Source organism: Raphanus sativus, chromosome 6 (genome assembly GCF_000801105.2).
Source record: "Raphanus sativus cultivar WK10039 chromosome 6, ASM80110v3, whole genome shotgun sequence".
Lineage (NCBI taxonomy): Eukaryota > Viridiplantae > Streptophyta > Magnoliopsida > Brassicales > Brassicaceae > Raphanus > Raphanus sativus.
In genome coordinates, this window is record NC_079516.1 from 1 (window position 1) to 68344 (window position 68344).

A 68344-nucleotide genomic window follows, 5' to 3' on the forward strand; every position below is an offset into this window, starting at 1 on the left:
GATCCGCCCCTGGATTAATATTGTATTGTCTCTCATATTATATACACAACTAGTAATTTGATTAACGCGGCGCGAAACTACGCGTCGTTTTCTTATCACAAAACGCACCGCAGTTTATTTAAAGCAAGCAAAATCAATTTGCCTTTTTTTTTCTGTAGCTGTCTATCTAATCTATCATCACCGGAGAGAAAAGGTCCTCTTGAGACGGGGATATCGTACACACACAAGCAAGCAAGCAAGCAAGCAAGCAAGCAAACCTTATCCCTTCACACCACTCTAAAACCCTAAAATAACCAAAAGATCACGATCCCCATCTTCACATCCCAGGTTCTATTCTCATCTTCACACCAGTTGGTAGAGATTTAGGGTATTTTAGCTCACAGATCCTGATCCGAATCTTTTCAGATCATGTTAACTCGCGAAAGGAACGTCTTTTCGTGCGTAACTGTATCCAAAGTTTCCAGCTTTAGATGTTTTTTGAAGATAGTTAGATCAGTTCTGTTTTGTCTTAGACTGAGTTTAATTGATACGTTTGAATGGTATATAGATTGATCATGACAACTGCAATCCAGCTTTAGATGTTTCTGAAGATAGTTAGATCAGTTCTGTTTTGTCTTAGACTGAGTTTAATTGATATGTTTGAATGGTATATATAGATTGATCATGGCAACTGCAACTATGGCCACAGCAGCTGGAGCAGCTGCTCTTCTATACTACACTTTGAACCGGAAGCTAATAGCCGGTCCATCCGATGTTGACGATGAAGCTTCTTCTAGCCGTGGCGCTTCTTCTTCTTTGAGGATTGATCGTGTTTCCCATAGACTTATCCAAGCTCCAGCCACTTGGCTTGAAACTATCTCCACTCTCTCCGAGACTCTTCGTTTTACTTACTCCGAGACTCTAGGGAAGTGGCCTATTGGTGATCTCGCCTTTGGTATTAACTTCCTCATCAAGAGACAGGTACAAAAAAAACCCATCTCTCTCCTTAAAGCTTGAGCATTTGGTTAATTGTGTTGTTGTAATAATAACCACGCAGGGGCTTTTACATGTTGATCGTGTCTTTGGTGGTGAAGATAGTGTAGAGCTCAAAGGACCAGAAGTAGCAGATGAGCTTAGATACTATCTCCACTTACTGACGTTGTGTTGGCACTTCTCCAAGAAGACGTTTCCTTTGTTCTTGGAAGAGACTGGCTTTGCAAAAGACAACGTTCTCATCCACGAACCCAAAGCTGGGATTTTGAAGCCGGCTTATACGGTTCTTGTGGATCATAATTCGAAATGCTTTCTGCTGTTGATCCGTGGTACGCATAGCATCAAGGACACCTTGACGGCTGCCACTGGAGGGATAGTGCCGTTTCATCATACCGTTGTGAACGAGAGTGGTGTCAGCAACTTGGTCTTAGGGTATGCTCATTGTGGTATGGTTGCTGCTGCTAGGTGTATAGCGAAACTCGCCACTCCTTGTCTTCTCAAGGGTCTTGAGCAGTATCCAGATTATAAAATCAAGGTAGTCCACTCTCTAACCCCCCCCCCCCCCCCCCCTCGTGTCACTCTTTGGCCTTATAAACGTTTTTGTTTGGCAGATCGTTGGGCACTCTTTGGGTGGTGGAACGGCTGCTCTTTAACGTATATATTGAGGGAGCAGAAGATGCTCTCTACAGCTACATGTGTTACATTTGCCCCAGGTTATTCGTCCAACATTGACTTCAGTTACATACATCTAGTGATGATACCTTTTTTTTTTAATTATACAGAGGTATCGTGACCCTACATAAGTGGTCTAGACTAGTCATAATCATGTGTTGGTCCTCTGTCCGATGATACCTTCTCATGAGACTGAGCTTTTGTTTCCTGTGTTATTCAGCTGCTTGTATGACTTGGGAACTAGCTGACTCTGGTAACGACTTCATTGTAACCGTAGTAAATGGAGCTGATCTGGTGCCTACATTTTCTGCTGCATCAGTAGATGACTTACGCGCTGAGGTTAGCTTCCTGAACCTACCAGATTATATGCCTTGACAATGCTTCATTTATATATTGTACTTCTTCAGGTAACAGCATCTGCTTGGCTAAATGATCTGAGGAATCAGATCGAACGGACTCGAATCCTCAGCACTGTGTATCGCTCAGCGACGGCTTTGGGATCTCGTCTTCCGTCTATGGCCAGTGCCAAAGCCAAAGTTGCTGGTGCTGGTGCTATGCTGCGCCCAGTGTCTAGCGGCACACAGGTTGTGATGAGGAGAGCTCAGAGTATGCTGACCCGCCCTGCGCTGAGCTTGTCGTCTTGGTCGTGTATGGGACCCAGGCGTAGAGCCGCTGCGGCTACTCAACCGAACTCGGAACATCAGATCGAAGCAGCTTCAGATCCTCTTGTTGCTGCTACCACGAGCGAAGAAAGTAATGGGAAGTGGAAATCAGAAGCCGAGTGTTCTAGTCTTGGAGCCGCCACTGATCTTGACGAGTGTGAGGATCCAGAGGATATCGAAACGCGGCAAGAGCGAATGACTGAAGCGGAGCTATGGCAGCAGCTGGAGCATGACCTTTACAACGAGGACGGCTCTTCAGAGCTGCCTGAAGAAGAAGCCGATGTTGCGAAAGAGATCAAGGAAGAAGAGGAAGCCGTGATCGCAGAGGCGGGTGTGGCTCAGCCAGAGAGGAAAGAGTCTCTCAGATTCCTCCCGCCAGGGAAGATTATGCACATCGTCACGGTCCGGTCCGAGGCTGTAGAGGCAAACGAAGAAGAAGATGCGTTGGATAGGGCTGAGACGGTGGAGACGACGGTGGAGGAGGGAAGAGTAGGAATCTTTCTGACGCCGAGGTCGTTGTATAGTAAAGTGAGGTTATCGCAGAGGATGATAAGCGATCACTTCATGCCTGTTTACAGACGACAGCTTGAACGGTTGATACAAGAGCTAACACTCGAACATGAACAACAGCCTTGATTGAAGCTGCTTATGTTCGTGTTTTAGTTCCTTTTTTTTTGTGTATTTACAGTTGTACATACTTGTCATATTGAGTATTTACCTATAAGAAAGCTTTCTTTGGGTTCTTGGTGGGTTTATACAACGCGACCTTGTTTCTTCCCTAGGCAAACAAACCATGTACTATCATGTATGTAATATCTGAACTTGTTGTAATGATTGAGTTTCATAGTTTTGAATCTTTCGATAATTGCTTTATGCCGCGTTTGCTTCTTATTGGTTCGTCGATTTGTCAAACTGCTCCTACCTGCCACTTTTTTTATAACGACCTCAAGATTCTTATTATCCTCGTGTCAATATCAAATGCCCATCGCAGTCATGTGACCCACGTCTCCTCCTTGATACTTCTATTATTAATTATATAGTTTTACATAACATGTTATCTCTTGGGAGACGCATTTGGCACCAATTATTCATATATTGCTGACGTGGCATAAGATTCAGAAGCCTAAATAAATACGTTCACCAAACGATCGAATCTTCTTCAATCTATCCGCCATTGCAATGGCCGCTAAGCTCTCTCTCTCCTCCTCCGTCTTAGTCGTTTTCTCTCTCCTCATCTGTTTCTATCCGGCATCATCTTCGTGGGATGGATTAGACTCATACATCGTCCATGTGCAGGGATCTCACAAGCCCTCTCTCTTCTCCTCCCACAGCCATTGGCACAACTCTCTCCTCCGCTCCCTCCCATCCTCACCCCAACCGGCGACTCTCCTCTACTCCTACTCACGCGCCGCTCACGGCTTCTCCGCTCGTCTCTCGCCTTCCCAGACCTCCGCTCTCCGCCGTCACCCCTCCGTCATCTCCGTCATACCGGATCAGGCGCGTGAGATCCACACCACTCACACCCCTGCCTTCCTCGGCTTCTCCGATAACTCCGGCCTCTGGAGCAACTCCAATTACGGCGAAGACGTCATCGTCGGCGTTCTGGACACCGGAATCTGGCCGGAGCATCCGAGTTTCTCCGATTCGGGTCTGGATCCCGTTCCTTCTACATGGAAAGGCGCGTGCGAGACCGGACCTGATTTTCCCGCGTCGTCTTGCAACCGTAAGCTCATCGGAGCTCGAGCGTTCCACAAGGGACATCTCACGCATCATCCGCGCGCGGAGGAGGAATCGAGATCCCCGCGCGATACAGCTGGTCACGGGACGCACACCGCATCAACCGCGGCGGGATCCGTTGTGGTCAACGCGAGTCTGTACCAGTACGCGCGAGGCGTGGCGCGTGGGATGGCGTCGAAGGCTAGAATCGCCGCTTACAAAATCTGTTGGACTGGCGGTTGTTACGATTCGGATATCCTCGCGGCGATGGATCAGGCCGTTGCGGATGGTGTCCACGTCATCTCTCTTTCCGTTGGCGCCAACGGTTTCGCGCCAGAGTATCACAAAGACTCCATCGCGATCGGAGCCTTCGGAGCGATGCGGCACGGTATCGTCGTCTCGTGCTCCGCCGGAAACTCAGGTCCTGGACCTCAGACCGCCACCAACATCGCTCCCTGGATCCTAACCGTCGGCGCATCGACGGTGGACAGAGAGTTTACCGCGAACGCGATCACCGGAGACGGGAGAATCTTCACCGGAACGTCGCTCTACGCCGGCGAACCTCTCCCCGACTCTCAGATCCCTCTGGTGTACTCCGGCGACTGCGGAAGCAGACTGTGCTTCCCCGGGAAGCTGAACTCGTCCTTGGTGGAAGGGAAGATCGTTCTCTGCGACAGAGGAGGCAACGCGAGAGTCGAGAAAGGAAGCGCCGTCAAGATCGCCGGCGGAGCCGGCATGATTCTCGCCAACACGGCTGATAGCGGCGAAGAACTCACCGCCGATTCGCATCTCGTCCCCGCGACGATGGTCGGAGCTAAAGCCGGAGATCAAATCCGCGACTACATTCAAAAATCAGACTCCCCCACCGCGACGATCAGCTTCTTGGGGACTTTGATCGGACCGTCTCCTCCTTCTCCAAGAGTCGCAGCCTTCTCTAGCCGTGGACCAAATCACATAACACCGGTTATCCTCAAACCGGACGTGATCGCGCCAGGTGTTAATATATTAGCCGGTTGGACCGGAATGGTCGGTCCAACAGATTTAGATATCGACCCGAGACGAGTCGAATTCAATATAATCTCCGGTACGTCGATGTCGTGCCCTCACGTGAGCGGGCTCGCGGCTCTCCTCCGTAAAGCTCATCCCGACTGGTCACCGGCAGTGATCAAATCCGCACTCGTGACAACCGCTTACGATACGGAGAACTCCGGCTATCCGATCGAGGATCTCGCCACCGGGGAACCGTCGAACTCGTTCGTCCACGGAGCGGGACACGTGGATCCGAACAAAGCGTTGAACCCCGGTTTGGTCTACGACGTCGACGCGAAAGAGTACGTCGCGTTCCTCTGCGCCGTGGGGTACGAGTTCCCGGGGATTCTAGTCTTCCTTCAAGATCCGTCTCTTTACGACGCCTGCGAGACGAGCAAGCTCAGAACCGCCGGAGATCTTAACTACCCGTCTTTCTCCGTCGTTTTCGGATCGAGTGTAGATGCTGTTAAGTACATGAGAGTTGTCAAGAACGTGGGGAGCAATGTCGACGCGGTGTATGAAGTCGGGGTTAAGTCTCCGGCGAATGTGGAGATCGATGTGTCTCCGAAGAAGCTTGTGTTTAGTAAGGAGACTAGGGAGCTGGAGTACGAAGTGTCGTTTAAGAGTGTTGTGCTTGGTGGCGGGGTTGGATCCGTTCCGGGTCATGAGTTCGGGTCGATTGTATGGACAGACGGTGAGCATGTCGTTAAGAGCCCGGTGGCTGTTCAGTGGAGTCAGGGCTCAGTTCAGTCATTCTGATTGATGATTAAAGTTGCGTTCTGAATTTCGATTGGGTTTATTAATGGGCCGAGTTGTAAATTGAGCCCATCATTTTACTCATTGTTGAGCCCTTACTCTTGGGTTAGAAGAGTACTATGCATGGGGTGAATGGACAGACAATTCGATTTGCATTGTGAAATGTTTTCATGTAATAAAACAGTCCATTTCGTTACAATTGAAAAAAAAGGAGTCGTTTTCTTTATATGTAATAAATAACTTCAATATTTGATTCGGTGAATGCTTTTAATTCGGAAAGGTAGAAGATAAAATGAAATTGTACACACAAAGAACACTCTATAGCAATAGAGTCAACAACACTCAACATCAAAACCATAAATGAATAAAGGAATATTAGCCGTCCATGATTCAATGCACACAAAAAAAAAAATTTAGAAGAGAAGTCAATAAAAATATACTTTTCCCGGGTGAATGGTTCTCACTAGTACCTACATAATTGCATTGAAGTTGACTTTCTATGTAACAGAGACAAAAGCGGTCCCTAGAGCTAACGTAACTATAGTGTCGTCTTCTGTACCAACGCATAGCTCGGCTTTACTTTTGTCTAGCCTAAGCTTATCTACTTACATTTCTTTTATTCCATTAGTCATTTGCGCTTTGATTAGATCATTACCGATATATACGAAACTATAATAACCAAGCATCAACTTTAACTACGACCACACAAACATGATTCATGTAAAACATACATAACATATGGTCAATTAACTCGAGAGGAGACAAGACATTTACAAGCATCTTGTATGTTTTTAGTCCCAAGAAATAGTAATTTAATAACTTTATAATTATACGTCTCAATTCACAAGAACATGAATATATGTGGTACAACTGAAATGTCGTGATATATAGGTCATCCCCCTACACACACAGATAAGCTGTGTGTTTTTTTGTTACAAATAGTTTATGATTTGGACATAAATTAGTATTAGTTTACGGAAATTACGTAATGTGTCACATAAGCCGTAATTGACCACATAACTAATTTCATGACCCTAGTCTCTCTATATATAAGTCTCTCAATCTTAACTCCATAAACACACCTCTCTATTTCTTTTCCTCAACAAAACTCTCTCGTGAGATCCCAAATGGATACACATTCATTCATCACCTCCGCGTTCCGATGGCCGTCAAGTCGCCGGAAGGTCTATCTTCGTCGGCGTAAGCCGCAAGTTGTACGTCTCGGCGGAAGAAATTGTTCGCCACGTGGGAGATTCTCGCTCAAGAGGGTGGTGACAAAGATGAGGTTCAAGTGGCTGAGACTCTACTACGTGAGGCTCGTGAAGATGATCAGAGGGTATTATCGTAACTTGGCGCAGGAGTTTGCTGACGCCGGAGCTACAACTATCCAGCAGCGGATGACGGTGGAAACGGCGGCTTTTGCCGCTCCGGGTTTGGGGCTATCTTTCTGTCCCGTGTCCGGTCAACGTTTTTTTCTTGTTTAGCTGAATTTTTCAAGTTAATTAATAGTTTCAAAGTAATTAATTACCTTTGTACTATTGTTTTTTTTTATTCCAAAACTTCCTATTATACTACTTTGGATTTCTTATGAAAAGTAGGTGTACAAGAATAAATTTATATTCAACAGTTCTGTCACAAAAAAAGAAAAAAAAAGAAAAACGTGGAATAACATGGGAAGAGACTTGAGATCTAACTCTAAGAGTAACTAATTGAGAAACAAATACGTATTAGCTAGGCATTGATTTACAGGATATGTCTGTTCTTGTGGTGGAATTATTTTTGATCTTTCAGACTTCTAAGAAAATTATATGAGGCCTTCAGGACCAACTAAACCATCAGAAAGAGTTCTACACGGATTAGCATGGACAACAGTTTAAAAAGTCGTGTCCTCTAGGCCGATGTGGAACTTCTGCTGGCCACAAGGCCCATAACCACTCTCGCAAACTAAGGTTTATACCTTGCTTTCTCTCTATTTCATTCAGTTTGTTTTCAGTGTATGTTTCTTAATTATTTTTTTTGGTAAAATATGTTTCTTAATTTAGCTTTGGCTTAACATTCGCAGACTTTTGTTCTTTAAAATATAACGCATCAGATTTAGTAAAAAAATAATCAAAGAAAATTAAGGGAGTTAATTTTTTATGAATTAATTCATTTTATTTTTAAGTGTGAAAATAGTATGAATCAATTGAAATATATTTATCAGGAACTAACTGAAATCTCACTTCAAGTAACAGTTCAAAAAAAAAATCATTTCAATTACGTATGAGGAAATGGCGCCGACTCCACTGAATCCTGTTTTTCATGTTGTAAAGTTAGCTATGGTTCGGATCCTGTCGACCCAACTGATGAAATACACAACACATAATGAATATCTATTTCCTTTATTAGCATGCAAATTCTGTAAAGAACGTAAATCGTTCCTCCAAAGAAGAGATTAACTCTGAGAGTTTATGGCTTTGTTAAACGTTTTAATTTTCTGTTCTCAAACTGAATATTGGGTTATTTGACAAAAGCTATTGGGTGTAAAGAAGAGAAATCATTGGGTTAATAAACCCAAAATGTTTTCTTTTTTAGTCCAGCACATTAAAGTCGATCCAAAGCGGGTTGAATTTTCTCGGTTAAAGAGATATTATTCCTTAGTTTCTGATCTTAAAATTGTTGTTGTTTGATTGTTCCAGCGACGTTCTTAAGCAAGTTCAAGTGTCCAAGCCTCGAAGAAGAAAGAAAGCTTCTGATGTGCTTTTTTTTTATTGCTCGCTTATCAAAATACTCAAAACAGATGTATAGTGTTGTTATGTGGAAATTATAACTTCATGTGTCGCTCTCTCTTGCGTTTTATGCAGTGAGATTCTTTGACTTTGGTTACAATCGTTAATTGTTTTTAAAAACTTCTCTGAGTAATAGTCTAATAGATGTTTCTCACTTTGCGTTCAGCATTAAAACTTTTCAACTTACAGAGTCTTGGCAATGGGGACCATCAAAAGTCATTACCTCCCCACTACTACTAGCGTACTTCATCCAAGTTCAATTGCTTACAACAAAGGACCACAGCTTTAGAGTTAATATTTCAGATTTTTCAAATCACTTGCAAAGTTGGTACTTGTCTTTTGTTGCAAAACCAATGTAAATGTTGACATTTGAAGGATTGTTTTCAACTCTCTGTGTTCTTATATTTAGGGAGATGATGATGATAGTAATTTTTTTTTTTTGCAGTTGTATCTCTTTGTAAGAGATTCAAAGGTACACTTTGGAGCTTAGAGATCCTGTATGAGGGGTGGAACCACTGTTGTCAGCTGTTCATAAGGTTCAGGTCTCTAACAAATGTCTTCTTAGACTGTTTGTTTAGACTTATAGTGTGCTTAATTCCTAGACGATTATATGGCTTGTGTAGATTATGTAAACTTTAGAACGTCGGATTTAAGAAAAGTAAAATGGACATTTTGTGTTACATTTCAAGCTGATGAGTTAGTTCTCTCTGATTGTTAATACTACCATGTATAATATATATATGATTAATTAGTTGTACACAACACTGGTTTTATACAAATATATATTACATAAATCTCAAATCCATGTAGGTTCGGAACTATTAAGTTCAAACCAAGTATCAACAATCCAACAGCATAAACAATCCCATAAAAGAAAAGAACAAACTAGTTGAAAGATTTTCAACTTCATTTTCTTTTTTTTTTTTTTTTTTTTTTTTTTGCAGTAGAGATTGCAGAATGTAGAATTCAAAGACAGAGCACACTTTTATGGATCAGTAATAGCCAAGGATGACTTCCCGTCATGGTCTCTCATCAACACCACTATTCTCACATGAGAACTGAGACATGGTGGTTTGATGGATAACCTGAGAATCTGAGTTGTGGGTCTTGTTGGAACATGTCGTTGTTGTTCCCAGTTAAGTCCGGGCCACTAGACCCGACCGCAACAAGGCCCAAAATGTCCACTTGCCTGAGCTTGACCGATTTGGCCAAGGATGGAGGAGATTTTGATTCTTGAAGCTTCTTTGTGTTGAGAAAACGTCCACCAGAGCCTCTAGCTCTCTTTAACGCATGAAGATGGCGAGACTCGTGAAGGTATGGCTGCATTATTCATAGACAAAGTCAGTTTCTGTAGACATAAACCTCTGAAACTTTCTTTAAGTTGTATCTAGTTATAGAGATAAACCATACTTTGCGGACTCTGATGAGCTTATTCTGAGCTTCAAGCTTCGCACGGCGCTGCCTGCGACGGAGAATGGCTTGGTATTGCTTCGCATTGACGAAAACTGGTTCGTTCTCTGGAATGTTGTGAGGAAGAAGCATTCTAGAAGGAACCATCAACTCTCCAGTTTGTGGATGCTGCAGAACCTTCATAGATTTACCATAAACAAAAAGGAATACTTAGATCACATATCATTCAAGCAAAGGCTTCACTGCGATAAGATGTAACAAGAGCGCTATCATGGGATGTAATCAATGTGTATTACCGTGTGTTGTGATGCATATGGAAAAGACATGAAACCATTGCCATGTAGAGACCAAGAAGCCTGAAGGTTTAGAACACAGACGTCATTAGTTTTTGTGTTTACAACGTTTATAATAAGGTCAAAGATGATTGGTTGATTAACCTCAATAGCAGGAGGAACCACTGAGTTTTGAGAAACCTTTGACACGATTGGTTTTGGATGACTTCCACAAGGATAACCTGAGTCCAAAACAAGAAAACAGATCAGCTACAAAACATTGCATCTTGTGACAGACACCAGATGTATAATATTGTCCGCATTGGACTTAGACTCTCATTGATTTGTTCTTACTTTGGTTGCTCTCCTCACTCTAAATAGATTTGGACCAGATTTATATATTAAACTTTTTTTTGGTCTAATATCGGAGGTGAGACATATTTATTCTAACATTACAAATGCATGTGAACTCTCTTTGTGCAAAAGTAAAATTTGAAAGTTGAACCTGAGAGATGGGTAACAAAGTTGTGGCCACAACGATTACTATTATGTCCCCCCAAACTTGCAACGTCACCAAATGACTCTCCTCCAGTGGATTGTGTAGAGGAAGAATCATCATGGCCCTGCAATTGAAAACCAGTTTGTTTCATCCCTGGGAAATGGGTAGACATCATCTCCATCGTCATCAAGCTTAACGTGTTGTTGTTGTTGTTGTCGGTCATGGATGATGATGATGATCCTTGGACATTTGAGTTAGTGAACATGGATTTTCCCCAAGAAGTTGTAGGACTAGACAATGAATCTTTGCTATGGAACTCTTGCATTATCTGAAACGTTACTTTAGTTAAGCTAATCTAGCTCCAGATCATAGTATATCCATGAAAAGAGACAATATCACCACCCAGTCAAAGTATAAAAGACTAGTCATAAATCAATTGGAACGAATTTTAAACAGTTCTTGATTCAAAGAAAGAACAACAGATCTAAGAAAAAACAAGAAAAAGTATCAGATCCGATGATGAAACTAAATAGGAAGCAAAGATTCTGAATTTGAAAACCGACGGACTAACAAGTCAGATCAAAACATTTGAAACGTTCACAAAAAGCACGAACATGCAAAAAAGAAAAATCAATCACAGAGAATCCTGGAACTGTAACTACATAACCATGGAAATATCAAAAAAAAAACCTCGAACTTTAATGATCCAGTTCAAAAGAACAAACTAGAAAAAAATATAACATACCCAAAAAATAGAGACAAACAAAGCGTTTGTTTACCTACCAATCACCCAAAAATGGGTATGTTTCCTCTCAGAGCAGAGTACAAATAGTCAAAATATAAATCATGTGAGGTTGAGATGATGCATGTCTCCTTCCTCAAAACATGGTTTCTTTCTTTCTTTTGAATTCTTTCACTTTCTCTGAATATTGAGTGTTATTGGCTAGAGAGGAAAGCTTAACCTTACTTTTATTTCTCTTCTGCAATACCAACTTTCCACCACTAATTCACTGTGAACACCACCTATTAGCTGACACTAGTTACATTAATATTAACATTATTCGTTTTTACATTATTTATCATTCTTATCTTCCTTTTGTTTTATTCCTCAACAGATAAAATCCATTTAGCAAATTTTTAGTGAACTGAACTTTACAAATAAAATCTTTTTTTCTAGGAAATGATAGTTCTTACTTCAAATATTAGGAGAAGTCTTTTGAAGTACAAATACTTGAAACATAAGAGATTAATCAGATGTAGAAAGTTGGTTTCTGATGTCCGAAGAAAAATTTGTCTGAAAATATTTAATTCACAGCCGCCATATTACTGTTCTAAAACCACGCGCTTCTCGATCTCGCGTGATACTCACGTATGGGTTGGAAGATGAAACACGTCACAACTCACAAGCAACATAGACACTTCCCTTCCTTTTTGTTTGTCGTTTATAGTCTCAAGTTTTTGTCGGAGTTTCGGGTCCCCTTTTCTATACGATATTTTAACATAATACCTAAATAAAAAATAATTAAGAATCAATAATTAGATAACGACTAGTTGAGAATAGATTTAAAACCAATGGTCCAATACCAGTTTACCATACCAACCATGCCGAAGAACAGTAGATTTAAAAAAAAACTTAAAGCAAAAGTTTTGGTGGAAGTTATCTTAATGACGCAATCAATCAAAATCCTTTCAAAAATCTATGTCATTTTTATTTTATTTGATGGGTAAAAGTAAATCGGCATTAAGTCATGCAAGGAGAAGTATCCTTTTCCCCATTTCTTATTAAAAATATACTCGTACGTTATTTCTAGATGAAGATTCGTGAGCAATCATAATTCATAAACTCGAGCGACTGATAGAATCTCCACTTAACAAGGCAAATTAGTTTTTGGATGTTGAGTGAGAATCGTCAAAAGGAAAAAAAAAACACAAACGGCTCAACCCAATTACAAAAATGATATGCAGCTAAATTAGGTATGATTTGTTTTTCTGCCCACCAAAATAGTCTCAACGACATTACCCACAACTCCATATTCGTTACTATGATGTTACTTTCTAGATACCAGCTATGGATAGCAACGTTTAACGTCTCCTACTAAATGATACGTCGTGCCCATAACAAAATAACGAATATTTTTGCGAGCACAACAATATATACAAGAATATATTTGCGTGCTTAGATTTTCTTTTCCTCTTAAACCACTCACAAGTTTCATTTTTTTTGAGCAACACAAACCAAAATGCTAACGAATCAGTGACGACGCATGAGAAAGACCTAAACTCTAAAATATGTATATCTTCAGAATACAAATATATTACAAATACTGTAGATAGTTTTTTGCTTCTTTTTTTTGTTTTTCTTAAATGAGATAAAAATCCGACCGGGGAATCTTAAAAAGGAGAAAATAGATCCAGTGACTGGCTAAGGAAAGGGAGAGAAACAAAAAAAAAAGGAGAGAACGTAAACCAAAACAGAGGGTTGCGGGTTCGTTCACATCCTTCCCAAGAAAAAAAAGAAAAGACAACACATCATATCACCATCGGTTAATTACTCTCGTCCATGATTATATGGATTTTCCTGTAAACACACACAGAGACCGAGCGAGCGAGATCTCAGCTTCTAAAAGCTAAAACACTTTGAACATAAATACAAAAAAAAAGGAAGAGGGAAATATATAACTAACCGGCTGGTATGGAGGAGGCGGCATGTAAACCATTTGCGGCCTAGGCTGACGACCCATCATCATTTGCTGCTGCTGTTGCTGCGGAAACTAAAACATCACAACAATTCCAAAACCCATTACACTTCTTCTTTTATACTTTTGATGATCTCTTGTGAATACTGATATGGTTATAATTTTGTGTTGTTAGTGTCAATTCATACCTGGGGTTGTGCATTTGGAGGATAGAAGGCTTGAGGATGCTGGTGGCCTGGATAATAAATCACCTGCTGCTGTCCTGGATATTGCGGTTGAATCTGCAAAATTTTACATGGCGAACTTTAGACACTTCTGATTAGTTTTCAGAGTATTGAGTTTAGGTTTGTATACAAACACCCTGGAACTTACTCCGTAACCAAGAGGCATTCCAGGCATCTGCTGAACAGCTGCAGGTGCAGCAGGGTAGTAGAATGATGCATCTGCCATTGGAGGCTGAGGTCGCGCAGCAGCTGTTGGTTTGAAACTCTTTGCGTTTGGATTCAGTTTGAATTCCTGATCACACCCAACGACTCTTGTGATTAGTTAAAATAGATAACAATTACACATTATATATCAAGTTTGAACTAAAAAATAACCTTTGCATTCGGATTAAGAGTGGACTTTTCAGATGATGACAAAGAACCAATTGATGAGCTTGGTGATAGTCCAGGACGACTTGATGTTGAAGGACCTGGGCGGCTCTCTGTACTTCTTCTTGAAGCCGACCCAGTAAAGCTTTCAGGTTTTGGTTTACCAGAAACTTCACTGACTTGCCTTTCTTTCTCAGCAACAGTCTTCCACGCCGAGGTTCCACTACCACCACCACCACCACCAAGTTTTGCACCTTCTTTGGTATCTATATTCCAGACACACAATATATTCTTAACACTCACGTGCTTGTGTACACAAATAACTTTTTCTAGATTCTATTTGGCGACTTAAAAAGAGTCCACCATCACTGGAACATTATTGACCGCCACTATATAGTAAGTTGAGATAAACGTGAATATAAATGGTAAGTGTCAGGCCGAGTGAAAAACTTGAGACATGCTTGTAAAAATGAAAAGGTATTTCTACGTGTAGAACAGGAAAACAAGTTCAGACTCTGTGGGCATGAAATTGTTCAAACGGATAAACAAATATAGAAAAGAGAGCAAGAAAGAAGTAGCGTATACCTCCATGACCAGAAACTGATTCCTCAGCTGACTGTGTTAATAGAAAGGAAGCCAAAGAACCAATGTTAAAAAATAATAGAACGAGGATTTAATTGCCAAACGCAATCAGTGATTAAAGACGCATAAAAAACATGGAGGTGAATTTACTCTGTTACTGTGGGAAAACTCTGGATTATTCTTGTTTCTTCGCTCACCCAACTGGCTCTCACTGCTTTGTCAAGAGAAACCAAATGTGAGAGCAGGTTTTTTAGTAGCCCACAAGGTGATGGGAAAGAAAAAAGACCTGATACTGCTGCCTGAGGCAGAAAAATCTTTGGATCGCTGTTCAGAGGGAAGGTGCTGAGCATGATCATCGGATATAGAGCAGCTTTGATCTACATTTGTATTATTCCGAGAAGGCTGACTGGCATCCTGAATGAAAATGAATCTCAATATCAACAACTGTTCTGGAAGAAACTATTATCAAAAAAAAAAAGAACTCAACCGTACCCGTAATTCTTCATATCCCTTGCCACTAGAAGAAGCTGGCTTCTGGACAGTAGAAGAAGATGACCCACCAAAAGTCTCATCGTTGCAAGTGTCCAGCAATTCGTCGTCCTCCTCATCAAACCCACTATCATCAAATGCATCAGCTGGAAGGACAGCTGAGTATTTAGATTCCTCGTCAATATCAAATTTCTCATTGAGCTGAAAGCCTCTTTCCTGCAGGCAACGAACAATTAGAAATCTGAATTTATATAATAACAACAAAAAACGTAGGGATCAGGCTGTGCAAATAAAACCGCCAAAAATCACCTCTGCTACATGAAGATCTCGGGTATTTTCACCCTCAATCTCTCTCGCGATTCTCTGGGCTCTCTCTTCCATCTCTCTAGTCCGAATACCTCTGTCAAGTTTTGTGGTATAGATTTCCTCATCGAAAGTGCTCTTGACTCCAAACAGTGACTCATTCACTTTAAACTGATCCCATCCCCTACCCCTACAAACAGAAACGTATCAGCTGAGCATACTACCTGTAAATAGTCAAGTTATGAGAGATACGGAAACAATAGTCTTCCTAAACTTATGGACATTCACCAAAGCTCTTCCCCACAATAAGCTAATATGCTCTCACTAAAAAAAAAAACTAGCTCAACAGAGGGATAGAAAGATCAGAGCTTTCCAAAAGGAATATCATAACCAGTACAAAGTGCAATCACAAAAAAATAATCTATTCATTCCCATCACTCTCTCACATACATCGTTAAGCTAAGAAACAATGGTCTAAGGATCACGCATCCAATAAATATTGCAACATATTCAAATATGTGTGTATATATACCTCTTCCAAGGGTCATCAAACACATTATCCAGACCCTGAGGAACATCTCCATCAGGTATCCAGGGTTTAAGCTCTCTTCCCTGGTCAACATGATACAACTTTGATATAGAGGAGTCCGTCAACAGTTCCCCCGGCTTCTCACTCTGAGCGGCATTCAACATACCGTCACTGGATATGGAGAGATCCTAACACAAACATTGATTATATAAGAAATTAAAATGTCAAATCTCAACGTAATGTCCCTGCCATAGTGCCATGTAACGCACTGACATAAACTTAAAACAGAAAAAAGATCGACTTTTACTAATAAAAGCAAACACACCTTAGCTATAACTTGGACAAGTTCATCAGCAGGAATAATGAATGTCTTGGAAGGTGGCTTTCTGACAAGGGTTTTATGCCCTCTTAGAGAACCATCTTTAATCAAGGATGCCATCTTTAGAATGATTCCTGGAAAATTCAAAGAAACTTTAAAAAATGGCAAGAGATAGTAATGTATATCTATGCTTCACATTCACATATCTAAGCAAAAAAACAAAAGAAACTCTGATTCAGAACCTCACCAAAATCCTTCTCCACATCAGCAGCATGGAAAATCCCACTATAAACCGATCCATTTTTGAGATGCACTTCCACCTGATGCCCAATCTTACACGTGGTGAGGTACACTAAACCATCGCGTGAATGCCCCTTGAAGCTTCCAGCTTCCCCATTGGATGCTGAATATATACATTAACAAACATAAGAACTCAGAACATGATGTTGCAGATAGATACATCACAGAGTATATATAAACAGCTAACCTGCATTCAGTGTATTTGCGGGATGCGACTTTACAGACTTGGCCTTATTCAGAACTCCCTCTCTTTCTCCTCTTACGTATGGAGATCCATTTGATGAAGACTTAGACGGAAGACCGGGTTGCATATTCATCGCAGCCTCAAACTGTTCAAACTAAACAAAGTAAGGGAGTTAAAGAAAAAAGGAATAGTTAAGAGCAATCAATAAGCCGTAGACAATTAAGTTCAGGTGTGAACTCTTGGTGCACATAATCGATCTATTTGTTAAAGAGATCCTCCAACGTAATCTATTTTATTCCAGTAAATCAAAACCCTAAATCGACCACCTGAATCACCAAATCCCCAAAAAATCTACCTCGATAACGCGAAATAAACACAAGATCAAAGAGAATAGATTCCTAATCATTCATTACCTCAAAAAAGAAAAATCGATCCCGATCCGAAACGAACTCGCCGGCGGCACAAACCTACAAAACGAAATGCTCCGGAGAAGGGACGAGCTCGATCGATTGGGTTAAACCGGAGCGAGTTAGGGTTTCGCTACGGAGCTGAGAATCGCGCGCGGAGAGAGTGACGGTTAACCGATTCGGAGGCTTGATTGCGTGAAGCAAAAATGATGAAAAGAGAGAAGAGCTGCGGCACGGCACAGATCGATGTATGGGGGGAAATGAATCAGCTACGGAGAAGTGCATGGTAAAACTTAGATGGACTCTTCTTTCTTGTGACGGTTTGGATTTGAGCGGGCTATTGACTATATTTGGGCCAAGAATTAATGGGCTCAGCGTCGGTTATTAACTGAATTTAGACCCAAACTTTGTGGTTGTTCATTTCTTTGCACTATCTCCTTTACCTTAGCCAACCAGAACGTCTGTTTTATCATTTATGCAATGCTTTTAGTAAAAACAAAAAGGATTATAGTTTTACCTTTTGTGAAAGAAATTAGCAAGAATAAAGAGATTTATCAAAGCGTTGAGCATCAATACTATTAATTTTTCAACATGTCCAACTGATATTAATTGGGTCCAACATATTTTATAACTGTATTTAGATGATTTATCTAAATATCATATAACCACATTAGATAACCACCTTCTAAAAGTTATTAAAATCCACGTTATAACTGTTCCTACCAAAAACAGTTACTTTTTTCTTTCAAATAAAGTTTTGAATTTATCAGACAGGTCTGTGATTTGGAAAATAAACGAAGTACCATTTCCATGATACAATTTTTAGAAAATAAACGACGTGATGTACATAGGATATTATATTTCTTATGAAACTTTAAAAGTTAACTAATATTAATATTAATTAATGGTGGAAGCGGGTTACTATTAAAATTTAATTTTATGATTGACGGAGTTTAACCGGTTTAAGTGAATTTTTAATAGAAATAAATATTCATATAAACTCATTTAGTTTAACGGGTTTTAAATAGGTTATTCGAATAAAAAATATTTATTAAATGTGATTTTACTTAAAGTTAGTGAAGACCATTTTAACCCAATATATATATATATATATATATATATATATATATATATATACAGAATATGTTAAACAATATTTCTTTAAACATTTTTCAAAAAAATTATTCGGTTTTAGTTGCGGGTTGAGTTTGATATTAGTTTTCGAATATAATAATTTAAGAACTGTTCGAGTATATAGATCATGTCTAATAGAGTATGAGATTTTTATTTTTGGGGCGATTGAGATATAAATATTCTTGACTAAATTATGTTAGGTAACTACTAAGTAAATATAATATGTTACAAACTTTAGAAATAAAGTTTTAAAATGGTTTCTGAAATGCATATGGTACAAGTGTATAATTATGCAACTTGACATATTGAATATAGTCACCAAAAATATATTAAATTAAATTAATATTAAACACTAATATAATTATAAACACACACAAATTAAATTAAATCATTTAAAAAAAACATAAAACAAAACATATACCCGCCCTTTAAAGGGCGGGTCAAAATCTAGTGTACTTTTAATTTTAAATGAACTTTGAAAAGTGCATGGTTTGCTTAACAACGCGGTTAATGTTAGATTGGTTTATAAATGATTTTTAAAAGGAAGTACTTCAGCATTGAAGGAGACGGAAAGGTGGGGGAGAGGGGGCAAATTGATGGACTTAGTTGGAAAACGACTCTGTAAAGTTTAAATCATGAGTTAATATTATTGTAACAAGCTTGAATCTAGAAGATTACATGCTTCCTTGCATGTCTCATCATGACTTGTTTTTAGATCAATCTCACTTTATGCCCTTTTCAGGTTCAAGGTGCCTTATATTACTTAACGCCATAAAGCTAGGAATAAAAATACTAATGATCATATAGCTGGTAAAATTAAGTAGGAGAAATCATCTTAAACTTAAGTACGGTATTGAGTTGAGTTTTTATTCGAACAAAAAAGGGTCTTGAGTTGAATTCCAACACCGACGGCATGAATATAACTTTTTTTTGTTAAATGGCTTGTGTGGGGGACTGAGAGAGGGTGGCGCATAAAAATTATTTAAGAGTAATTATAAATACGAAACTGCACACGTGACAAAAAAATTGTAAATTCAATTCAATTCAGGAATGCAACATATAGTTTTGACTTCTGAATACTAGTAATTGACACTTAACTACCAAGAAGTAAATTATTTAGATACGTAACGTGGGAGAGAACAGAGTTTGGTCCCGAAAAAAACAGAGATCATTGTGACTTTGTGAGGTGTTTTACTTATAACAGATAGTATATTAATATGGGAGCTAATATAGGTGTAGCTATATAAGAACAAAGATTCAATCGAAAACATTGAAAAGGAAGGAGTCAAGGAGATGCCACAGATGTGTAAACAAAGAGAAAACAGTGGTCTTTCACGTGGCATGGTAAACAATTAATACCAACTAGATTTTGGTCTTTCAAATAGTAGATATATTTTTTGTTTAACAAACTTTAGAAATTTAATTTTCATATTTGTGTTTTTGTAAAATAACTAATAACATGTTTTAATAATTGTGTTGATGTTGATGTTCTAATAGAATAAGTATTTTCCAGTATCCGATCTGATCATTCATTGCTGTAATTATTTTTCTGTTGAATCGAATTTTGTTACATATAATGTTGTTTTGAAATATGGATAACATTATATTAAAAAAAGTAATAGGTTTTATATTACTAAAAAGGTTTTAAGTCAATTATACTATTCTTCAGTCTAATTATCTAAAAACATATTTTGTCTAAAATAATCATAAAAAATTAAAATTTATATTCATATTTCAAATTAAAATATTCATTTAAAATTGATATATATATATATATATATAATTGATTCAAATAATATGTATATATATCCAAAATTTGTTTTTTACTAAAATATTTTTCAATGACCAGTATAAATAATGTTTTCAATATATATAAAAAATACAATACAAAACTCAATTTCAAACACCAACTTAAAATTATGGTTTTATATTTCACATTAAGTTTTAAAAATATAATATATGTGATTATTTACATGATGGAACATATTAAATAATATTAATTATATAATTATTTATATGATGATACATATAAAATAATATTAATTATATGATGACACATATATGATGTATAATAGTGGCATGTAAAACAAATAACACCATATTTAGAAAAAAATATTAAATAGAAATACCTTTGAAAATTATTTAGAAACATGAATATCAGTTTAGAAAACGAATATAATGTTATTTGGAAATATAAATAGCAGTATGTTAAGAAAAAAAAAGAGTAAATGATCTTATGTTATTAAGAAATATTGGAAGTCCATTTTATTACGAGAAACTATCTATTTGGGTCATCTTTAAAATATATGAAAAACGACCCAATCAAATTACCTAAAACATATTTGTCTAAAATAATCATAAAACAAAATTTAAACTTTATATACATATTTCAAATCGAAATAATAATTAAAATTGATTTATATCAAAAAATTGATTCAAAATATACATGTATTCAGAATTTGATTTTTATTAAAATATTTTCTAATAACCATTATAAAAAATGTTTCAAAAATACAATACAAAACCCAATTTTAAGCACCAATTTAAATTAAGGTTTTTATATTTCACATTAAAAATTTAAAATATAATATATATGATTATTTATATGATGGTACATACAAACTATTATTAATATGATGATACATATAAAATATGATTATTTATACGGTGACACATATATGATATATAATAACGACATGAAAAATAAATAATAATATATTTTGAAAAAATAATAATATATCAAAATATTGTTTGAAATTATGGCTGATAAAAGTACTAAGAGGGGTGTATTGAATCGAGTGTTTTAGGTGATTTGTATCAAAATTAAAAATTCACTATTACTCAAACATGAATTTCAAAAACTTATTTAAAATCCAATTGAACTTGACATTTTATAAAGTACTATGAAATCGGTTGTTGTTGAAGATATTTTAAGTATAGAGTTTTAAAGTTTTTAAATGATTTTAGAGTGTTTGGGTGGAGTTTCTTTGTTAAAAAAATTACAACCCAAATCTCATGATTTTAAGTAATATTTTAGAGTGATTTAACAAAAGTCACTTAAATCTTTGCAATTAATTGAAATTATTTAAAACATTATTAAAAATCAAATCACCTCAAATTTTAGATTGAATACACTTTCCAAAGTATCAAGAATTTGAAATTTGAAATTATAGCTGATAAAATTACTAATCTTAACCATTATTATGTCAAAACATTTCCCAAAGTAACTGTCTTGAATTGTTTTAAATACTTGTAATTGACAAAATTGACAATAAGGGAGATGTATTGAAACAAGAGTTTCAAGAGATTTTGGGATTTTGTTAAAATCTTTTGTTATTCAACTGAAGATTTTTATTTTTTTCTCCAAATCAAGTGTTATTCAACATGGAATTTGGGCAAAGTAACTTAAAATCACTTGCAATTCTCTGTTATTGAATTTACAATTTGCAAAAACTAAATCAAATCCACTGTTATTCAATTATAAACAATATTTAGGAAGAAACTTTTTGATTAAGATTTTAGGAGAGTTTACACTCTTTTTTATAGTTAAAAACAGTCCAATATATAATACCATCTCTACATATGGTATTTAAAGAAGCTTAAAAATTAAAAAGAAAAAAACAAAACATTCAACAAAATAATGCCGTACCTTGTCGAGTAAGAACAAAACGTCATCTTGTTCGGAGGGCCTTCTTGCTCGGTGGGTGATTTCCGCTTCCAGGAAAAATCCATCTCTGAGTTTTAGATAAAGACTGTCACTATGTAGAATCCGAAGTATCATTGATCGACTAAATATGTTTTTATTAGCACGAAGCAGAATATCAAATTTAGATAAAAGGAATTCATTCAATTTCAAACCCAAAAAAAAAACAGTATGAACCTACTTGAAGGAATTCATTCTCCATATTCTTCCTTTTCAGTAAATTCTCCACAAAGGAATTCATTCAACTTCAAACCCAGAAAAAACCAAAGCTCATATGCCACAAAACAACTGCTGCAAAAGGTGAGACTCTCACGTCTCATCCTTAACTTCAAAAATATATAAAAATAAAAGTCAGAGCTTTGATGAATATACAAACTAAAGAATTAGAAGCTTCACATTCACAAAAAGAAGAAAAAAACTGAATGGGTCAGTCTATACAAGGTTTTTCAGTACAAACTCTTCACTGCAGTAGTTTCAATGACTCTTTTTCGCATCACCTCTGGAGATCTGTAACTATTTGAGGCTCTGAGCTTTGGAAGCATTTGAATCAAGCGACGTGTTAACGGAATTGCAAAAGGCATCCATGATCTTGCAAGGATTTCCTCTGGTAGATGTGAAATCAAAAGCCTTGAAGCATGTTGATTTCATCAGTTTTGCTGAACAATCTTTGATGACAACACTCTGCAGTTCTAGGTGCTGGCACTAAATTGGCTCAACAAGAGAGAAACTTGCTGCTGTAACCGCAAAATCATAGGAAAAATGAACATCACTTTCTGCAGAAAACAGTGACTGAAAATTTGCATCAAGTCTTCTAATACATAAACAAACCTTGCAATGTATTTTGTGTGATGTTTATTAGTAACGAGTGAAATTGCAAACTGAAAAAAAAATGAATGAGTTGATAGAGAGACTCGTAAACAAAAAGCAAACTGACAAAAAAACATTTCAAATCACCTAAACAACTCTGAAATTTAGGTGAAAAAATCAATCAAATTATATATGGAATTCTGTTTTTATTTTTAATATTTTATCATAACCACTCTAATAACTCTAAAATCACCTTAAAACACACCAAAATAAAAACACTCTAAAATCTTCTAAAACCCCTAATTCAATACACCCCCTAAGACATATACTACATTAGTTTTTCTTTTACATACTACATCCGGTTTTTTTCTTTGCAATTTGTTTTCCTTTTTCTTTTCGTGGGTTGCAAAATCCGACAGCCAGAATCATTCAGTGTTGCACGTGTCAATCTCTGATCACGGCGTGGATATTTTGCACGGCTTCTTAGCTCTATTTCTCCCTATATTACATGGAAACGGAAGCGGATACGCGGAAGCGGAATCGTGTGGAAGCGTAGAAGCGAAATTTTTTTAAAAAGTAGGAAGTGGAAAAGTATCGGAAACGTATATATATCTCAAAATATATAGATTACAAATGTGTCTAAAAATTATATGATTCAAATTAAAAAAAAATTGTTCATTTATAATAATTTTAAATTATTTTATGTTAAAACCGTGAAACTATACATAAACTAAGTTTATAAGATATTATTAAACTAATTATTTTTTAATATTTTGTAAATAATTAACATAATATATTTGAATATAGATAATATATCTCTAATAAACCCTCAATGCATAAAGACAATATATAGTATTAGTTTTAATGCTTGTGTATATATATTCTCTATTTCACTATTATATAAAAACAATGTTTCTTATATTTTTATTTATTTATGATATTGTATTTTTTTTAAACGGGAGCGTGATTCCAAAATGGAATCGTAAGCTTCCAACGTGTTTTTAAAGAGGCATTTTTGGAAACGCATTGGAAGCGAGATTCCTAGAGCTTCTATAAGTTTCCGATTCCGATTCCGATTCCGAAACAGGAAGCGGATGTCCGACAAAGCTTCCATACAACCTAGATTTCTCCTATATAATTCAAACCTAAAAAGGAAATAATCGGATAAAGCAAAGAGGATACAGTAATTTTGAATTTGCTTGTTCCAAAATTTCACATTTCCAAGCAGTACATTTCTTTTCCAAGCAGTTAGGCTGTGTACTTATTGATTTGGATTTATATAATTTTGTGTTCTCTCTATACGATACAGGCATGACTATGTATGAGTACAGAGATGGATCAAATAGTGTTGTTCCAGCTTTCAATAAATAAGAAAATCCAGTACAAAATAACAAAACTATTGAGAATCAAGTAATCTTAATTTTTTTTTATTACAAGACCGCACACTCACAGATTTTTCTTAGGGAGAATTGGAAAAAAGAGACATATTATTTTTTTTTTTGTCACTTTAAGACTTTTCATACTTTTGGCAATTTTGGACTTATTTTACCCTTGGTTGATGAGAAAAATAGTAAACTTAAATAAAAAAATATACAAAAATATGAAAACTATTAGAAACATAAGTATGACAATTTATATATTTTAAGTTTTTAAAAAAAAAATTGGAATCATATTTTATTTTACTTTCTAACCCAGGTTAGAATACACATTATGGTGATCTATTTTACCTAGAAATCGAAATATAAGTTTATACATCGATATATCCTTGGTATAAAACGTTATGTAGATTTCCTTGTCATATATATCTTAGGTACATTTTGTGACGTTTCAATCTAGCAAGATCTCTTCACTATACCCGAGGTTATATAACGATAAATAACCACAACTCTAAGATATACCTAACGTAGTTTTTGTGAAATTAAGGTCATGTACCTTTTAACTTATGTGACGTCTTAGATAGAATAGGTATCCCACATACTGTACATTGTTAAAGCCTAGGTATGATACGTTTTCTAGGTAAATCCGAAAAATATGGAAACTTCCATATTCGGTTATAGATGTTTCCTAAATCAATCCCCAAATATCTTGGAGAATATTTTCTGCACGATATTCTCCTCCTCCCACGATCTCTTCATCGACGCTCCCATCTTCTATTCTTCTTCCTCCCTATTCCATTCTCTTCTCTCTTCTCTCCATCATCACAACATGGTTCTAATCTATGTTAAATCTGGTGAATGGATGTGTAGTTGCAGCGACCAGTGGAGTTTCATGGTAGACAAAGCAAGGCGTGGTCGAATGATACCATTAGAGACTACTACTTTGTTGGAGCACCTCAAGATCATGGTGTGTGAGGATTATGGCGTGGAACCTGATTCCGTTAATGCAGAGTTCAGCTATGAGATGGTGGATCAAAGAGGGAATCCTCCCATAATAATCAGCAATGATCGACAAGTATCTAACTTTGTGGCCTATGCGAAGAAGGGTTCGTCTACAACCTTGTGTGTCACGTTCGCTAGTAGTGGTGTAAATCAAAAGGAACGCGTCAATATCGATTTGAATAAGGAGCCGTGTGATTCAAGTAATGTTGATGACGAGGAAGATCCTGACAGAAATCGAGCAGAGTTTGTCAAAACTTCAAAGGAGTCTTGCGTTAGAAGGAAGGATCATGTCGCTGGGGATGCTTGCGGTGATGCCGGTTTAAGGAGTGAAAATAATGGAGATAGTGAAAAGGATGATCGAACTTGGAGCGGAGATTTCGTGAAGAAGAATCAAATTTTCAGAAATAAAAAGGTTTTGAAGGCAACACTGGAGATTTGGGCGATGAAGCATAATTTCGATTTCATTGTTAAGAAGTCTACAAAAAAATGGTGGTATATTCGATGTAAGGATGCATTGTGCAACTGGTCTGTGCGTGCGGAATGTCTGGATGGGTCTACATATTTCATGATCAACAAGTGTGAGGAAAGACATTCATGTGCTCCTTCAAAGAAAAGCAAATTCGGAAAGACCGCATCGGCAAGAACAATTGGGAGACTGATACAACATCGATTTGATGATGCAAATGATGGACCCAAAGCAAACGAGATCATTAAATTCATGAGAATGGAGCATAGTTGTGAGATCAGTTATTGGCACGCATGGGAAGCTCGTGAGTTTGCAATTGCAGCTGCTAGAGGTATACCAGATGAGAGCTATGCAAAAATACCAAAATATTTGCATATGATCAAAGAAGCTAATCCTGGTACACATACTGAATATGAAACTACAGAGAAGGGGAGATTCCTCTATCTATTTATCTCGTTTGGGCAATCAGTTAGAGGGTTCTACAATGCAATGCGTAGGGTGATTGTTGTCGATGGAACTTTTCTGAAAAATAAATACAAAGGAGTTCTCCTTGTTGCTACTGCTGTTGATGGTAACTCTAATTTGTATCCGATTGCATTTGGGGTTGTTGATTCTGAGAATGACGATTCATGGGGGTGGTTCTTTAGACAGTTGAGCGTGGTTGTAGATGACTCCAAGGACTTGGCTTTTATTTCTGATAGAAATGCATCGATCGCTAAAGCGATTGGGACTGTCTACCCTCAATCAACACATGGAATTTGCATTCATCACTTGCTGACCAATGTGGTTAAATCGTTTAAGGGAAAGGGTTGGACAGCGTTGGTCGAACAGGCTTCAAAGGCATATAGGTACTCTGAATTTCAGGAACGTATGACCGAAATTTTTGATATGAGTCCAGAGCTCGGAAGATATCTACAGGAGGCTGATGTGCGAAAATGGAGTCGTTCTCTCTTCCCTGGTTCCAGGTATGACATTAGGACCACAAACCCTGCAGAGTCGATAAATTCTCTTTTGAGAATACCTAGAGAATATCCGGTTATTCCGTTGCTGGATAGTATAAGGGAATTTATGACTCGATGGTTCTACGAGCGTCACCTGTTAAGCTCGAAGCATCTTGATCCTTTAACCGTCAAGGTGGAGAAAAAGATTGATAGGAGAATTGTCAAGGCAAAAGGATTTCAGGTTTACAAGATTGACAACTTCAGATCGCTTGTGAAAGGAGACATATATGAATGTCATGTTGATTTGGAGAATAGAACATGCACATGTGGGAAGTACGATATAGGAAAAATACCTTGCCGACACGCCATTCCTGCCATTTATTCACGAGGTATGGAAGTTTAAACACATGAGTATATGACCTATTTTGTTATTTTTCAGCATATAGACTCTACTGAAGCACAAATTTTTGTTGACACAGGTAGAGAAGTACACAGTTTCACTGACGTTTTATACACAACTGCAACTTGGAGAACAGCCTATTCGGAGTCCATTAATCCAATAGCAGTCCCACAGTCTGAGTGGAATGTCCCAGCTGAGGTTGACCTTGCAAAACTTTTACCACCAGAGTCAAGAAAGAGTGCTGGTCGACCAGTAAAGAGAAGGTATGAAACAGTAGAAGACAAGATCAAATCTTCTCAAGGATCAAGCAAGGGTAAAAAGCACAAGTGCAGCCGTTGTGGTAACGAAGGACACAAGAGAGGAACTTGCGATTTACCCATTTAACATTTACGTTTCTTCTTAGAGATCTCCTTATTTCTCTGCTTTTTTTTTGTTTTGTTTTACTCTTAACTACGTCCTTGCTTGACAATTTCGTATTTGCAACACTCTTGAGACATTATTGGTTTTACTAGATGATTATCTCTAAGAAAGAAAGAACAAGAACCATAGTCTAATAATTATTTGAAAGAGAAAACAGAACAAACTGAGGCAGCATATGACCATCATGCATAGGTAATGTACATGAGGACCATCACCAAACAACACAGAAACAAAGCTTTTGTCATCTTTAACTCGGTAATGCATTTGATGGTCTTCTCTTCGCTACGTGCAACAGCATATTCCATCTCATCAATTTTACTCTCATGGCGTTTCAGCATTGCCTCAGAAGCTCTCATTGATCTCTGAAATTCAGAATTGTCAACGAGGAGGACGTCAAACAGGTCTTTGAAGTCTTCAATCTCCTCAACAACTGACTTATCAGTCCATTTGAACAAGTGGGTTTTGTCCTTCATCAAAAACATCGACCAAACAGTTAGATTAAAACGAGGAAAAAAGTATATGATTATAGGACTAACCTTCTCAGATCCCATCGGACAACAATGGAATAATCTTCCCGGATTTCTAACGGTTCTCGAGGTGTAACACGACACAGCCTCACCGCACTTGCATCGTGTGGGAATTCCGTGGTCTTTGGCTACTCGAGCTGTTGAATTGGAAGAAGAATTGATCGAACTCATGATTGAGTCGTTCTCCATATTTGTCGCCGCTGTATATTTCTCTGTCGAAGAAGAATGAGGAAGAAAAGAGAGTAGGTCAAAAAATTAGACAAAACGGCGCCGTTTCATACACCTATAACGTGTATTATACCTAAGGTATATCAGAAAAAAAAACAAAATTTTCGCGTATATCACACTTCTAGATCGTTTGTAGTTTAACTTTGAATCCTCTAAACAAGTGTTACAACATGGATCAAAGAAGGAGATAATTTTCGAAAATTATTGACAATTTTATATAATTAATTATTTAAGTGATCAATCTACATAATAAGTGAATAGATCAGGGTATGTTAAGGTTTTATTTTGGCTTTTGTTTGGTGTTTAGGGGTAATGTTTTCAAAACACTTAAGGGTCTGATTAGGGATAATGGTTTTCAAATAAATTTAGGGTATGTTTAGGGTATTATAAGGGTTACTAAATTTAGGGTATGTTTAGGGATAATGGTTTCCAAATAACTTTAGGGTATGTTTAGGGTATTATAAGGATTACTAAATTTAGGGTATGTTTAGGGTAATGGTTTCCAAATAACTTTAGGGGTTTGTTTAGGGTATTTTAAGGGCTACCATATTTTTCCTAAAAAAAATACTTCATAGAAAAGCAAAGTTAGAGTTATCAATGTGTCATAAAAGAATAAAAACCTAGAGTTTTGCCTCATAATTCAAAAAAAAAACCAAAGCACTAGTTAGACACTATTAGTCTTCTTCCAGATCGAAGACCTCAGACCTCTCCCATGGTGAAGGCACATAGGTTTTCATAACCTCCGCATAAACAGGATCGTGTGTAGCCTCCCATAATTCCACGCCAATCTTCTGTCTGCAACCTTGAATTATTTCGTCATTCACTAAGTTGATGTCGAGACCAAGCAGATGGCATTCCAAGTATTTGAGTGCGTACGCACCGCAATCACAACAAGACTTGTTCAATCTCTTTTGCACAGGCACATCGACGATAGTGTATGGTGACAGGTGTAGTTTCCTCGATCCAGGTGGTGCAACGGCCTTCACTATCCTAGGAATCATAGCAGCAAACTTCTCAACGTATTGCCTATTCTTATTCCCACCGCAATCAAAGGCGAACACTTTTCTTTCAATGATGTCGACGCAGACAGCAATCCAGTGGTTACCTGCGTTGGACAGTATAAAACTTGGATCAGAGAAGGAAATTTAAAATAGAAAACGTCTAGAGGAGAGGATGATTACCATTTACAAACAGAGGACCGTAGAGACGATCAACATCGACGCCCCAAACTTCATTAGTCCGCCCATGAGATGGAATCTCTCCTCTCCCGTATGATAGAAGGAATTCCGGCAGTTTATAGGACTTTTTGTCGGGATGGAAAACGTTGTATGCAGCTTCAAGTTGGAGGCAGAACAAAGCGGTCATAAAAGCAACACGGGTTGGCGCCCAACGCTTCAATGTTGTCTTGACTCGCCATATAAACATAAAGCCATCCATTTCCTGAATATTCACAAAAAAATATAAGTTGCAGCAAAGAAGATGTGCAATGAAGATATTGAAACAAATGATTACCTCGTTTCCAAGCCATTTTCCTGCGCATACTATCCTTTGTGCGACAGTCATATTGAAACACAAAGGACCTATTTGTAAAGGTACGGGCTTCATAGACCATTCGTGGAATCCTTGCCATGATTCTTCAGAGAAATAATACAGCGACGACTGCGGAGAACCATCTTGGGGCAAATCTTCATCGGTAAGCTCAAGTCTAGACCATTTCTTCCACTGTGAGGGTTGAACTGTATTGTCTTTACGAGCTTTAGCCTTGCTCGAACCTCGAACTGAAGTCATTGGAGTCCACCAGTCATCTGCCTTGGCTGTCTGAGATGGATCAAAGTCGGTCACATGAGACGCCTGAGAAAGCCCTTCGACGCCTTGCGTACTGATTCCACGAAAGCTAGCCTCTTCTTGAGTGAAATTAAGATCCACTGGACTCTGTGAAAATAAAAAAAATTAAACCAAAATTTACACAATTATAATACATACCAAGCTCATAACCAAGGATCATATTTTTAAAAAAGTTTCACAACAATTGCATTACAAAACCATAAGACAACCATTACATAATTCCAATATTACACATAACAAAATACATAAAGGACTGATGAAATACATCGTTCCAATATTACACATAACAAAACCATAAAACAAACAAGACACTAAACCAAACCGAGACCTTAGCGATGACTAACAAGTGCAGTCACAAACAAACAAGAGAAAATAACATTAAAGGAGTGATGAAGACTAGTTGTTCTTTACCCCGCGTGTGGACCTCCTCAACGATGGCTGCTGGGTCGTCGTTGTCTTGCTCGGAGAAGGCGTCTCTCCATCCTCAACTTCAACGCGGGGTTCCTTAGTTGGAGCTTTTAGCCGATGTTCCAATTGCTCTAATTTCTCATCCATCTTCTTCTCCATCCTTTGCTCCATTGCAGAGATACTCTGCTCAAACAACTGCGCCATAAAAGTCTTCATGTCTTCATTAAAAGATGGTTGCTTCGATCCACCATTGAGAACCTTATGCTTCCTTTTTTCCATACCACGATCTGGAAGCCTTTTCTTACCCTGCTTTGATGTATCGCCTAGGCTCGTTGATCCTCTTGGAGTCTGAAAAGTTTCATCACTCTCATCTGTCTCAGCTGCTTCATCATTCACTCCCTCTTCACCAGGCTGATCTAGAGATTCCTCTACAGCTTCTTCGAAATCCCAAACATGCTGAGTGAAGTCATTCTTTGCGGAAATCAGCTCCATCAGACCCTTGATTCTTTCATCCTCCACATCATCTCTGCGGAAATCAACACTCTGGATAATATCCATATTCCCTGTCGATGAGATGAATGGATACATGTCATCCTACACAAAAAAAAATAATGAAAGTTAGATCCTACAAATTTATTTCAAACCTGATGGAGTCATAAAAACAAGTGATACTTACCTCAGCTGTAAAAATCTCCTCCAACCGATTGATCTCTTGATATGACACCTTTCCAGCTCCCATCCAGTTGATGCATCTAGGACCATCCGCAAAAGCTTTGTCCAGTTTCTTACCACAAAGCTTTCCAATCTTTGGTACAGCTTCCATTGCCCAAATCTGCAAGGCGTAGGAGAATCCATCTAAAACATAACTACTTGTCTTCTCCTTCAGTTTGTAGCGGTTCTTGGCTATTGACTCGCAGAGAAGATCATAAGAAGCAACTCCCCAAGGATACTTTCGAACCTTCTCAAGATCCATGACCACCTTGATGTATTTGAGAGGGATATTCTGCTTCTCATCTCTCGCTAAAACGACACAAAGAATGAAGGCAAGGTAGATCAGCCGTATGCGATCTGCATTCTTCCACTTCTTGACAGAGTCCTTGTCCTTATTCCACAGATCGAAGAGTGTAACTGTCTCGTCTTTCCTCCTCAAAACCCTGCTCCAGAAACCACCATCAAATTTCCACTCTTCAAACTCCGAAAGGGAGATACTCGTGTTGCACTCAAACCCGGTTACTGCGTGGTACTCTTGAAGTGAGAATCGAAGTGGTCTCCTCGCAAAGACAAACCAAAGCTCGTGAAGCTTGTAAGTCACCAGCTCCCTGCACAAGAAGCTGTGTACCACTCTCGCCGAGTACCCGAGACCGTTTTCATGAAGCTTAAAAATCTGAGCAAACACCGGATCTTTCTTCACAACATCCAGCTCCTTTGGCATCCACGCTGTGAACTTCTTAATTATGTAGTCGATCCTGCAGTTGTTATTGATCTGAGACACCTGAGGCTCTTCGCCCTCCTTAAAAAGCCTCTTTGGTAACTCCTCCGACATATCTACAAGGCATGAGATCATCATTAGTTCAATTTGTAAAATATCAATAACAAAGTAAGAAACAAACAATAACCATTTTTCCAATCAAAGAACAACAAACTAACAATCGAAATAATGTGGGTAATGAGAGCAGAAACAAACAAAATCCTATTCTAGAAGCATTTTTCCAATCGGACAACAACAAAGTAAGAATATAAACACTACAAGAACAACTACTCTACATACAAATCGGACAACAAAAGCCCTACATATCAAAGAACAACTACTCAGCTACAACTACTCTACATTACAAACTTATAAACCTCAAGATCAGACAACAACTAAGCCAACATATCAAGAACAAACTAAGCCGAAAGGTAAATACAATCGAAAACATTAATATGTAAAGAGAAAAGCGTGGTGTATAAGATTATAAACCAACAAGTAAATTAATTTACTTTAAGAAAATATCCAAATCGAGAATCACAAAATCTAGGTCAAAATCGACAATCACAAAATCTAGGTCAAGAAATAAAATTGAAGTAATCGAAAACAACTGTGAAGAAACCTCCTAATATTGACGAAATTGATGGAAGAACCCACCGATTTTGACCTTACCCGATGAACAACTCAAACAAGGAAGTATTGATTGTGTTCTTTCGGTGTGGTCGAAGAGGAAGATGAGGAACAAGAGGGTAGGACTTTTTGTAGGAGAGATGAAGAGAGCGTTGGAGAGGAGAAGGATTGAGCAGGAGAAGAGATGAAACTAGGTATCAATCGCCATAGATGGAGCTCGGCGGAGAAGAAGGGTGAAAAAAAAAATAGAAAGGGGATCTAGGGTAAGGGAGTAAATCGATGTCCCTTTGAATTTTTTTTTTTTTTACTTTTTGAGTTTTACTTTTTTAATTTATTAGTAAATCTAAATGCATTTAAAATTAATTACGAAAATCTAAAAAATATATTATAAATCTACTTAATCAATAATTAAAGGGTATTAGGGTATTTACAAGGTTTCAAAATCCTATTTTCCTAAACAATCTAACTAAAATCCTAATGTGACAAATGGGAGAAAAAAGTGGATCTATTTCCCAATTTTCTCTTTTTCTTATTACAAGACCGCACACTCACAGTTACCATTTATTTCCCTTCACCCATCAAATTTTTTTCTGTAAGCGACAAAACACACATAAAATCAAAAACGTGGTAAAATCTCAGATACTAAAACTACAATAAAAAGGGGAAGAAGAAGAAGTAGGAAGGAACACAAAGACACCACGACTTGTGCGCAAAAAACTTTCGCACTGTCCAACGATCTCAAAGTCTCTCTCTCTCTCTCTCTCTCTCTCAACCTAAACCCTTTTCTCGCATGTTGCTTGCTTGTGAACTCGGATTCGCATTTCACAAAAGAGTGTCTCTCTCGTTCAATCTCTCACCAGTCAAAAAAGGTTCACTCCGCAAAGAACGGATCCAAGAGATTTTTTTATTTTATTTTAATGCAGAACCGTTCATAACTCTGATCTGCATATCCTCTCTGTCCTAATCTTACGCTGCCGTAACGGTTTCTCCTCCTTCCCCTCCCTCTACCAACCTTCCTTCAATGGTAGTGATACACTAGTCTAGAAACCAATTAATTTTAGCTATAGCTGCAAGTGCAGTGGTGGAGCTACATTTGCATAAAGGTTGAGTCTTTATTATGTTTTGTCTGAAAAAGGTTTTAGATTTGAGAAAGTGGTCTAATGGGTTTTGCTTATATCTTCAGGCTTTAATCCTCAGGAAGAGAGAGAGACAACGATAGAGGGAGAGATGCTCACGTGCATAGCTTGCTCGAAGCAGTTAAACACCAACAACGGCGGATCTAAGGAAGAAGACGACAGAGTTCTTGGAACTCCCAGGTCTAAGCAGACCATCAAGTCCCTGACGTCACAAGTAAGATAACAACAACACTTCTTTTATAGCTCTGTTTGTTTCTTTTGAGACAGAACCATGTTTTGGTTTCAGTTAAAAGACTTGGCAGTAAAAGCATCAGGTTCTTACAAGAGCTGCAAACCGTGCTCAGGCTCTTCTTCGAACCGGAACCACCACCGTGGTTCAGATGCTGCCGCATCACCTTCTGGGAGGTTCCATTACGCGTACAATAGACCTGGAAGAAGCGGAAGCTCGACGCCCAAGATTCTAGGGAAAGAAATGGAGTCAAGGCTAAAAGGGCTTTTGAGCGGAGAAGGCACACCTGAATCATCCATAAGTGGTAGGACAGAGTCCACACTGTTCATGGAGGAAGAGCTTAAAGAATGGGTTGCTCAAGTGGAGCCTGGTGTCCTCATCACTTTTGTTTCGTTGCCTGAGGGAGGGAATGATCTCAAACGGATCCGGTTCAGGTTAAGATGAACTTTTTAATCCATTATGTTTTTTGATTTGACTTGGGAGATAGAGAATGTATGTGTTTCCTGGAGACAAGCTTATGAGGAAGTACAAGTTGATATTAAAGATAGAGATTTATGTTTTGGTTGTTGAATCCGATCTTTAAATGGAGACTCCAAGAACAGTTGTGTGTGGGGACTTTTAGTGAAACTTGTACATAGGTGGGGACATGTAATGAGAGTAGCTAACTAACTTTCTTCATGGCATCATCAAAGAAGGGACACTTTTAGTTCTCATTGATGATTAGAACATATGTTGAGTTACTGTTCAATTGATTGGTGACTAAGACAGATCTTCATTTGTTGATTTTTTTTTTATTTTAATAAAAATTTCTGTTTGCTTGTAGCCGTGAGATGTTTGATAAAGGGGAAGCTCAGAAATGGTGGGGGGAGAATTTTGAGAAGGTGATGGAGTTATACAATGTGCAGCAGGTTAATCAGCAGAGTGTCCCGGTTCCAACAGCTCCTCCTAGATCCAAAGATGAGGTTTACACTCTTCCTGAACATCCATTCATTAAAAACATGTCTTGATTCTTTAATTTGGTGTGTACCAGTGCTCTAGCAAGAACAGTCCTGTAACTCCACCGTTACACAAAGAATGCCCTCGAGGAAAAGGCTCACTCGCTCACCAACCAACAACACAGAGTCGGTACCGTGGTTCGTCTGGTCTTGCAACGACGCCGAAGCTCTCTACTAATAGCATAAGTGGGACCAAAACCGAGACATCATCATCGGTTGATATGTCCGCAGGAAGTAGTGGTTCAGAGGAAGATGATGAAGATCATTCAGAGGAGGTTTCTGTAAGTAACGCGAGTGACATGGAAACAGAATGGGTAGAACAAGATGAAGACGGTGTTTACATCACAATCAGAGCTTTACCAGATGGGAGTCGTGAGCTTAGACGTGTTCGCTTCAGGTAAAATAACAAAAACTCATTTTACCCTTTTGAATAAGGAAAGCACTTGACAGCATTTGCTTCTCTTGTTGTTGTTGTAGCCGAGAGAGGTTTGGAGAAACGAAGGCAAGATTGTGGTGGGAAGAGAACAGAGCTCGGATACAACAGCAGTACTTGTGAATGCTCTCTGCAACAAAGAATCTGACATAGCAAAAACCAAAAGCATTTTTTTTTAATTTTTTTTTTTCAAAAATGTTTTTACTTTTTTTTTTTTATAACCGTGGGGGGTTCCCAGACGATAAGCCCAGACTAATTCCCACGAGGCCTTCCATCCGGGCACGCACGGTTATAGACGGGAAGGTGGCCAAGACGATTCGAATCCAGGGCGGGCACTCCAGCTGGAGTTCCATTACCACTAGGCCAAGAGCTCTTGGTTAAAAATGTTTTTACTTGTAGAAAAGCTATACATTTTGATGGAATACAACTCTTTTGGTTTGAGATAATGCATATGCAACCATAAACTAGTCTATAATCTCAGTTAAAACATGAGATTTGAATTTTAAATTAAAGAATTCCACTGAAATATTCTAAACTCACTGAAAATCTTGTAAAATTCACAAATTATTTTGATTTTTTAAATTAATAGTTTAACTACATTTTATGCCAAAAATTTCAATTATATTGAATTTTAAAGGAATTAAAATTTGTTGTTGAATAACAAAGAATTTTCAGTCAGAAAAAAAAGAAAAAAAATCGTTTAAAACAAATCAAATGAATCATCTTTTATTTAAAAAAAAACATTTTGAAATAAGTTCAGTTACATTTGATGCCGAAAAAGTTCAATTATAATCGAATTTTAAAGGAATTAAAATGTATAATTGAATAACCAGGAATTTTCATTTAAAACAAATTCAAATGAATTATCTACAAGGTTAAGTTAGTCATTTCCCATCTATCCAGTTTCTGATTTTCCCTTCCCTCTTGACACGTGGCAACGACTGCTTCTCCTCGTCTCTTCTCCGTATTCGAAACCCTAGAGCTGCTGCTGTTTCTCAATTTAGGGTTTAAGAGTCTCGAATCACTCAGCAACGATCTCTCACTTGCGCGGATCATAAAATTCGTTTTGCTATCGATCCTTTTGATTCGATCGGTAAATGGTGTCCGAGTCCAGAACCGGCGGTAATCGGGTGATGGGACCCGACGACGAAGAAGAACAGAGGAAGGTGATTGAATCGATTAAAGAAATCGTGGGAAACCACTCCGACGCAGATATCTACACAGCCTTGAAAGAATCTAACATGAGCGCCGACGAGGCTGTTCAGAAGCTGATTCATCAAGGTTTGCTCTGTCATCACAAGAAATGCTTATGTACAATGATGTTAGATTGGTTATATAAAAGTTCTGATTTTTTTTGGTATTTGATTCTGAAAGTAATCCTCTTTGCTGGTCTCTTTGTACAGATCCATTTCACGAGGTGAAGAGAAGAAAAGACAGGAAGAAAGAGGTAAAAGCTCACAAAGAAAGGGACTGACTTGTTTGTTGTTCAATAGTGCTAGTAGTGCTTGTGTTACATAGGGTGTTTTGCAAACCTCTGTCCTGTGTTAACTCTATTTTTTTTTTTGTACTGATTGTCCTTTGGCTTCAGGATGCAGTAGTAGTGGTTGAGCCTGCCAACGTAAAGAAGCCTCTTGAAAGTGTTACCAGTGAAGTGAAAATTCGTACACAGTCTGAGCATAATGTTGTTCGGAGAAGAGGCTACAGTAGGAATGTCTTCCCTAGGAACGCTGCTCCACAAAATGCATTTCCTAGGAAACCTCTTGAGAGTGTTACTAGTGAAGTGAAAGCTCGCACACAGCCTGAACATAATGTTGTTCGGAGAGGAGGCTACAGTAGGAATGTCTTCCCTAGGAACGCTGCTCCGCGAAATGCATTTCCGAGAAATCCTGCTACTGGTAAATCAACTTGATGATTATATTCTTGCCCGTGTCTTTCGTTACGCCTGTGGCACTATTGGTTTTTATTGGTTTTTGAATAGATGTCAAGTAAAAATAGGAGAAACTGGGTTGTAATGCATGTCTTAAATTTTATTGATTTTTGAATCTTTGTGATTGGCTTGAACCCTCCAAGTATCATGTACTGTATTGGCCACATTCATCTACACATGCTGTTTTGTATGTCTGAATCTGTTTGTTTCATGTTAGTGCAGGATCCAAGAGAGAGTTTCGTGTTGTTAGAGACAACAGGTTTAATCCAAATGTTGATGGAGAGTTGAAGCATTCCTCCGCCCAGTCTTATGGATCAAATATTAGCAAGGTAGTGGCCACTGAGAACAAAAAGGGGTATGTTTCTATCACTGACTTGGCTTGTTTAATTTATTTTTATACATGTTCAATAGCATGATGGTGTGATACTCTTTAACGGTTGTTTTAATGTTACTATAAGAGAGTTATGTCGCTGTAGCTATAATTTTCCAAAACGAATAAGTTAAGTAAGACCCTTTTAAGACAATAAGAAGCATACATTAGTTTTGTAGTATTGGATCTTGGTAGACGGAGACAATACTGCTTATATGCACAGTTCACTTGTAGGCACTAGGCATCCTATTGCTGTTTTAGTTTCCCTTAACATGTTATCTTATGATTTCGAGACAAAGGTTTGCTTGATTAGATGCGGAAAATAAGATTGTCGCTCTATTTTCATTGTTTGCCAGCTCGACAGGTGGTTTAGACAATCATCATTCTTCTGGGGCTCAAGGTTTTGGCCAAGATTGTAATGCAGCAACAGATGTCAGACTCAGAGATACTGAAGTTGCTCCATTGCACCATCCTACCAGAAAAGAACTCTCTGATGGAAAGGAAACATCCCGTGGAGTTACATTGCCATCAACCAATTCAGTTCTTGGTGTATATCCGTCGTCCACAGATCCAGTTCATGTACCGTCTCCTGTTTCTAGATCATCACCTGTGGGAGCTATTAAACGTGAAGTAAGAGGTGGAGGCTTTGGTGGAAAACCTTCTGAAAGTATTGGTAAAGATCCATCTCCTGGTGCTTTGTCAAAAATTGGGACTCCAAATGCATATCGATCATCTTCCCCAAATTCAAAGATTAATCAAGTCAGCCAAACTACTCCACGGGAGTCTGTTTTGCCCAGCGGTGTGGAAAAGAATAGGCCTCTTTTGAACAGGCAGCGTGGGAACAGAGGAAGCCAATATGCTAGAACACAACAAGTTGCTGGCCATTCAAAAGGTAATTTATATGCAAGTATTAATGACTGAATATGTTGTGCCATTTTGACTTGGTTCCTGCCAACCATATTGCTTAAGGAATCACTATACTTTTGTGCATGTAGCTTATTTTTGGTAGCTATAATTATTTTTCAGGACTGCTAATAATCTTTATGAACGTGTACTTAATGCAGGGGTCTCACAGAACAAGGAGTGGAAGCCTAAATCGATTCAGAAACCCGTTGAACATAACCCTGGAGTAATTGGAACACCAACCAAGTCTCAGGCTCGTAGCCCTGCTGATAATACTATAAACTTGGAATCAGAGGCTGTTAAGTTGCAAGATAATCTTTCACATGTTCACATCAGTGGAACCCAGAACGTCATCATCGCAGATCATATTCGCCTCCCAGAGACTGACCGATGTCAGCTTACTTTTGGTAGCTTCGTTCAAGATTTTAGTTCTTCAATGAATTCAGAACCTGCTGCTTTACAAGAATCATGCTCTTCAGAAGAACTCAGAGAATCTGATCGTAGGTAAGTTCTAACAGTTGGTGGTATTGTTTGTTTTTTTTTTGTTACATCTCGAGTAAAGTTTAAGATCACTTGTATCTTCCTCAAGTAACTCGGTTATAGTGTTTGCAGTTCGCCAATTACTTCTCCAGAGGCTTTAGAAGATGGTCCAGGGGTTAAGCCTATCGATATTCCATCGGAGAAACTATTGCCGGAAGAGGAGGCTCATAGACCTGACAATTTGGATGAGTACTCGGAAGTTCAATTGCTCAAAAGTGACACTCTCGTCCCTTTCCAGCAGGCATATGGTAAACACGGTAGTTATGACTTCCCGTATTTTGGTCAGACAATGGACGAAAACGTACGAGGACAAGGATTACCATCTCAGCAGCAGGAGGTAATTTCTGTTACTGCTGTTGCTGCTTGCTTCTCTTTCATTTCATTGGCCAAGAAAAACTAACTAGGTATGCTTTTGCTAATGCAGCAGGCATTTAGTACTCACATGGTGAATAACGCTCCTCCATCTACGATTCCCATGTTGCAGCAACAACAACAGCAACAGGCGTCAATGCAACAGCAACAGATGTATCCGCAAGTACATGTTTCGCATTTTCCCAGTCTCATGCCTTACCGTCAGCTCGTCTCCCCACTCTATGTTCCCCAGATGCCCATGCCAGGCTACTCAGGTAACCCAGCGGCATATGCACACCCTTCAAATGGCAATAGCTATGTGCTGATGCCTGGAGGTGGTTCTCATCCCGGTTCAAATGGTGTTAAGTATGGCATCCAGCAATTCAAACCAATACCAGGTGGTCCTGCGGGTTTCGGAACTTACAACAGTCCTAGTGGGTATCAGATTAGTCCTCCCAACGCCATGGGACTTGACGATCCATCTCGCATGAAATACAAAGATGGAAACGTTTACGTTCCTAACCCTCAGGTAAGGGTGTGATTATGTTCCTCTTGAACCTCAGTTTTTTTGACCCGTTATGCTTTATATCTGATTTGCCTCTTTATGGGACACAACAGGCTGAGACTTCTGAGATTTGGACGCAGAACCCAAGAAATCTTTCAAACCTTCAGTCTCCTCCATATTACAACGTAGCTGGACAAACGCCTCATGGTGCTTATTTACCATCCCATACATCACATCCATCCTTCAACGCCCCTGCAGCAGCAACACAGTCATCTCAAATGCAGTTCCAGGGTCTTTTCCACCCGCCACAGCCTGGTACTATGGCAAATCTGCACCACATGGGACCTGGGCTTGGTGGTAATGTCGGAGGAGTCGGGGTTGTGCCCTCTCCTCCGCCTCAACTTGGTCATCCGAGTTGGGCAGCAAACTTCTGAAGAAAAGTCTAACCTTTCTCTACTTGTCTAATGGATCATAATAGCTGAAAGCAAATGCTCTGTTTTTCTTTGTGAAACGGCCAAACTCTGTTTTTTTTTAAGTCAATGAATGCATAAAATGTTCCCAGCTCTCAACAGTCATCCAGTAAATGCTCTGTCATTGCTTCTTAAACTTCTACTGTTGCTATAGTTTCTCTCAAAAGTAAAAAAAAGTAAATAGCCCTACAAAGCATGTGATAGTGTCAAGTGTGGAACCATGGGACTTGAAACATTGTTGCTTGCTGAGTGTTTCCCATTGTCAGTGTTCCCTAAGTATTAAAACAGCATTGAGAGGCTTGTCTAGTCGTTGAATGCTCTTCTTTCAGTTATGTGTGGCTTCTATCTAGATTTCTTCATATTCCTTATTAAATTCTTGAGAGTGAATCATTAGTTGTTGAGCTCGACCTAACTTCACCTCAAGGCTGTATAATACATTATACATAAAACAAATATTCCTGATAAGAACTTGTTGAAGCTAAGCTTATAGGTTTTGATTAGGTCATTGATTACTTTTGTTTTTTAGGTGTCATCGCACATTGTATCATCATAACAACAGAATCTAATTGATTGTTTTGTTGACATATTTAGATAACTAAATACTTAGTTTGAGGAGGTGGGTCTAAAGCAAGGGGCCAACTCCTTTGCTTAGGGCCTAATTCGTACTTACTTTACTTGCTCCTCTGGTTTAATAGGCCAAAGCTTTGTTATCTCCTATGTCCAACCTTATTGAGAAATGATTACTCTCTATTAATTCCTTAAACTCAATTATTTGGAGGTAAACAAATAACACTATTTTGTTTCATTTTGACTAGTCTGGTAAATTAAACGTGGTCTTAACTGTTGAGTCCACTCAATGTTAATAATAGTTACCACACAAAAGTAAGGGTGGCTTGAGATTTCTGAAACTTTGTTGGAGATCATGAAAATAAAATAATAAAAAATAGTTTTTTTTTGATAGAGAATAACAGAAAATAGTTGAGGGTAGTATTTCACAAATATTAATTTAATTTTAGATTTATTTTATCTAATAAGTCAAAAGGGCCGTGATTGATTGGAGGATTTAAAAGAAGTTTTTAAACTATTACATGGATATTTCATGATTTTAAGAATCACTCAATATTTATATTAATAATTCCTTTTAATTGTTTTTGAGAATTTCTGACTCATTTTAGCCAGGGATGGAGACATTCTAACTCCTACCACTTTGGTTAAGTTAAAGGCTTGTTAGTTGATAAAAGGCTAATTAAAAGTTTGTTTGTTGAAACAGAAAAGATGAATTTTCTCCTAACAAATCAACTTGAGTTAGTTTTATCGAGACGTAATTGTAATGTTAAAAAGAAAATCCCTACAATAAAAGGTTTGAAATGTTGTTGGTGATTGTCAACAAAAGGACATGTCAAATTACAGATTATAGTGGAGAGTGATTTATAGGCAAGCATACAGCAACACTGTTGTATGTGGTAACTCGATTGATTGGTCTGTTTAAGCAAAATACGAATATCAAACGTATCTATTGAAGTACTGGACCGTGTGTGCTCTCTAGCTATTTTGATTTAACCGGAATTTGCTTTCTTGGTATTGCATTGCACCAACTCTAAATCATGACTAGATCTTGACCCGTGCGACCGCACGGGTATTAATTTTCAGTTTTAGTTTTTATTTATTTATACTAAATAGTATATTTATAATATTTGATCGTTTTATATTGACTAAGTTAGGGATGAGTATTTGGGTATCCACTCAAATTCGGTTAAAATCTATTCGGGTTTGAGATTTTGAGTTTAAAGACTTTAACTCTATTCGGGTATTTATAAACTTTGGTTCCGGTTTGATTTGGATCTTTGCGGGTTTGATAACCCGTTTAAACTATTTTAAAATTTTTAAAATTTATATATCTTTAAATATCTTTAAATCTAAAAAAATATAACATGTAAATTTGAGTAATGTAAGCTAAAGTACCTAAATTAAAAATTAAAATAGGTTTAACTTGAATATTTGGATGAAAAATAAATATATATTTTAAGTATTTTTGGTGTTTTGATTATTTTTTATCTACTTTAGATGTTTACTTTTGACTATTTTTATATTTCAAATATTTAAACAACTTAAAATAACTTATATCTTGGATATTAACTCGAAAAATAGCTAACATATTGAAGTATATAAATATGATTTAAATACATTCGAATATCCGAAATATTTCGTTCAGATAAGGTTTAGTTATGGTTCTCTAGATACCAAAATGGTAAATCCGTTTGGATATTATCTAGTTTCGGTTCAAATTTGGTAATACTTTTTTCGTTTAGATTTGTTCAATAAAGAGTTGATATTATAATTTTCATGAATTGTTTGTCCAATAAAAATATACTTTTTTGAATTTGATACTGATTTAGTTGAGAAGTTAATGAAGTGTATTTAATTCAAATTTAATTTTAGAAAACACATTAATGTAAGTGGAAAAGACAAAGTAGGACTGGGCGTTCGGGTACCCATTCGGGTTTCAGTTCAGTCCATTCAGGTTTTGGGTTTTCGGGGTTAAAGATTTCAGCCCCATTCGGATATTTCTAAATTTCGGTTCGGGTGCGGTTCGGATCTTTGCGGGTTCGGTTCGGGTTCGGATAACCCATTTAAAATGTTTTTAAATTTTCAAATTCCATTATATACTTTAAATTTTCAAAATATATAAGAGAAATAATATATTACATATAAATTTTCATAACATATATGTCAAAATATCTTAATTTAACATATAAATTGGTTTTCTTTGAATATTTGGATAAAGAATCAATAGATATTTAACTACTTTTGGTGTTTTCAGTATACTTTAGCTATTTAAACATTTATTTTTGACTATTTGCATATATTTTCGAGTATTTTGGAAAACTTAAGGGTATCTTATATATTTTTAATATACATCATATATAAAATTAATGTATATATTTAAGTATATAAATTTATTTTGGATACATTCGGATACCCACAATAATTCGGTTCGGATCGGGTTCGGTTTCGGTTCTTTAAATACCAAAATTTTGAACCCGTTCGGATATTTAATCAATTTCGGTTTGGGTTCGGTGCTACTTTTTCGGATCGGGTTCGGTTCGGTTTTTCGGATTCGGATTTTTTGCCCAGACCTAAGATAAAGCATTAAAATAGGAAGTATTATTTAATTGTGTATTTAATTCAAATTTAATTTTGGAAAACACATTAATCAAAGTGGAAAAGACAGTATTAAAATAGGAAATAATATTTAATGTTAATGGCATAGAAGTGTAAATAACACTGAAAATTAAGGGTTAATCTATATATGTATTTAATTCAAATTTAATTTTAGAAAACACATTAATGTAAATGGAAAAGACAAAGCATTAAAATAGGAAGTATTATTTAATTGTGTATTTAATTCAAATTTAATTTTGGAAAACACATTAATCAAATTGGAAAATATATTATTAAAATAGGAAATAATATTTAATGTCAGTGGCATGGAAGTGTAAATAACACTGAAAACTAAGGGTTAATCCATATGTGTACTTCTGTTTTAATAAAGTAGATGTGATCGGAATCTTTTGTCTTTCTTTTGTCTATCATATCCACACATGCGTGGAATCCTGGCTACTGTTGTTTATTTTACGAATTTTTAAAATTATTTTCTCTCCTTTGTATGGCTTATAGAATGCGTTATAAGAAAAGAAAAATATACATCAAACAAAGCAAAAGTGTAATAAGTTTTAAATATAGTAAGATACTGTGACTTTTGAACAAAAAAAAGGTAAGATACTGTGTCTTCCGCCAAAGGGAAATTTACAATTTACAGTTACATATAATATTAACTATATAAGTTCAATACCCATTTCTCTATTAATTTGTAATGTCATCCTTGCGCATGTCATAATAATTTTCTTTGCATCGTTCTAATTTACACTTGCATATATATTAACTAGGGCTGGACAAAAAGACCGAACCCGAAGAACTGAACCGAATCCGATCCGAAAAAGTAGTACCAAATCCGAACCGAAATTAATAAAAAATCTGAACGGGTTCAAATTTGGTATTTAAAGAACCGAACTCGAATCCGATCCGAACCGAAATATTTCAGGTATCCGAATGTATCTGAAATAGATTAATATACCTATATATATTAACTAATTTTAGATTTAATATATATTAAAAGGCTCCAAAAATATATGATACTTTTAACTTATCCAAAATACTTGAAAATATATACAAATAGTCAAAAGTACATGTCTATATAGTTAAAATATATTCAAAACACCAATAATATTTAAAATATATATTTATTCTCATTCCAAATATTCAAATTAAACCAATTTATATGTTAAATTTTGACACATGTTATTCAAATTTATATGTAATATATTATTTTGTTTATAGATTTTGTGAAGTTTAAAGTATATAATGAATTTTAAAATTTTAAAATAATTTAAATGGGTTATCCGAAACTGAACCGAACCCGCAAGGATCCGAACCGAACCCGAACCGAAATTTAAAAATACCCGAATGGAACTGGAATCTTTAACCCCAAAAACCCGAAACCCGAATAGACCCGAACTAAACCCGAATGGATACCCGAACGTTCATCCCTAATATTAACCATATAAGTTTTTTGAAAAGAAAACTTATATAGTTATTAATTCAACACTCATTTCTCGATTTGTGGTGTTATTTTTGCGCATAGATCATGGTAATCTTTTTGTATTGTTCCAACTTTATCAGATTTTATATTCAATATTCTTTTCTCAAAAAGAAGTTCACACCTAAAAAATTAGAGCAGTATAATTAATAACTAACGTACCGCATGCTTATGTATTACTAGATTTTGACCCGCACGCCCGTGCGGGTGTATATTTCAAAAATATATTTCTATTTATTTTTTATGTCAATATTAAAGTTGGATAAAAAATTCAAATATGAAGAACCAAACCGATCACGATCCGAAATAGTAATACCAAACCCGAACCAAAATTGATTAAATATCTAAATTATTTAAAATTTTGATATTTAAACAACTGAAACCATAACCAATTCGAACCAAAGTATTTTGAATATCAAAATGTATCCAAAAAAGATTTATATACTTATATATTAAATATTTTTTGTTTTAATGTATATAAAAACATACAAACTATATGTTACTTTTTGATTGGTTTAAATACTTGAAAATATATAAAAATAGTCAAATATAAATATCTAACATAATGGAAGTACATTCAAGACACCAAAAAATAATTGATTTTTGATCCAAAATTTAAACCAAACCAATTTATATGTTAAGTTTAGGTATTCTGACATATGTTATTCAAATTTATATATAATATATTATTTTATTTATAGATTTTAAGAAATTCACAATATATATAATGAATTTAAAAAAATAATTTAAATGGATTATCCGAATCCGAACTTAACCCGCAAAGATCCGAATTTTATTCGGACTGAAGTTTAGAAATATCTGAATGGGACTGAAATATTTGACCCCGGAAACCCAAAACCCAAACAGAACTGAAATGAATCTGAATGGATACCTGAACGCCATCCCTAGTCATAATTCGAACTGAAATTTAGAAATATATGAATGGGTTGAAATCTTTGACCCCGGAAACCCGAAATCCAAACAGATCCGAAACGAACCAGATTGGATACCTGAACGCGCAACCTTATGATATGCCATCATATAATTAATTGTATTGGTCTATCATATAAATAATCATATAATTAAAAGTATTTTATATGTACCATCTTGTAAATAATCATATATATTATCTTCATGACATACTTTTATCCATATTTCAAAATTTTAATTTTTTTGCATTAGTTTTCTCTGAATTATTATTAATTTTATGATTTTTTTTGAAAATTGAACTCTTGATTTTTTTATATTTGACTAAACTAAATAAGGTAATAATATTGTTTATAAAAATGTTTTATATAATATACTATTTATATTTCAGTTTGTGTTTTTATTTTCACCATAAAAATTTGTAAATAAAAAGAATTATAAATATAGTGACAGAATTGTAAATAAAAAGAAATATAGAAAACAGTTTGTTTAATTTATTATAAAAACAATGGCTAAATATTTAAATAAAAAGAAATAATAAATATGTTATTCATGTTTTTAAACAATTCTCATTTGTTATTAATTTATTGAAAATACAATGGCTAAATGTGTAAATAAAAAAAAGTATACATCTCTACTATCCATGTTTCCAAACATATCTCATTTATTCTATTATCCTTGTTTCAAAACAATTTAATTGTGTAGTTCAACTTTAATAATATAGATATTCATGTTGCCAAACAAAATCTTGACCCGCACAACTGTGCGGATGCATGTTTTACAGTATATACAAATTTTAGAAAGTTAAAATTTTACGGTTTCAGTTTTACTACTTTTATTTATTGTTTAAACTATGTATTTCATTACTGTGTCGTGTAATAGAGACGTCTGTAAAATATTGTGAACCGTAAACATTGTAGTAAGAATTTTACAAATATATATACTTTTTGTAATTTAATAATTTTGTAACTTCATAATAATATATCATTCTTAAATACACTTAATAGGTGGATCACTATATAGTTATACTGTATTTGTTAAATTATATATCAAGAAATTTTGGGAAAGATATTTAAAATATACAAAAACAGAAAATAACAATATGAAATATATATTATATAGATTATATTATGTTCTTTATTTATTAAAAACCCCCTTAGAATGAAACTATAAATAATTCTAATATTTTTTTTAACAAATTAATAACAATCATCTGAACCCCAAGAATAAATATTAATTGTACTTTGGGTTATAATAATTTATGATTCAAGATAAGTCTATTATTTGTTCTTTAATATAGTGTTATCTATGTTTCCAAACAACACTATTTTTTTTACTATTATCATTGTTTCCAAACATTTCCAAAAGGTACTTCTACTTTAATAAGATAGATGTGTATATTTGAAAACACTTGTTACAATGTCTTTTTAAAAAAAAAAATCATACGCAAATTAAAAAATTATTGTTAGAGATTGGAGCTGAGATTGGAGCTGGTTGATGGTTAGACATAAGGCTACCCAACTAATTGTTGATCGATTTTTAATATGAAATACAGAAGATAAATCCTTTTAACCATAATATTTTTGTCGACAGCATAATATAGCCCATAAAAATGTTGAAAAGAAAACGTATTGGGCCTTGATAATGAGAGAATGCAAGATGAATATTTAATCAAAACTCAGAGTTTAATGCTAATGGCATTCTGTTGTAAATAATAAGAAGAAATCAGGGTAATTTCCTATTTGTACTTCACTTTTAATAGGATAGATTAGCATCATTTTAATATTTGTATTTGAATATGATTTTTCTCTTGAAAAAAAAAACTAAAAATAATCTATGAGATAATTAAAAAGACTTTGCGGCTAAAAGTCACTAATATTGATATGTATATTATCAAAATTTAAGTGCTTTCCGTAGATAACCGTATAGGTAATCAGCATATCACATCACATCACATCTTAATATTAATTATTTCCTTTAAAAAATATTTAATGACAAAGCCTAAAAGGTTTGTTATAAACTTGTAACCATTTTTTTATCAATCGAGTCTTACGCACTCCTATTAAATATTTGCACCGTTGTCAAAAGATAAAAAATAAAAAATATTTGCACCAACTGTTTGGCAGTGGCCAGTGGCACTGATGATATCCATAAAACCACTGTTATAAGGTGTAAAAAACTAGTAGATATAGTACGATACTCTTTAAACTATTCAACAAATAAGCTGATTGATATGGTATTAAAATTTATCTATTTGATTCAGACGTAATTTGTAGATTTTCGATCGTATCCTATTTATCTCATTTTAAACGGAAAATATGTATTTTCATATGGAACAAAAAATGGAATGAGAGAACAAAAAAATAGGCAACATATAAATTATGAGAGAATTTGCTTACAGAATGATTCAATTAAATCTAGCTGTAAAACTAAAGGATCCCTTTGTAACATCTAAAGAAATACATGAGCGTACGGGAAAAACAGGAAAATCATCAAGTTATATTCTTTCTGTTTCATAGTAAATATTATTCTAACATTTTTTTTATTATACAAAAGTGTCATTTTGTAAGTTAAAAGCTGAAAATTAATTGTAAACTAAATTTTATTTTATAAATAATTTTATTAATCTCAAATACTATTGATTAAAGAGGTGTAATTGATAACAATTTGTATATATTTCTGCTATTTCTTTAATCTGTGTGAAAAATGTTAAAGTAACATTTATTTAGAAATTGAAGGAGTAGATTTTAACATAAACTAGGTGTATTCCTGCACCATGTGCAGCAAACAATTTTAAATTTAAATTATTTTTTTAATAAATAAATTTAGAATGTATTTAAAAATTAAATTACTTGTTTATTGATAAAATTATATTTTTATCATTAAAAGCATAATATTTATAATACTCTTCTGTTTCCAAATTTTTTTTTTTTTTTTGGTTTCCATGCTTTAGCTGTCGGATCCCAACAAATATTTTTTTGGCCCAGCACTCTGAAGACTTGAGAGATTTACACGGATATGATATAACTTGTTAGTCTCTATCCAGCAAATAAACTTAGAACTAAGTTGCTGATCAAAAAATTTGACGGGTGGTTTTTCTCTTTCTGTAAATGTTATCAGTGTTAAAATCATCAATTTTGTTGGAATCTTTAAATATATTTTATCAAATAGGTTAGATTTTTTAGGTACAGAAAAAAGCAAAGTACATGAAAAAATTAACACATAAAAAATCACTTACACCAACATACAAAAACGTGACAGTCTTTTGTTTTGAAGATGATTCATGCTCTCATGTGTACAAATCCTTCAGAGAAAACAAAATATAGTAAAACTTAAAAAGCTAAAGCAAAGATGGATCACGAGTTCTCAATACAAAAAAATATGCAAATGAAATATTCTTTTTGAATCGACCATACATATTTGGACGGTTGCAGTTGCTATCCTTTTTTGAATTAGCGATGAAAATTTTTCTTTATGCAAGACACATATATATCCCGTAGAAATCTGGTAGAAACAATTTTAGGGGATACGATAATTTTAGGGTTTTAAGTTTTTAATCAGCCATGTCATCTTATTGACAAGCCATGTCATCTATTAAGTGTGCCATGTCATATTTTTTTTTGTGAGAGTCTTTGTAGAGATGACATGTAAGCAAAATTTAAAAAATCACTTCTCAAATACAGTCTAAGGGATATAAGTTATCAATTTATCATGATATAGTTAATTTTTAATTTAAACATTTACACTGAAAAAATCCAATTTAGTAATATTAAGTTGTTGTTGTTAAAATCAAATCTTGTAGAAAGAAAATTTTATATAATCATCGATTACATGGTAAATGAAAGTGACGTTTACAGTAGTTATTCATAATTTAAAAAATCCTCTCTTTTTAAAAAATCCTCTCTACTTGCTAATAAAGCCTGATTTTGTTAATCAGGTAGACGATCTTGTCTTAATCCCGCTGTCTAGTCTAATCATTTCCATTATACTGTTGGCTTCCTGCTGTTTTGCCCTGCTTCTTAGTAATTTTTTTGTAAAAATACTATTATAATTGAGCTCACATGTTTTTATGTCGTACAAGAATTTAGTTAGAGACCCTAAATATCGCAATCTAACACAACATTAATATCACCTAGAAGTTAGTTTGTATTCCTATGATATTGTTTTTAGGGGTAAACTCCTATATGATCTTTTAAACATAGCTGTTCAACAAAAAAATAGAGTTTTATAAGAGAATGATAAAATATCAGTACATATTTCATTTCAGAAATAAGACGTTGTTTTTAATTCCATTTTCTAACAGACACTAGACTAAGATAATCTCTAATGTATTTCTTTATAACTCTATAATAATAATGAGTTTTACTCTAATGTATTTCTCTAAAATAGAGATCTCAAAATATAGAATAAAATGTAGATGAATACTATTTGTTCATCTATAAATAGAAAAAAAAAATAGCAATTTCTATTTTAGAGACAGAAATATGGAAAAATTCGAGTGATTGATTTTAACTCTAAATACTATTATAGAGGTAAAAATAGAGGTGTGTTGGAGATGCTATAAAAACTGTGTGTTTGGAATGGTTCAGTTGTATAGCTAAACTCTAAATTAAGTGGCTAGATAGGGTGTTTCCGATTATCAAAATCCCAACATTCCATGATTTCGTATACTTACTATTAAGGGTGGGCGTTCGGATACCCCTTCGGGTTCGGATCGGGTATTTCGGATTTCCGGGTATTTCGGTATAGGGATATAGAATCCGTTCGGGTATTTCTGTACTTCGGGTCGGGTTCGGGTATTTTTAGTTCGGGTTCGGTTATTTCGGATCGGGTTCGGATATTTAGATTTAAAAAAAAAATTATTTTTTTAAGTTTCTTATATTTAAAATATAGATTTCACTTAACTGATTTCTTTTTTCTTTTTATAGATTGAATGATTAATAGATTTGGCGATAACATTTCAAAAATAAAAATATTAATTTGGCTATTGTTTTTAAACTTTTGGATGTAACTTTCGTTAATACATGAAACAAAAAATTTGACATGCATTTTAAATGAATATCAAACTATTTTCTCCATAATTATATATATACTATATGATTTTAAAATATGTGTAACATCAATATACATATTTTAAATAAAATGAGAGATGTAAACTAGAAATATAAGGATAAGTATACATATGTTCGGATATTATTCGTTCGGGTTCGGATATCCATTCGGGTTCGGATATTACCCGTTCGGGTTCGGATATCCAATCTCTCTTAACTTAATACCCGTTCGGGTATTTTGCTACTTCGGTTCGGATTTCGGTTCGGGTTTTTCGGGTCGGGTTCGGGTGCCATTTCGGATATCGGGTAAAGTGCCAACCCCTACTTACTACGCAAGAAACTCAATTGCCTACTAAAAGTGGGCTACAAAATTATGGTTGGTAATGAGAAATGCGGTTTGGATGTAATTAGGACTAATAAGTGATAAGAGTCTCTTTAGCCGCATTACTTGAATGTTCCTTCATACACCAAAAGCCCTTTCTTCTAACCATTCTTTGACTGTTCCTTCTTACACCAAAGCCCTTTCTTCTAACCATTCTATAATTCTCAAACATAACATTGCTTCTTATTTTTGTTTCTGATTTCTGAAGCTAAAGCCTATAGTTTTCGAGGGTTCTCCTAAATCTACATCGCTTTCTTTTTCTTCTCACTTATCTTTTCAATGTTTGACTAATTTCTCTCAAACTCATTATTTGTATACCCCAACCCCATATATACCTACGTGTAACATCCATGTGTCAATTTTCTTTTCGTTTTTCGATGTTTGACTAGTTCAGTAACCATTTAGTATTTTTCTTTTTAATGTGTGTATCGATTTATTCAAATACTGTATTGTTTTGAGTTTTGTTGTAGAATTTTGTTAGAAACTCTGTTCAGGGAAATTCTAATGAAAACACAGGATCCATTACCGCTTCATTATGACTTATATCTCGCCCTAAATTATTGCAAACCCACTAAAATTTGAGAATATAAGTGATGATCTATAAATATTCTTGTGTGACTTTTAGTCCCACTTGTATTGCCACCTTAAACCTAGATGCATGTTCTTTTTATAACAAAGAGTAATAGGATAAGCTTGATTTCCAAGGGTGTCTCCTTTTTTTACTTCCGACACGAGCTTACGTACGAACGCACCAAATTAATCTTTGTTCATCATATCACTTACGTACTCTTTAAACAACCAAACCACGATGGGTTTTCTTAATTTTAATTTTAAACACAAGGTCGTCTCTCAAAATTTCTTCTCTGATTAGACGTATATCTCTCAACCCTCCTAGAATTTCTCAAACCTTTAAATAATATATTAGTGTCTTCGTGAGCTCTAGAAAGAATCAGAAACTACAAACCACAGTTCTCTTTTTCTCTGCGGAAATACAACAAAATATTCCTCAAATCGTTTCTTCTGTCTACGCATACCTATGCATTCTAAATAGTGCTGTATAAATCAATATATCAGAAATATTTTAGCCATAGTACTACATAATTAGACATTCTAAGTTTTCTTTCCTTTTTTGCTAAAATTTGGGACATTCTAAGTTTAAAACAAAATAAGATAAAGAGTGTAATGGACCCAAGTATCAGTATTGGGTTTGCTGTAGCCTGTAATAAATCAGAGATGTTTGTTATAGTACTTACAAATTAAATACAAAGAAAATGAAAAACAAATAAGACTTATGATGAGGGAAGGAACAACTTTAATCTTTTACTTTATAAGTAGGGAACACATAAGTGATTTTTTGGGTCGTGTCATGTGAATAAAGGCTAAGTTGCTCTGTAACCCAGCAGTGATATCCCATAATTCTTTTTGGTTCAAGACAAATTCTTAAACCTAACCATTTTGATTCATGGTGAACAAAACACACATAATTTAGATTTTCGAAGATCTATAGTACTGCAATCATGGACCAAAAGGTAAATAAAAAATGGCAATCAAGTTCATTTTAAGACTCGATACTATCTCTAAGGATCATTTGTAGTAGAGGTTAATGTAGTCAGTGTATTACGTTTAGACTCGGCAAACTCCATGTTGACTGTTGTTAAGAGAATAGTTTAGAAATGAACAAAACTTAGCTTCACCCCCTAAGGTGAATCTCTACATTCACCCACCAATAGTAATTAGTTAATTAAGATTTGATATCTCTTAAAAAAGGAAACTAAGTAATAAGAATTTAATGAAATAAAATTATGTTTTTAGATAAATAAAAAAATAGTAGCAATTATAAAAAAAATATTTTTTAATATTGATAAATCCGTCAAAAAATACTAAACCATAAACCCTAAACCCTAAATTCTAAATACTAAACCCTAAACCCTTGGGGAAAGCCTGAACCCTTGGGCAAATCCTATATCCTAAATCGTTAATCTTAAACCCTAAACCCTTAATCATAAACAACAATATTAAACCCTAAATTCTAAACACGAAACCCTAAACCCTAAACTCTTTGACAAATATTAAATCATAAACCCTTAATCCTAAACCATAAACCATTTTGGAATTTAGGATTTAGGGTTTAGTATTAGGGGTTATAATTTAGGGTTTAGGGATTAGGATTTAGTTTATGATTTAAGGTTTGGTTTAAATTTAAGGGTTTAGGGTATAGGATTTGCCCAAGGGTTCAGGCTTTTCCCTAAGGTTTAGGGTTTAGTATTTAGAATTTAAGGTTTAGGGTTTAGTATTTTCTGACGGATTTATCAATATTAAAAAAAAAATTTTTTTGATAATTGTTACTATTTTTTATTTATCTAAAAACATAATTTTATTTCATTAAATTCTTATTAATTGGTTTCCTTTTTTAAGAGATATCAAATCTCAATTAACTAATTCCTATTGGTGGGTGAATGTAGAGGTTCACCTTAGGGGGTGAAGCTAAGTTTTATTCTTTAGAAATGCCTCTAAATTGACTAACGGTGGGTTAGCTGCTTTGATTCCCCGCTAGAAGAGATGATTTACGCCATATCACTAGGCATTAACGCCGGCTGATCCTCAACCTAGAAAAAGATTAAAGTGTGGTCTGAACTTCTCCCAATTAACAAAATAAAATACCTCTAAATTGGAGCTGAAAATTATTATGTTTTTCTAATTTTATTTTGACTATGAACGACAATGTTTTGGTTTTCAAGTTCCAAAATTTTATTTCATTGTTTTTTATTTATACGATATTTCTCCAAAATTTTAAGTTTCCATTTTTTTTGGGAAAAATGATTACGATATATAATAAGTTAACTAGAAAAACACGTGATAAATTATTTAACTAATCAATTTCGGTAAATACACATGAAGCTCAATATTTTTTTACCATGTCTTTAGTATAAAAAGGAAAATTACTAGAAGGTAATAAATAAATAGATGATTGGTGTTTGTGGGCAGAGACATAGTCACATAAGCTGTCGAGAGAGACACGTGGCAATGATTACCAGTTGTCAGACTCCTCCTCCTCTTTTAAACACACTCTCCTCCTCCTCCTCCTCTCTCACTCTCTCTCTCTCTCTCACAAACTCACATTCCCTTCCCAAAAGCTTTTCCTTATTCAGACATGGAGACTTGGGAGAAGCCATCTTCTAGACGTCACCACCGTAACCCTTCCTTCTCCTCCACTCTCCTCGACCAAATCTACCGCTCCATCGACGAATCTCCTCCCCTAGAATCCACAAGGAAGAAGAAACTTCCCCACGAGGATCTTGAAACTTCTCAAGACAAACTAGTCTTCCACCGCCGCTCAATAGCCGCCGACTTCGAAAGATCGAGACGAACCACCACCGCCGCCGCCGCCGCAGACTCTGTTTTCCTCAGATATTCCAACTCCACCTCCTCTGACTCGAGCGGACTCTCCTCTTCTGAGTCAGACTCCTTCTACGGACGCTCCAAATCATCTTTCTCTCCTCCCCAACCGAAACCAATCCGTACCTCCGGCGAGAGACCTAGCAGCAAACAAGAACTCGGCGGCTTCTTGAGAACCAAGTCAAAGGCGTTGAAGATCTACACCGACTTGAAAAAAGTGAAACAACCCATCTCTCCCGGCGGACGGCTCGCCACTTTCCTCAACTCGCTCTTCACCAACGCATCCACTAAGTACAACCCTAAGAAGCCCAAGAAAAACAGCAACACTTCCGTCTCTGTCTTGTCGGAGACACAGTACTCCTCCTCCTCCACCACGTGCTCTTCAGCGTCGTCTTTCTCTAGGTCTTGCCTCAGCAAAACTCCCTCGTCGTCTAGCGGGAAGTCAAAAAGATCCGTACGGTTCTGTCCAGTGAATGTGATCCTCGACGAAGACTCCTCCGTTTACATCCCTTGCGGTAATAACAATAACAACTACAACAACGAGGCCAAACGTTATCGTCACGTTGTGGAGGAGGAGAATCGCCGCGTTATCGAAGCGGCCAAGGATCTTATCAGGACTTACCAAAAGAACAAGGATCTTTTGACCGTGACAACGTGTGACAACGTTGAAGACGATGACGATGATGATGATGCGGCGAGTTACGCTAGCTCTGATCTGTTCGAGTTGGAGAATCTTTCGGCGATTGGGATCGAGAGGTATCAAGAAGAGTTACCAGTCTACGAGACCACTCGTCTGGATAATACTAATCGAGCCATTGCTACAAGTTTAATTGTGTAATATAATGTTTTAATTAAGTAGTTGGGGGTGATTAATTAGTGTATTTTTCTAATACTGTTCTTTCTTAAATTCTCTAGTAACTTTTGTGTAACAATAAATATGTCAACCATGGTCTATTTGGGTCATAACTATGCAGCTTAATTAGCTATCTAATTACTGTGAGGTTTAATCTAACCTATGATATCTGACAAAAGAAATAAAAAAGAGGAAACCAAAGTTTTTCTATTACCTTCTCTGTCACCAACTAGAACAGCTATCCATTTTGCCGTTTCTTTGTTTCTTAATTTCTTTTTTAAGAATGCTTAAAATTCCATAAGAAGATATTTGAGTAGAAAAATAGAATTAATTAAAAGTTAAAGATTTGATTTGATGCTACTAATAATGATCAATAAGATAGGCGAAACAAAGTGGAAGAGACTTTGGTCTCAAATGTCATTGACAATAGTATCCAACTTTGATTCTTTTCTCGAGTACTTATTTTTTCTGTTTGAATTTGATTGGATTGGCTTGTCTTGCTCTAAGCATGGCTTAAGATTGTAATGGTGGTTTACTACTCTCGAATGTGTAGTACTTGCACACTAACTTTCTCACTTTATCATAACGTCGATGATTAAATCACATGATGATGAACGTGGTATATATTCTCTTCCGTGTGTATATGGATCATACACGTTTCGGTTTATCGATGGAAAATGAATGGTTAGATTGACAACTTTGGAAGTTAGAACGTGGTTAGTCTGCGAATAAACTACGTGCAAATTGATTCTAGAATAGTAAAAGTTTCAGTACAAAACACTATGTACTATTTTGAAATAATGGAATCATGTATTATTAATAACCGTACGTACGTGTGTCAGATTGACAACTTTCGATTTGATTGCGTTGATAGAACTGAAAGAATCTAGCACATCTAACGTTACGGGTCATATTAATATATTTACATTTTTAGGAAATTTATTTGCCTTACATGAAAAAATGACTGAGACCACAAACAAAGCAAAGCTTAACAAAAATGAAAATTTGGTACAAAGTAACAGCTAACAAGATTGGACCAGCGAATCATATCATTATGATAAGCTATTAAAGCTAACACAAACATGGTATTTAGCTTACATTTTTGTAATTAGTTAAGCATAAAAACAATTAGATTATTGCCTAGACAAAACTCAAAAGAAGGCTAGAGTGGCTATGTATTCAAAAAGTTGCGTAGCCAAGAAAAAAAATTCAGATACAAAGGCAAGATCACATACATTAGTACGGACCCATTTTCCCACTTCCATTTTCTTTTCGTTTGTTTTTTTCTTTTCGTTTGTTTAGTCACTTTAATAAAACGGTTGTGTTAATTATTATTAGCTTGCAAATCCCGCATGATCCAGAATCAATCCTTCAATAGCTTCAACAAGAAAAAAGTTTCAAGAACAAATATTATATAGTACATGAAAATTGAGAATGGTTTTGATTTATAAGAGATCACCAACAAATATACCCTTAATATACGTGTAGGAAAGTTGATTCAGTCGCATTATAGAGAATCAAATACATTCGACATTGAGTTGATCATTCTATATTGTTAGTCAAGAGAATGATCAACTCAATGTCGAATGTATTTGTTCTTACGTCGGTAAGTACAATATATACACATGGATTTGTTCATATTCGTGGTGGGTGAAGTGGGGGATTTACGAAAAGTGAAAATACAATCATGAGACTAACGTGCTGATTTAGCCAATTAATTTATGAAGTATGACTCCAACTATCAAATCCAGTCAATTAAATATTTAATTGTCTTTCTATGTACACCAAAAATGGCGGTAAAGACGAATTTGACAGTCTTTAAAAAATTACAAAGGTTTATTAGGAGACAAACCACTAGTTAGCTAAGCGGTGATATTTAAAAATCATTAATAGTTCATTTAAATTAATAATAGAGTACCAATATACAGAATGCACGTATCGAACGAAGAAGTTTCGTCGTGATCATACAATAACAGCATTTGGACAGCTATATCACACCATAAATTGGTATGAATTTGTTATAAAGATACTAAAAGAATAATTAAGGGACATACAATGTCCCATATCAACCATGCACAACTCGTCATTCGCATGCACTACCAGCTATTTCAATATATATTAACTAGCTAGGGCTTACTCCATTTCAAATCACACAAGCTAAGACACACACTCGATCCACTATACGCATATTAAATTTGATAGTACTCACTCTCTATTTTTCTGGAGTGTGCACGTACGTGAACATGTCGTCGTAAAACGGTACATGGAGGCAGCAATGGTGGTGGGACACTCTCAACAGTACTATTAAATATCTTATGTATATTCTATAAAAAATCTGATGTCTGTACTCTGAAGCTGTGTACTATGTGTCTAGTTATAAACTTATAATAAATTTCGCGGTAAATTGACAATCAAGTCATATAGAGTCTGAGGAGGTTGTCTTGCTATTATGATCGAGATCTGTATTTTTGTTAACTCGTATAGCTTTTAGTTCTTTTAGTTTCCAGGAAAATTTCTTATTTTCTCTGGCTTTGGACTCCGGGGAATTAGTTATAATTTGGCAGTTTTGTTTTCAGATCACATATTTGTACTTGGTGTAATCCTTTGTGTTCTATATAATCAATCAGTATTAAAAAAAAATCAAAATAGAGTCTAAAATATCACTCAAAAGATATAGATGAGATATATTAAATGCAATTAATGAAAGAGTTTTCTGCCGAGAAATATATATATCACTCAAAAGAACATACAAACATACAAGTGAAATTAGATAATTTAAACTAAATCAAATAGATCAAAAGGTTTATGTTGTCTAAATAAAAACAATATATATATATATATATAATATATATATATATTAACCAAATATCTAAACAATTGTATTATGAAATTTAGTCAACTGTAACAAAAGTAAAGTTTAGTCTCCTTATAATAAATAAGTCCAACGATGATAACCAAATAAAGATCAACCACAAAATGATGATTTACACATAATATTAAATGGAGTTTTTCAGCCTAAAAAAAAAAAAAAAGTTTAATTAAAATAAATTATTAGGGTGAATTTCGGACCAATGCTTGGTATATATATATTTATTAATTTATAACATATCTTGCTCGAATATATTTAGTTGAATTTGTAAATATAAATTGCAGAAACGATCATAAATAATACCCTTAATAGAATAAAGTTATACTGCAGAAGGGAAATACTAGTTAACGTTTACCATTTTGTAGTTAGCTTTAAACAAATGGGTAAATATACAAAAATGTTTGGAAGAGGGAAATTAGACCGATGGACCGATGAATAAGGTGGCAGAAAACGCAGAGAGATAGGAATGGACTGGAAACGATTGGATATAAATCTAGCCCGCACGTGACGGGTGCTTCAAGTCATGTGTGCAAGTGCAAACGTGTTAACCCCAAAAAACGATCTTCCCCACCACATATGGACCAGAACTGGAATAGCTAAAAGTTGGCAAACACTGTGCTCTTTTTATTTTCTGAACTATTATGATGCCAACAAAATACATAAAACTACAGTGTTGTCTTGTAAAAATGTGTCATTTGATTAGAGTTTTTTTTTCCGAGAAAGGGCATAATAATTAGAGTTTGTCTTTTATTTATTCTCAATTGCATTATAAACGCATTTAGAACCGAAGCTCTTTGACAAAAAAAGAAAAAGAAAAGAAAGGAAGCTCTAAACATTGATATGTCCAAAATGAAATATGCTTCAGACTGTTAAGTTTTTCTTAAAAAAATTAGATTGATTTTTAAAGTGATACATATGTTTAGAAATTGGTGGAAGTAAATTGAAATTGTATAAAAAAGTTGTAAACTGAAATGTTTTCTTGTATCAATTTAAATACATCTTCGTTTCATTTTATTTCTTTTTTCAGCCAGTTTTACATTTGCAGGAGTTGTATTTATTGGTCAAAACAAGAGAAGGTAAACCTAATTCCCAAAAGAAGAAGAAGAAGAATGTTTTTGTTTGATTCAAGAATATAATTGTCGTGGTTGCAACCTTTTGTCTCTGAACATCTTTGAAATGGGCTCTTTCTTCACTCTATTTAAATATACTCGTACCAGTTTCACCTGATCGTATCAAGACACTCACTTTATTTATCGAAAACTCAAATTATGGAACACGGATTTATTTTCTTTCAGAAAAAAAAACATAATTAACCTTTGGGCTATATATCGGCGTTGCGTTCGTTATGTAGATGTTGTGTGAATATGTAGTTTATAGTCACGTATTGCAACGAGTTAACGATAACGAACAGAATCACATGCATGGATGTAGACCAAGAAAACGACTATAGAGAAGATCAACTTATTACTAGTGCCTCTGGATTTGTCAAAAACTAACTCAAAAATCATTAATTTCCAGTGGCCATGCATGATGCATAACCTTGTCTTTTTTTCCATTTATGGACCCATCCTTATATATAATCATAATTATTAGACATTGCTTTATAAGGATAACGATTGATCTATCTCAAATGGGTCAATGTCATCATCTTGTTTTATATATACGTCTAGTGTCTCTCTCTCTCTCTCTCTCTCTCTTCTCTCTCTCTCTCTCTCTCTCTCTCTCTCTCTCTCTCTCTCTCTCTCTCTCTCTCTCTCTCTCTCTCTCTCTCTCTCTCTCTCTCTCTCTCTCTCTCTCTCTCACCATGTGAATATCTGAATGAAATAAAGCCTTTGTTTGTTAACTATCAGAAAACATGTAATATTTTTTTAATTACCATTCTAAAATTTAGTTTAGAGGCATGGTGTATATCAAAGTTGTAGATCATGTTAAGTTAGATGGATTTCACACTTAAAATCAATTGGTAATAAGAGGAGTGGCACATCTATCTTATATATCTTAAGAATTTCTTCTAATATCCGATGTGAGACTTTGTCTCTAATATGCCCCCTCGAGATGATGGTTCTTTGAGCGTCAATCTTGGAATGTTTGGGCTGGATCGATAATGGATCGGGTTAGACTGCGTGGATCGGACTCTGATACTATGTTAAGCTAGATGAGGTTCACACTTACAATCAATTGATAATAAGATGATGTCAAACTAGATGAGATTTACACTTAAAAACCAATTGATAATAAGAGGAGTGGTACATCTATTTTATATATTTTAAGAATTCTTTCTAATACCCGATGTGGGACTTTGTCCCTAATAGATCCTACCATTGTTGTATTGAGTTTATCATTTCACTTTAATCCATGCCGTTAGTAACTAATTGGTATTGTATAATTTACCTTTTGTTTTTACCAGCTTCTTAGCCCAAACGCGATATAATATGGGCTTCAAACTAAGTTAGGGTGCGCATGTTGATCGGAATCTTCAACTCAGATTTAAATACTCGGTCATGTCTCCCTTTAGTCTAGTGGTAGAGTTCAATTTGTGAAGTCTATAAATTGGCCAAACAGAGTTCAAATATTCCTTCGACTTTCATATTTTAATCTTTTTGGTCATTTGAAATCTTAGAATCGACTCTGAATCTAAAATCGTTCAGTTTATGTTGAGGATCTTTATTTCTTGAATAAACAAAACAAAGTGGATAATATGGAACCATTTTTCATGGTGATTTGTAAAAATCTATTATGTCTTGAGAGATTGATTCAATAAAGTATTCCATCGTTTGTTCATTTTCACCTAACTCTTACTTGTAATTGAAAAAACGAAGAGCTAGATAGATGTTAGTGCTGGTGTAAACAATACCTAGACAGTTTATTCGGATTCTAAATATTTGAACCGATTCAAGTCCATTATTTCACCGAAATTAAAAAATATTTTATTGGTATTTAAATATGTGATCCGAATAGATTTGGAGGATAATATCCTTCCAACCAAAGATCTGAATGCCTAAGTCTACTGTTGTAAACATATGCAGTTGACAAATTCTAACCAACGTGAACTGTCTGGAACACTAAAGTAAGGCTCCAAAATTCAAAAGAAACTAAATGGGCTGTGAACAATAATTAAATGGGCTTAGGCCCATTAACTGCATGGCGATGGAGATTGGATCCGTTGTGGTTTCATAACGGAACAACAGCATCTCTCCCTCTCCTCCAGATTTCTAGCCTAAGCCGTTACTACTCTCTGCCTTTCTGGCATTTTCCCGGAAAATTATAGCGTCTCTGTGAAGTTTTCCCGTCAATTGTTGCTCAATCGAGACATGTTCTCAATTCTCTGATCAAATCAGCTTAAGTTGCTTCCACTGTGCGCTGATCTGAGTATCGTGGTGACTAAAAGTGGTTTTTGAATTTTACATGCCTAAGGAGATATGCTAAGTAGAGTGAAACAGAGAGGTCGAGAGAGAATGTAAAGTATGGCTCTCTCTCTCTCAAGTCAATGTATAATAATTGTTTAAGCCCATTCTTTTGAGATGTTTCTCCAAACAAATACAAATGTGTTGTTCCGTGTTACATTCTCTTATTGATTCAGGGGAAATATATACAAATCCCCTGTTTATCCATACTGTTGCAATTGTCTCGGGTTTATTTGTGTTGATGTTATTCTGGGAATCAAGGCAGAGAGTATGATAGGAAGAATAAGATCATGTAACTGATAGTGTGCTCTAGGAAGGTATATGGTTTGAGTTAAGCAAACTGGTCTGGTAAGGACACATGGTTGAAGAAGATGATGATCAAATTTTATATGTTGGGTTTTGATTACTCTCTCGTTTTATAAATGCGTGGTTCAAGATTTTTTTGAGTATGTTTGCGTCACTTGACCTGCGTATAATCCCAATATACAGAACATGCTACGTCCAGAATTACAGTAAATTTCAAATTAAGCCATGATTGATGATTACTATGCCTTTTGCATACATTTTTCTCTATTTATTTCTACGCAAATAAAGACTGCCATTGGAGATGAAGGAAAAGAACAAAGTTATAATTCCATATGCTACAAAAGATGCTTGCATCCTAAGAAACAAATCAATAATATAGTGTTTCTTTCAGCTACAATGAAATAAAATAAAAACGATATCCAGGAGAAAAAACAGCAGCCAAAAAAAGCAGTAGAAACACACACAGATAAACGTCGGATCAGTTTTCTTGTTGGGACCTATGACATTGAGAGAAGAAAGAGATCATTACATTAATGCATACATATAGGGCTTCTGCAAACAGTGTCTTGTCTCAATGTTCCACGAAAATATATATGAAATGCACCCTTCAAACTTTTGTATGTGTGTGTGTTGGTGCAGACCCATCACTGATGCTATCTGGCCTAATCAATCAGCTACCTGAGAAATTAAGTTCGAATTAATTTTAAAAAACGACCAATATTTCAAACTGTTATTATCTAGTTGGATAGCACATCACCAGTGTCAAGTCTTGAGTGGGAAGAAAGGTCAAGCCAAGAATCTGAACTGTTCTTGTTCTGTGCCCACTCTTCACCAAAAAAATGATGAAGAGACTTCTTCGTTTGTGATGAATCTTTCTCTTCCTCTTCTTGATTATCGAGATCTTGTCTCGATGTGTTTTCGGAGACAGTTCTTGTGGGTTTGTTGAACATGTCGGCGCCCAAAACAAAACATTGTTGTTGTCGATGATCTTGGTCATGATGATGATGTTGAGATGAGGATGAATATGTGTTATCATGATGATCGAACTTATGATGGTACGGATCATTCATTAGTGTTGCTAACGGTTGTTGGTGATGGTATGGGGAATCTTGAAAGCTTCTAGAAGCTTCTGGAAAAAATGTTCTTTCCCCTACTCCAACTCTCTCCCCAATCCCTTGAAAATATCTACAATCATAATTAAAAGAAAATTCCACATATAATTTAATATTATGCTATTCTTTTTCAAGGATTAACAAAACTTAAATAATGAACAGTGGAAATGAAAAAAAAAGAGATACAGAACCTGAAGTCTTTGTGGTCAGTTGCAGAGGCTAAGACATTGAGTTGAGGAGTAGATGTGTTTTGATGAAGTGACGAAGCGGAAGCATGATGAAGAGTTTGTTGTTGTTGCTGTTTAGGTGAAGTTGAAGGATAAGGATAATCATTGTTAAAGTAACCTCTACTGTTACTGCTACCACCACCAAACCTATTGATGTTACTATAGGTGTCAAGTAAAGGGGATGAAGAAGAAGAAGAAGAAGCAGAATAAGTAGTAGAAGAAGAGGACAGTGTGGGGCTTGGGTTGTTGTGGTTGCTGGGAAAAGAGAGGGATGGTGATATTAAAGGAGCAGTTGTCTGACTCTGATCGATAGATTTTTTGGCACGGTTTCTTCCTCTGTGCATGTGTTTTTCACAGTACTTTGAATCTGGGTGTGCTTCTCTTGAGCATCTCCATTTCTTACCATCTGTTCTTCTGCATCTTCCTGGTTCTGGATCTTGTTTTCTCCCAAATCCCATCTGGTAGCATCCCCACCCAACTGCATCATTCAATTAACCAAAACCCTAAAGTTAATCATGATGCAAAACCCTAGTTAAGACCTAAATAAAAGTTATTCATAATTACTATAAGTTTGTGAAAGTGGTCTTACGAAGATAAAGTTGAACACTTTAGACAGAAACCCAAACACTATAAATCATATAAAGCTGTAAACTTTAGAGGCATGAGAATCAACAAAAGATTGAAGCTTTATGCAAAGAAAAAAAATCAGGAAATCAAGAAAGATTTAAAGAAACATACAAAAGTTTGTTGAAATTGTAATTAAAGTTTAGGGCTTACGTGGTTGGTGAGGGAGGAGTCTAGGGATCAAGGAAGAGTCCAAGCTTCTTCTGATGGAGAAGATGAGCTCTGGTGGTACAGGAACACCAGAGACCATGTACTTGTATATTAGGGCTTGATGCTCCAGTTCTTGCCATTGAGTTGGTGTAAATGGAGGCCTCTCTGTTGTTCTCCCGCTACTTCCACTTAGGCTCATCATCTTTCTTGTTAGCTTCTTTCTTTCCTCAAAGGGTTATGTAGCAGAATAAAAAGAGCATAAACAGAAGAGACAAAGAGCTTTCTTGATAGATTCAGAGATTAGCTAGGGTTCCTGAGTTTAGGACAGAGTCAGACAAGGAAGACCACTTTCTATGTCCCTTTTATCTGGTTTGTTCTCTCTTTCACTCTCTAAGTATATATTCCTCGGTTGTAATTTGCATGAACACTAGCTAGCTTCAGCCTCTTCACAAGGCCAGCCCCTCCTTTATATACACACTCTATTTTTGTACTTAGGGAAATAAAGTCATTTATAGAATATATTACTATACAATTATAGAAGATAAGTTATCACACTATTACCTAAAAAAGTAGGGTTTAGAGGGGATATTAGTTTATGGAGTATTTGTTAACAGTTAAGTCAAAGAGTAATATATTCACAAACCCAAGTTTAAGAAAGGTAACATATATTGTGTCAAAAATTGGTCAGACGAGGGCAAGAGCTTTTGAGGAGTTTGCCATGTAGTGTAAAATCAAAACAACATTAAAATATCCAATATAGTAAATGTCAAAATAGATAGATAAAATGTAAGGAAAGGAGAGAAGAGTGTGGTCCTATAAAGACTGGCAAATCTGAAGAGACTCAGGCCTAGTTTCTGTTGCCTCTTCTGCAGCACTTGATGCTCTTGTCACTCTGACTACTCTTTCCTCTACTCTCAATTTTCTTTCCTCTCTTTCTTCTCGGTCTTCTTTTATATTACTATTTTAAAATATTATATGTATTTGTATTAGAAAAAGTTGCATTGATTTTTGGGAATTATTTTTCTCCCTTTTAGCAGATGCCATTTTCAATATCAGCTGTATCCCAACACTTCTTCATGGCCTAAAAATGAGTGCCACTGTGCCCTATTTTATTAAATTTAGTGAGCCCTGATATTACTGTCTTAAGACAGGAAAATCAGAGAGATGAAACAACTGATAGATGTGTTGGAAAAAAAAAGAATTGACGTATATTTATTAATAGAAATCGGAATGAGCTTCTTCTTGTATCACTGCACAAATTTCTGACTGTTTTACAACTTCACATATTCTTGTAACATTTTTAGGTTTTGCATAGTGTACAAAAAGAAATGACTAAGCTGGCAAAATGGTAGATGAGTAAGAAAGAAAAGGGTGTTATAGAGAGCAGAGAAGAGACCATTGGATAAAGAAGGGGACTAGGTTTCTATGGTTGCTAGTGAAGTGAAAGTACTTTTGTTTTTCTTTAAAAAATGTTAAATTTTCTTTTTCGGAATTACTTTAATAGAATAGAAATAAGAAAGAAGAGAAAGGCATGTGAAGAATCAGAAATTTTCAGAGAGGGTTAGGTTCATTAAGTGGAGAGAAAATAAAGAGTAAGACTGTTCACTAGTCTGTTTGTTTCTCTGTCTCTTTTCACATGCTCTGTCCTTTTCTTCCCTTTTTGAGGCCCCCTAGATCTTTCTCTTACACATCTACAATCTACCATCCGATACATACTCACATACAAATATATAATAAGTATATCCGTAGTTCACAAATGCATATAAATTTTATACTTTTTTTTAACAACATGCGATTTAATTATGCTTAGACTATTTTCAATGTATTTTGTTATTTTAACCTCCAAAATAGAGAAAACTCTATAATAGAAATCAGATATGCTCCAATGTATTTTTCTAAAATAGCAATCTCTATTTTATAGAATAAAAAAATAAAGATCTCTATTATAGAGGAAGAAATAGAGGTGGATTGGAGTATTTTCACCTCTAAATGCTATTATAGAAGTGAAAATAACAATAGGTTGGAGATGCTCTTAAGATGGTTTGAACAACATGCAATATATTAAGTCAAAAAAAAAAACATGCAATATAAATTTTATACATGTTCATCAAAGTTTAGTTTTCTAAAACATATACGAGGATTTGTTTCGATGACAAAAGTTTGACTGGTGACATTGCTTTTCTTTTGAGTATAATAATTGGTAACATTGCTATATAGTAGAACTATGGAATATAAGAAAATATTTGCGAAACTGAATGGTATATAATCGTTAAGTAAGAAAATAATTTCTACAAGTTGGAAAACATTATTTTTAATGTGGCATAATATATTTCCGATTTTGTATTACAAGAATTATAGATAGCAATTAACCATCAAACACTTTTCAAGAAAATACGTGTTGTATGTAGAGAGACATAAGATAAGATGGTGTCTAAACATTTAGAGCGCTAAACATGTAGATAGATCTTTTGGGGGATTGTCAAAATGGCCATCTTGATGTGAATATGGTAAATGAAGAAGGTGGAAACACCTTTGAATCAAGAGATATTTCCATTGTAGAGTATAAGTTTTCATTCTAGTCATTCATATGCATTATGAAACATGTTCTATTTTTTTTTTAATCTTTTCCTTTTCAAATTGTTTTAAACTTTTTATTCTGTTATACTTCTTTTTTTTTGAAAATAAAATTCTGTTATACTTTCTAGAAACTAAAGTTTAAAATGGAAGGTAAGGAGGGTATTGTAGGGCAAGAGTCCTACCTCCTTCTCTCCATTTGACTCGCTTTCGTGACATAGTCACAGACCCTATCCACCATTCTTTTCAGTTTTCATTGCTTCTAGGGTTATTTACGAGTTATTTATTTTTGCCTAATATAAAGAGCGGAATATAACATCACGTTTTATCTATACAATCACTTAAATACCAATGAATATCTCTCATAATGAAAAATTTACCATATATTTTGTAAACCCTTCTTGAAAGAACGCCAATAAGTCGCTGTTTTCTTTTAACCGGAATTATTATTTTCTTTCTTCGAATTTAGTCTTTAGACTATTACAATGTTCATTTGGAAAACGCTATTATACTCTGCAGTTGTAAACTAGGACCAGTACTAGACGCATCACCAGATGCTTTGGCCATGATTCACATAGAACATTAGGAACCAAACGCGTATATACTATATAGTAGTAGTGACTAAACAACACAACGCCATACAATTCAGTGATATCAACCTTAAATCTTATAAGAGTGGACATATATGTGAAACTTTTATTCCAGTGATAATTACATTGATAACACCGTAAGAACATCTTTATTGGTGTATTTCAACACATCTTAGGATAGTATAATAAAAGGAAAAAAGTTAAAATAGTGATAGAAATGTGTATCTTAAGGTCTTCCACAAGAAGTGTTTTGGTGGAGTTATTAGAATGACATAGCACTAAACTTCACATTTTACTTTATTTTATTAATTTTTCACATTTAAGCTATATCCCTCCACTTATCCCATTAAGAATGTTCTAAGTCATGTTATACCTGGGTTCAAACCACATGATACTCCTCTTCGTTAAGGTGCAGGAGGTGGCAACAACCATCCACAACAACAACATATGAAACAAGTAAGTGGAACTAGTTGACAACTATTCTATTAATTCTGAATCATGATAGATCAATGTATATTATGTCCAATTAACTGTTTAATTCTTTACTTTTTGCCATTATACCTATATATAAATATAAAATAATTGTATAACTCTAATTATTTTTTAATAACAGTCTACTTTAATCCCAAAAATCTTGAAACCTATTTCACTGAAAAACATACCCGTATTTTGAAGGTGGGTCAGAAATCTAGTAGGAGTATTAAAACTGGAAACTCGATCCAAAATCCCAAAAAAAATCATTAGTGTATTTTTTGTTTTTGAACAACAAATCCTTACTGTATAAAAGTTTATTTGATAAAAAAATAGTTTATTTGATTCAAAAAATTGTTTATTTGATCGTCAGACTGAA

The 68344-nt window shown here is 35.4% G+C and overlaps 12 protein-coding genes across 18 annotated transcripts; 7 read left to right on the forward strand and 5 right to left on the reverse strand.

Moving 5' to 3' along the window:
- Positions 1-160: 160 nt before the first annotated feature.
- Positions 161-3171, forward strand: LOC108834266 (uncharacterized). Its single transcript, XM_056990091.1, is given in 7 exon segments — positions 161-327; positions 657-960; positions 1037-1507; positions 1584-1617; positions 1620-1685; positions 1865-1983; positions 2052-3171. Coding segments are annotated over 6 exon segments (1878 nt in total). The 5' UTR covers positions 161-327; positions 657-663; the 3' UTR covers positions 2943-3171.
- Positions 3172-3386: 215 nt separating this feature from the next.
- LOC108834265 (subtilisin-like protease SBT1.4) lies at positions 3387-6035 on the forward strand. Its single transcript, XM_018607605.2, has one exon. The coding sequence runs from the start codon at positions 3486-3488 to the stop codon at positions 5808-5810; it is 2325 nt and encodes a 774-aa protein (XP_018463107.1). The 5' UTR covers positions 3387-3485; the 3' UTR covers positions 5811-6035.
- Positions 6036-6872: 837 nt separating this feature from the next.
- Positions 6873-7390, forward strand: LOC108834264 (uncharacterized). Its single transcript, XM_018607604.2, has one exon. The coding sequence runs from the start codon at positions 6935-6937 to the stop codon at positions 7289-7291; it is 357 nt and encodes a 118-aa protein (XP_018463106.1). The 5' UTR covers positions 6873-6934; the 3' UTR covers positions 7292-7390.
- A 1933-nt stretch (positions 7391-9323) lies between these two features.
- LOC108834263 (nuclear transcription factor Y subunit A-6) lies at positions 9324-11862 on the reverse strand. 2 transcript variants are annotated; one of them, XM_018607603.2, is made up of 6 exons: positions 11536-11862; positions 10763-11084; positions 10423-10499; positions 10282-10341; positions 9986-10162; positions 9324-9895 (listed from the first exon to the last, which is right to left on the reverse strand). In XM_018607603.2, the coding sequence occupies exons 2-6, from the start codon at positions 11079-11081 to the stop codon at positions 9623-9625; spliced, it is 906 nt and encodes a 301-aa protein (XP_018463105.2). In that variant the 5' UTR covers positions 11082-11084; positions 11536-11862; the 3' UTR covers positions 9324-9622. The 2 variants fall into 2 exon arrangements, with proteins under 2 accessions (XP_018463105.2, XP_018463104.2); XM_018607602.2 differs by having other exon boundaries at positions 11540-11858.
- A 1166-nt stretch (positions 11863-13028) lies between these two features.
- LOC130494340 (polyadenylate-binding protein-interacting protein 4) lies at positions 13029-17420 on the reverse strand. 3 transcript variants are annotated; one of them, XM_056988856.1, is made up of 15 exons: positions 17165-17420; positions 16755-16896; positions 16515-16670; positions 16274-16401; positions 15952-16136; positions 15426-15609; positions 15120-15332; positions 14914-15041; positions 14778-14841; positions 14631-14661; positions 14052-14311; positions 13825-13968; positions 13641-13733; positions 13441-13527; positions 13029-13334 (listed from the first exon to the last, which is right to left on the reverse strand). In XM_056988856.1, exons 2-15 carry the CDS (start codon positions 16882-16884, stop codon positions 13305-13307), a joined length of 1833 nt encoding a protein of 610 aa, XP_056844836.1. In that variant the 5' UTR covers positions 16885-16896; positions 17165-17420; the 3' UTR covers positions 13029-13304. The 3 variants fall into 3 exon arrangements, with proteins under 3 accessions (XP_056844836.1, XP_018440948.1, XP_018440950.1); XM_018585446.2 differs by having other exon boundaries at positions 16755-16905; positions 17165-17419; XM_018585448.2 differs by having other exon boundaries at positions 14778-14838; positions 16755-16905; positions 17165-17418.
- A 6841-nt stretch (positions 17421-24261) lies between these two features.
- Positions 24262-27372, forward strand: LOC108858568 (uncharacterized). Its single transcript, XM_018632480.2, has 2 exons — positions 24262-26976; positions 27067-27372. The coding sequence occupies exons 1-2, from the start codon at positions 24834-24836 to the stop codon at positions 27369-27371; spliced, it is 2448 nt and encodes an 815-aa protein (XP_018487982.2). The 5' UTR covers positions 24262-24833; the 3' UTR covers position 27372.
- Positions 27373-27589: 217 nt separating this feature from the next.
- On the reverse strand, positions 27590-28123 carry LOC130496750 (uncharacterized protein At4g04775-like). Its single transcript, XM_056989132.1, has 2 exons — positions 27944-28123; positions 27590-27874 (listed from the first exon to the last, which is right to left on the reverse strand). The coding sequence occupies exons 1-2, from the start codon at positions 28121-28123 to the stop codon at positions 27590-27592; spliced, it is 465 nt and encodes a 154-aa protein (XP_056845112.1).
- Positions 28124-28836: 713 nt separating this feature from the next.
- Positions 28837-31958, reverse strand: LOC130496752 (uncharacterized). The gene is made up of 4 exons (XM_056989136.1): positions 31092-31958; positions 30419-31009; positions 29344-30094; positions 28837-29267 (listed from the first exon to the last, which is right to left on the reverse strand). Exons 1-4 carry the CDS (start codon positions 31956-31958, stop codon positions 28837-28839), a joined length of 2640 nt encoding a protein of 879 aa, XP_056845116.1.
- Positions 31959-33102: 1144 nt separating this feature from the next.
- Positions 33103-35747, forward strand: LOC130495513 (protein Brevis radix-like 2). The gene is made up of 6 exons (XM_056986914.1): positions 33103-33616; positions 33697-33863; positions 33936-34312; positions 34702-34840; positions 34909-35270; positions 35351-35747. Exons 2-6 carry the CDS (start codon positions 33741-33743, stop codon positions 35427-35429), a joined length of 1080 nt encoding a protein of 359 aa, XP_056842894.1. The 5' UTR covers positions 33103-33616; positions 33697-33740; the 3' UTR covers positions 35430-35747.
- A 499-nt stretch (positions 35748-36246) lies between these two features.
- LOC130497096 (uncharacterized) lies at positions 36247-40471 on the forward strand. Of its 4 annotated transcripts, none has more exons than XM_056990031.1 (9): positions 36247-36587; positions 36710-36753; positions 36895-37201; positions 37456-37588; positions 37960-38495; positions 38668-39010; positions 39110-39383; positions 39474-39926; positions 40016-40471. In XM_056990031.1, the coding sequence occupies exons 1-9, from the start codon at positions 36404-36406 to the stop codon at positions 40334-40336; spliced, it is 2595 nt and encodes an 864-aa protein (XP_056846011.1). In that variant the 5' UTR covers positions 36247-36403; the 3' UTR covers positions 40337-40471. The 4 variants fall into 4 exon arrangements, with proteins under 4 accessions (XP_056846011.1, XP_056846010.1, XP_056846012.1 ...); XM_056990030.1 differs by having other exon boundaries at positions 36248-36587; positions 39471-39926; XM_056990032.1 differs by having other exon boundaries at positions 36249-36587; positions 39119-39383; positions 39471-39926.
- A 13983-nt stretch (positions 40472-54454) lies between these two features.
- On the forward strand, positions 54455-55764 carry LOC130496428 (protein BIG GRAIN 1-like A). The gene has a single exon (XM_056988493.1). The coding sequence runs from the start codon at positions 54541-54543 to the stop codon at positions 55621-55623; it is 1083 nt and encodes a 360-aa protein (XP_056844473.1). The 5' UTR covers positions 54455-54540; the 3' UTR covers positions 55624-55764.
- Positions 55765-62549: 6785 nt separating this feature from the next.
- On the reverse strand, positions 62550-65255 carry LOC108810707 (growth-regulating factor 5-like). Its single transcript, XM_018582798.2, has 4 exons — positions 64334-65255; positions 63521-64034; positions 62975-63402; positions 62550-62895 (listed from the first exon to the last, which is right to left on the reverse strand). The coding sequence occupies exons 1-4, from the start codon at positions 64530-64532 to the stop codon at positions 62888-62890; spliced, it is 1149 nt and encodes a 382-aa protein (XP_018438300.1). The 5' UTR covers positions 64533-65255; the 3' UTR covers positions 62550-62887.
- Between the last annotated feature and the right edge of the window lie 3089 nt (positions 65256-68344).

What these genes read in the sequence shown, in the direction of transcription:
- LOC130496752 (XM_056989136.1), bottom strand. Translation starts at nt 31,958, where the DNA reads ATGTCGGAGGAGTTACCAAAGAGGCTTTTTAAGGAGGGCGAAGAGCCT. An exon ending in AGGAGATTTTTACAGCTGAG is followed by an intron (nt 31,010 to 31,091) that starts GTAAGTATCACT and finishes TTTTTTGTGTAG; the next exon opens with GATGACATGTATCCATTCAT. An exon ending in CGGTCCTCTGTTTGTAAATG is followed by an intron (nt 29,268 to 29,343) that starts GTAATCATCCTC and finishes TGTCCAACGCAG; the next exon opens with GTAACCACTGGATTGCTGTC.
- LOC108834264 (XM_018607604.2), top strand. Translation starts at nt 6,935, where the DNA reads ATGGATACACATTCATTCATCACCTCCGCGTTCCGATGGCCGTCAAGT.
- LOC130495513 (XM_056986914.1), top strand. Translation starts at nt 33,741, where the DNA reads ATGCTCACGTGCATAGCTTGCTCGAAGCAGTTAAACACCAACAACGGC. An exon ending in TCAAGTCCCTGACGTCACAA is followed by an intron (nt 33,864 to 33,935) that starts GTAAGATAACAA and finishes TTTTGGTTTCAG; the next exon opens with TTAAAAGACTTGGCAGTAAA. An exon ending in CTCCTAGATCCAAAGATGAG is followed by an intron (nt 34,841 to 34,908) that starts GTTTACACTCTT and finishes GGTGTGTACCAG; the next exon opens with TGCTCTAGCAAGAACAGTCC.
- LOC130497096 (XM_056990030.1), top strand. Translation starts at nt 36,404, where the DNA reads ATGGTGTCCGAGTCCAGAACCGGCGGTAATCGGGTGATGGGACCCGAC. An exon ending in TCAGAAGCTGATTCATCAAG is followed by an intron (nt 36,588 to 36,709) that starts GTTTGCTCTGTC and finishes CTCTTTGTACAG; the next exon opens with ATCCATTTCACGAGGTGAAG. An exon ending in CTCAGAGAATCTGATCGTAG is followed by an intron (nt 39,011 to 39,109) that starts GTAAGTTCTAAC and finishes ACTCGGTTATAG; the next exon opens with TGTTTGCAGTTCGCCAATTA.
- LOC130496428 (XM_056988493.1), top strand. Translation starts at nt 54,541, where the DNA reads ATGGAGACTTGGGAGAAGCCATCTTCTAGACGTCACCACCGTAACCCT.
- LOC130496750 (XM_056989132.1), bottom strand. Translation starts at nt 28,123, where the DNA reads ATGGAGAACGACTCAATCATGAGTTCGATCAATTCTTCTTCCAATTCA. An exon ending in GTCCGATGGGATCTGAGAAG is followed by an intron (nt 27,875 to 27,943) that starts GTTAGTCCTATA and finishes TTTTTGATGAAG; the next exon opens with GACAAAACCCACTTGTTCAA.
- LOC108834265 (XM_018607605.2), top strand. Translation starts at nt 3,486, where the DNA reads ATGGCCGCTAAGCTCTCTCTCTCCTCCTCCGTCTTAGTCGTTTTCTCT.
- LOC108858568 (XM_018632480.2), top strand. Translation starts at nt 24,834, where the DNA reads ATGGAAACTTCCATATTCGGTTATAGATGTTTCCTAAATCAATCCCCA. An exon ending in TCCTGCCATTTATTCACGAG is followed by an intron (nt 26,977 to 27,066) that starts GTATGGAAGTTT and finishes TTGTTGACACAG; the next exon opens with GTAGAGAAGTACACAGTTTC.
- LOC108810707 (XM_018582798.2), bottom strand. Translation starts at nt 64,532, where the DNA reads ATGATGAGCCTAAGTGGAAGTAGCGGGAGAACAACAGAGAGGCCTCCA. An exon ending in ACTCCTCCCTCACCAACCAC is followed by an intron (nt 64,035 to 64,333) that starts GTAAGCCCTAAA and finishes TGAATGATGCAG; the next exon opens with TTGGGTGGGGATGCTACCAG. An exon ending in ACTGACCACAAAGACTTCAG is followed by an intron (nt 63,403 to 63,520) that starts GTTCTGTATCTC and finishes TTATGATTGTAG; the next exon opens with ATATTTTCAAGGGATTGGGG.
- LOC108834263 (XM_018607603.2), bottom strand. Translation starts at nt 11,081, where the DNA reads ATGCAAGAGTTCCATAGCAAAGATTCATTGTCTAGTCCTACAACTTCT. An exon ending in TGGTTCCTCCTGCTATTGAG is followed by an intron (nt 10,342 to 10,422) that starts GTTAATCAACCA and finishes CTAAACCTTCAG; the next exon opens with GCTTCTTGGTCTCTACATGG. An exon ending in AGCTCATCAGAGTCCGCAAA is followed by an intron (nt 9,896 to 9,985) that starts GTATGGTTTATC and finishes TGAATAATGCAG; the next exon opens with CCATACCTTCACGAGTCTCG.
- LOC130494340 (XM_056988856.1), bottom strand. Translation starts at nt 16,884, where the DNA reads ATGAATATGCAACCCGGTCTTCCGTCTAAGTCTTCATCAAATGGATCT. An exon ending in CGCAAATACACTGAATGCAG is followed by an intron (nt 16,671 to 16,754) that starts GTTAGCTGTTTA and finishes GTATATATTCAG; the next exon opens with CATCCAATGGGGAAGCTGGA. An exon ending in CGCCTCCTCCATACCAGCCG is followed by an intron (nt 13,335 to 13,440) that starts GTTAGTTATATA and finishes GTGTGTTTACAG; the next exon opens with GAAAATCCATATAATCATGG.